The sequence below is a fragment of the Sapajus apella genome, unplaced genomic scaffold, assembly GCF_009761245.1.
Source record: "Sapajus apella isolate SASKATOON/1434 unplaced genomic scaffold, GSC_monkey_1.0 scaffold2, whole genome shotgun sequence".
Taxonomy (NCBI): Eukaryota; Metazoa; Chordata; class Mammalia; order Primates; family Cebidae; genus Sapajus; species Sapajus apella.
The window spans coordinates 22960029-23028235 of NW_022436942.1; the positions used below are offsets into that span (position 1 = coordinate 22960029).

At 47.9% G+C, this 68207-nt stretch overlaps 4 protein-coding genes and 1 long non-coding RNA gene across 53 annotated transcripts; 2 read left to right on the plus strand and 3 right to left on the minus strand.

Annotated features, from left to right (window-relative positions):
• The first annotated feature begins 3799 nt into the window (after positions 1–3799).
• Positions 3800–5045, plus strand: NPFF (neuropeptide FF-amide peptide precursor). 2 transcript variants are annotated; one of them, XM_032292565.1, is made up of 3 exons: positions 3800–4350; positions 4580–4713; positions 4842–5045. In XM_032292565.1, the coding sequence occupies exons 1-3, from the start codon at positions 4027–4029 to the stop codon at positions 4957–4959; spliced, it is 576 nt and encodes a 191-aa protein (XP_032148456.1). In that variant the 5' UTR covers positions 3800–4026; the 3' UTR covers positions 4960–5045. The 2 variants fall into 2 exon arrangements, with proteins under 2 accessions (XP_032148456.1, XP_032148457.1); XM_032292566.1 differs by having other exon boundaries at positions 4851–5045.
• A 248-nt stretch (positions 5046–5293) lies between these two features.
• TARBP2 (TARBP2 subunit of RISC loading complex) lies at positions 5294–10692 on the minus strand. 4 transcript variants are annotated; one of them, XM_032292529.1, is made up of 9 exons: positions 10188–10692; positions 9464–9633; positions 8561–8663; positions 7885–7980; positions 7222–7294; positions 6876–6993; positions 6438–6565; positions 5875–6076; positions 5294–5733 (listed from the first exon to the last, which is right to left on the minus strand). In XM_032292529.1, the coding sequence occupies exons 1-9, from the start codon at positions 10238–10240 to the stop codon at positions 5576–5578; spliced, it is 1101 nt and encodes a 366-aa protein (XP_032148420.1). In that variant the 5' UTR covers positions 10241–10692; the 3' UTR covers positions 5294–5575. The 4 variants fall into 4 exon arrangements, with proteins under 4 accessions (XP_032148420.1, XP_032148442.1, XP_032148431.1 ...); XM_032292551.1 differs by having other exon boundaries at positions 9464–9628; positions 10188–10303; XM_032292540.1 differs by lacking the exon at positions 10188–10692 and adding an exon at positions 9941–10073.
• Positions 10693–11955: 1263 nt separating this feature from the next.
• Positions 11956–30562, plus strand: MAP3K12 (mitogen-activated protein kinase kinase kinase 12). 3 transcript variants are annotated; one of them, XM_032292188.1, is made up of 15 exons: positions 11956–12225; positions 22973–23145; positions 23245–23453; positions 23779–23962; positions 24153–24344; positions 24599–24757; positions 24906–25064; positions 25880–25988; positions 26223–26332; positions 26506–26622; positions 26743–26880; positions 27335–27959; positions 28147–28217; positions 28306–28579; positions 28942–30562. In XM_032292188.1, the coding sequence occupies exons 2-15, from the start codon at positions 23009–23011 to the stop codon at positions 29038–29040; spliced, it is 2583 nt and encodes an 860-aa protein (XP_032148079.1). In that variant the 5' UTR covers positions 11956–12225; positions 22973–23008; the 3' UTR covers positions 29041–30562. The 3 variants fall into 3 exon arrangements, with proteins under 3 accessions (XP_032148079.1, XP_032148086.1, XP_032148074.1); XM_032292195.1 differs by having other exon boundaries at positions 23255–23453; XM_032292183.1 differs by having other exon boundaries at positions 22973–23453.
• On the minus strand, positions 30438–56153 carry PCBP2 (poly(rC) binding protein 2). Of its 43 annotated transcripts, XM_032292380.1 has the most exons (16): positions 55824–56153; positions 53336–53482; positions 52849–52872; positions 52725–52757; positions 52050–52166; positions 49292–49423; positions 47713–47841; positions 46272–46358; positions 43394–43486; positions 42249–42290; positions 40970–41042; positions 40425–40463; positions 39444–39499; positions 37575–37744; positions 37031–37097; positions 34676–34848 (listed from the first exon to the last, which is right to left on the minus strand). In XM_032292380.1, exons 2-16 carry the CDS (start codon positions 53402–53404, stop codon positions 34834–34836), a joined length of 1146 nt encoding a protein of 381 aa, XP_032148271.1. In that variant the 5' UTR covers positions 53405–53482; positions 55824–56153; the 3' UTR covers positions 34676–34833. The 43 variants fall into 43 exon arrangements, with proteins under 43 accessions (XP_032148360.1, XP_032148279.1, XP_032148340.1 ...); XM_032292388.1 differs by lacking the exons at positions 34676–34848; positions 37031–37097 and adding an exon at positions 30446–30884; XM_032292413.1 differs by lacking the exons at positions 34676–34848; positions 37031–37097 and adding an exon at positions 30665–30884 and having other exon boundaries at positions 39444–39496; positions 46272–46346.
• Positions 56154–62475: 6322 nt separating this feature from the next.
• Positions 62476–63748, minus strand: LOC116560965. The gene is made up of 2 exons (XR_004273240.1): positions 62892–63748; positions 62476–62594 (listed from the first exon to the last, which is right to left on the minus strand). It is a non-coding gene; the product is annotated as an uncharacterized LOC116560965 (long non-coding RNA).
• Between the last annotated feature and the right edge of the window lie 4459 nt (positions 63749–68207).

Consider the following 68207-nt stretch of genomic DNA (forward strand, 5'->3'; position numbering starts at 1 on the left):
TGGTCTTCAGTATGTTACAGCCAGGAGCACATGGGGGTCCAGAGAAGGGTAAGAAAGGAAATTGCTGAAAGCCAAATACCAAAGCCCACATTATGAGGTTTTGGAGGTGGGAATGAACTGAAGACTGGGCAGTTTACCAAGTTAGAGGGACTGACCTATTCCAACTTCAGAGGAGACCACTCACCTCCATCCTGGACACAGGAAGCCAGCTAGACCAGCCTCTTTCTGAATGAAGCTCAGCTCAAAGCCACTTGTAATTGATGTTTAGAGAAATACCAGAAGCAGCAGGATGGTAAACATTGAGTGGCTGCCCTATGCTACATGGGATGGTAGAATGCTTTATTCTTTACCTCATGATAACAGGAATAGTCACTTCATTTTATTGATGATGAATTTCTGGCCAAGTCACACAGTGAAGTGCGAGAGCTAGAGTTACAACTGAGTTCTGTCTGGCGGAGAGCCAGCTCTGCAATGTCCCATCCACCCTCACGCCACTGCGCCTCTGGACCTCTGTCAGATAGGAGCAGACAAGGATCATGATGGGATGCAGCAGCTACTGCCCACAGAAGAGCCACTGATGCTCCCTTTCAAGAAGTGGTAAACTGGCCGGGCAAGGTGGCTCACGCCTGTAATCCCAGCACTTTGGGAGGCAGAGGCAGAGGCAGGCAGATCACCTGAGATTGGGAGTTCTGAGACCCAGCCTGACCAACATAGAGAAACCTTATCTCTGCTAAAAATACAAAATTAGCTGGGCATGGTGGTGGGCGCCTATAGTCCCAGCTACTAGAGAAGCTGAGGCAGGAGAATCACTTGAACTAGGACGTGAAAGTTGCGATTTCACCATTGCACTCCAGCCTGGGTAACAAGAGCAAAACTCTGTCTCAAAAAAAAAACGGTGGTAAACTACAAGACGTCATGATGATGAATGTCAGGCTCTATGCTTGGGACCAACCATGAGACAAAGCTTACAAAGATTCACCCTAGCTCCGTCTACATTAATAAGATATATGGTATTTGGAGCATCCAGATAGATACAGACCTGCTCTAATCTACATATCTAAAGGGTAAGTTGGTTCCTAGATCCCTTGCCTTAAAGAGTGGGGTGCTTCCCCTTGAGCAAAAAAGACTACAGAGTGGGCCGAGCACGGTGGCTCACGCCCGTAATCCCAGCACTTTGGGAGGCCAAGGTGGTTGGATTGTTTGATGTCAGGAGTTCAAGACCAGTCTCAAAAAAAAAAAAAAAAAAGGCTGGAGTGGAAGAATGAACTGTCTTCAAAAATATGAAGAGCTTATACACATGAAAGAGATGAGAGATGTTCTGTGAGACTTAATGAAGCAAACTAAGAACCCCTAGTAGAAGCCACAGGAAGCCCAAAGCCCCCTTGGCACAAGGATAAATATGTCTGAAGACTGTCTCAGGAGATGGTAAGTTCCCCAGCGGGGGCGTGTGAGGTAATCACAGCTAATGTTTAAGGATACCTGTTCTATGCCAGCTGTTGTGCTGAATGGATTACAAAATGTATGTTAAATAATGCATACCCTAAGCCGGGCGCGGTGGCTCAAGCCTGTAATCCCAGCACTTTGGGAGGCCGAGGTGGGTGGATCACCAGGTCAAGAGATCGAGACCATCCTGGTCAACATGGTGAAACCCCGTCTCTACTAAAAATACAAAAACATTAGCTGGGCATGGTGGCGCATGCCTGTAATCCCAGCTACTCAGGAGGCTGAGGCAGGAGAATTGCCTGAACCCAGGAGGCGGAGGTTGCGGTGAGCCGAGATCGCGCCATTGCACTCCAGCCTGGGCAACAAGAGTGAAATTCCGTCTCAAAAAAATAATAATAATAATGCATACCCTAGAAAGCAGTTCCTTGTCAAATGGGCCCATGTTTTAGGTAAGGAAACTGAAGCCCAGAGCGAGAGACAGTTTGCCAAAGCAGAGTCCAAAGCCTTTACATCATGGCTCTTCCTCAGCACAGGCTAGAGACCCACACTGGTGGGGATGCTCAGAAAGAGACTGTAGGATTAGAAGGAACCTGCACTATAGGCTTTGAAGGCCTTTCCCTGAGGATTAGTGATTGTGATTTTTCCTAAGACAGGATTCCAGGCTACCCTAATAGGTCAGAGCCAGAGCCAGGCAGAGGCTGCGGTAACCAAAGATAGAGGAGGCAGAATGATAGTCCAGCCCCACAGTAGCCTGCTCCTGTCCTTCTGGGACTCCCTGAAGTCTAGACCCTAGCACCTCCACTCAGCCTCACCCTCCTCGCTTCCTCTGCAGAGCTGTAGATTCTAGGAAAAGGAAATGGCCGGAGCTGGCAGTGAGGAGTTGTGACCACAGGGTGGCAGCAGTGCTTAAGCTGTGGAGGGCGACTTCTTAGGAAGGGCGATGAGGCGGGTCGGAAGCAGTATGCTCTAGCGAAGATGGTGGTCTGTCTGCAAAGATTTAAAGCCACGCCCATTCAGTGGGCTCCAAAACCCTTTAGCCTTCTTCTACATCTTAATTTTTTTTGAGATGGAGTTTCGCTCTTTTTGCCCAGGTTGAAGTGCAGTGGTGCGATCTCACGTGAGAAATTTTTTTTTTTTTTTTTTTTTTTTGAGACAGAGTTTCACTCTGTTGCCAGGCGCTAGGCTAGAGTGCAGTGGCACAATCTCGGCTCACTGCAACCTCCGCCTCCCCGGTTCAAGCAATTCTCCTGCCTCAGCCTCCCGAGTAGCTGGGACTACAGGTGTGTGCCACCATGCCCAGCTAATTTTTTGGTATTTTTAGTAGAGACGGGGTTTCACCATGTTGGCCAGGATGGTCTCGATCTCTTTTCTTTTTTTCTTTTCTTTCTTTTTTTTTTTTTTTTTGAGACGGAGTTTCACTCTTGTTACCCAGGCTGGAGTGCAATGGCGCGATCTCGGCTCACCGCAACCTCCGCCTCCTTGGGTTCAGGCAATTCTCCTGCCTTAGCCTCCTGAGTAGCTGGGATTACAGGCACGCACCACCATGCCCAGCTAATGTTTTGTATTTTTAGTAGAGATGGGGTTTCACCATGTTGACCAGGATGGTCTCGATCTCTTGACCTCTTGATCCGCCCGCCTCGGCCTCCCAAAGTGCTGGGATTACAGGCTTGAGCCACCGCGCCCGGCCAAAAAAAATTTTTTTAACAAGATAAAAATAAGATACAGGCCAGGCATGGTGGCTCACACCTGTAATCCCAGCTACTTGGGAAGCTGAGGCAGGAGAATCACTTGAACCAGGGAAGCAAAAGTTGCAGTGAGCCAAGATCGCGCCACTGCACTCCAGCCTGGGCAAAAAGAGTGAAACTCCATCTCAGAAAGAAAAAAAAAAAAATTTAAATCCTCTGCACTATCATGAAGCCGAATATATCTTCTAACCACAGGAAAATCTGAGTAGCCCTCAAGAGGCACACAAGCAGAGGATGGGCTGTGTGGGCTGGCCTGTCAGCCCCAGACCGAGAGGACCAGGCCTGGTCATCCTGGACTCTGACCCTGGCTCTTCCCAACCCTTTTCCACTCCAGGATAGCCTACTTAACCCCCTCCTGACATGAGTTTCTTTTTGGGGGGACAAGGGGGACGAAGTCTCACTCTGTCACCCAGGCTGGAGCGCAGTGGTGCGATCTCGGCTCACTGCAACCTCCATCTCCCTCCCAGATTCAAGCGATTCTCCTGCTTCAGCCTCTCGAGTAGCTGGGACAACAGGCATACGCCACTATGCCCGGCTAATTTTTTATTTTTAGTAGAGATGGAGCCTCACCATGTTGGCCAGGCTGGTCTCAAACTCCAGCCCTCAGGTGATCCGCCTGCCTCAGCCAACCAAAGTGCTGAGATTACAGGCGTGAGCCACCGTGCCCAGCTGACATGAGTTTTTGTGCTTTAGTCTACCCGTTAGGAAAGAGGGGAAGTGATAAACTGAAGCTCTCCAACCTGTTGAGGGATTAGGGGTTCTTGTAAGGCCCCCCAGGGCCTGGCTCTGACAAAGCATCTGCAACTAATGATGCTTCTTGAGCTCTGGAGAAGAATTTATGCATCTAATAAAGTCTATCACTCCAGGCTTAGGGGCTGGGGGCAGGACGCTGACAGCAGGAAGTCCTGGGGGCACCGTGGGAAGGGATCCCAGGCGGCTCCTAATGAGCCCTGCATTTCCATTTGCCTGTTCTAGATTCCCCCTAAGGTGCTGTGAGGCTGGGGGTGGGGTGACAGCAGGTATAAGAGGCCGGGGTGGCTGTCGGAGGGTGGATGGCAGCATGGATTCTAGGCAGGCTGCTGTGCTGCTGGTGCTGCTGCTGTTAATAGATCCCAGCTATGCTGAAGGGCCAGGAGGCCGGCAGGAAGACCAGCTCTCCCAGGTAAGTGAGCATCCCATCCCCTTATCATCACCCATACCTTGTCGCCTCTACCTTGGTTGAGGCTTGTGCTCTAGGTTCTGATTCTTTCTCTGGTTGCCAAGGTTGTCATTAGGTCCTCACATCTGAGGAAATGGTTCTGCAGCCTCCTACCACTTGCCCCTGGAAGCCAGTCCCTTCCCCTTGTGACTTAATGTGTCCAGGGTATTTGCCCATCTTCCTTCCCTGATAGCCCCTGGCACAGGAGGAAGACAGTGGACCCCACCTACCACAGGATGCCCAGAGCCCTGGGTCACTCTTGCGATCCCTGCTCCAGGCAATGGAGAGACCTGGCCGGAGCCAAGCCTTCCTGTTTCAGCCCCAGAGGTGAGGAGTCTGAAAGGGACACGAGCATGGCAGGGGCTGGGGGTAGAAAGGGCAGGGGACAGAGGAAGAGGAAAAGGGGGCTACAGAAGGAAGACTGAAGGGATCTGAGGACTAATCTCTCCTTTAAGATTTGGCAGAAATACCCGGGGATCCTGGAGCAATGAACGGCTGAGTCCTCGGGCTGGAGAGGGGCTGCATTCCCAGTTCTGGAGCCTGGCTGTCCCTCAACGCTTTGGGAAGAAGTGACGTCATCCCTTGATGTGTTTGCATGCAATGTCCACACCCAAAAGTGCCAATGTGTGCCCCCCAAATAAAGGTGTCTGATTTCTGAATCCATGTGTGTCTGTGACTTTAGAGGGCTGGGTGGAAGCCCAAGGGCTAGAGCCACTGCCCCTCCACCTCCACCAAACCCAGCCTCCAGCAAGGCAGCTGACAACAGTCCTGGAGGCGACTGCACCCAGCCTCTTCCCACCAGAAGGGAAAAACATGAGAATGGTTGGAAAAGGAGCTCAAGAAAGGCACACAAAAGTAACGTGGTGACTTCCTCTGCCATTCATACAGCTCAGGGAAACAGAAGGGCTTAAAAATCCACAAAGCAGCACATTTATTCCAGGCTCTAGTAGACAGCCCCCTGATTTCATTCCCACTCAACGTCACCAATAAAATGAGGGCAGATCCTGGGTTGGCTGTGGCCCTGTGGTCCTTGGCTCCTTGCCCTGTGCCTTCTCGCCTCAAGGCAGGCAGTCTGTGTCAGAGGTAGAGATGGCACCCACAGAGGGTACCAGAGCTGCACAGATACATGAGCCCAGAGGCAGGAAGAGCAGGGAGCAAAGGGTGCACGTCCATGAGTCCAGCTGGGGCTTCACTTGCTACCCGCCATGATCTTGAGGTACTGCAAGGCACGGCGGGCAGCCTCTCCACGGGCTGCCTCCCTGGTGGTTGCAGAGCCATGACATACAGTGGCCGGCTGGGTGGACAGTTCCACCAGGCACTGGCAGAGTCCACTCAGGCTCAGCTCCTCTGGAGAGTAAGAGAGAGGAAGGAGGCAGTGTTGGGTGGGAGGCAGCCCTGGGGAGGGGTACGTTCACGTCATCATCACCCCCTTCTGCTCGCTCCTGTCCAGCCCCCACCACCCCTGGCTTGCTCCCCAGCCAGCCATACCAATATCCAGGTAGCTGACATGGAAGGCCTGCTCCTCAGAGAGCTCAGTGAGGACACGGCAGCAGGCAGGGCCCAGGGCACCCAGGGAGCCCAAGGAGCAACTGCGGAGGGACAGGATCTTCTCTCCCACTGAATTTCGTAGAGAATCCCAGGTGCAGCCTGGGCCCCGGTTCCGAAGACCATCCAGGCGGGAGCCCACACCCTGACAAGATGGGAACAGTGAGAAAGATGAGGCAAGAGACGGTGGGACCCAGGCATTTAGACATTTGACGTCAAAGGGGAAAAAAGCACAAAGAATGCTTCCACCAGCCTCCCTCCCCCAAGTCAATCCCTGCATGGCCCCTTCTAACTACCAGGCCCCGGGCCAGATGGCCAGGCATCCCTCCTCAACCCAGTAACAGAGCTACAGAGCGGGCCTACAGTCAAAGCTGAGTCGGCCCCAGGAACCCTGGGTCTGGTAGGAAAACTGGCAGAAGCAGGCCTAGGGCCCAGAGAGGCTCACTGCTGAGTCACAGACCCAAGTCCCTGGAGCCCTGCCCTGGCATGGAGGATGGGCCACTCACAATGGAGAAGTGGTCATCATCAGGCTCCACCTCATTGCCATCCCGGGCATCCAGAGGCACCGTATGCACTCGAAGCAGCATTTTGGCCGCCGCATTCCGCTTTGCCAACTTTTTGGAAGTGCCACTCCCTGCATGTGGAGAGAGGGCTGCTGGGTTCTGATTCCCCACAGACCCAGTGCTTCCACCCAGGTCATACTTGGATTGAAGGTCTCCCTAGAATGTCAAACGGAAACGGGAACCCAAGACTTGCCCATGCACCTGAGAACCTGGTCAGCTAGAGAGAAGGGGACAGACAGGGTGCCCAGAAACTAGAAGGAAGGGGCTGAGCCAGGGACTGTGAAGCAAAGAGAGCAAGGGCTGCACCAGAGTGAGGCTAGGAACGGCTTTGGGGCTGGGGCCAGAGTGCTGCGGGAGAGGAGCTGCGAGAACCCCAGTTACCAATCTCAACGAAACGCTCCACTCGGCAGGTCATGGTGAATTCTTTGCGGTGGGCTGGCCCGGACTCCTGGGTCACTGTGTACTCTGGCAACCGCCAGCCTTTCTGCACCACCAGCTCCTTGGAAGGGAGACACAAGGTGCATGAGGCTGAGTGAAAAAACGCTTCTCACACCCACGCTGGTCCCCAAGCAGGAGCCTCAGACTCTAGGTGAGAGGAAGGAGAGAGGTGGGTGGAAAGGGCCTCAGTACCGGGAACCGCCCCCGCCCCCAACCACATACCACCTTCCTTCATGGCCTCTGGCCCAAGGGAAGACAGGCATGCACGGGAAATGAGGATGGGGCACACCTGTAGAGCACCAACGGGGTTGCATTCAGACTGCTGAGGGGAGACGGGGGGCTGCATTTCCATGGGGGGGCTCCTGAAGGAAAAAGGGCGCAGGGCCAAAGTTGAGCTGAATGGTTCCATCCCAGCCTGCCCATGAACTTCAAGCCTAACCACTGCTTTAGATTCCTGACTACCATCTCCCAATTCCCACCCGGCAGGCAGCTGTCTGTCCACACGTCTAGCCTGCTCCTTCCTGCTCTAGCCGGCTTCCTTCCCCCTCCCACTCAAGGAAGGCCTTCTCCAGGCCCCAGCCCATTTCCATTCTGGAACACGGGTATCCTCTAAGCCAGGGCAGTGGGAGAAGGGCTGTACTTCCAGTCCCAGAAGTGCCTGATGGGTCTCAAACACAGAACTGACATGCGGTCAACCCAGAAGACAGTGGGGCTACAAGCCCCTTAAACATGGTGGAACATCATCCATAAGGCTATTTGAAAATCACAAATGACCTCCTGTCCCAAGAGCTTACCAGCAGGTGTGATTTCTTCAAGTTCTGGTTCCCACCTATTCCATTCTGTTTATTCTCAGACTTCCTCATGCCTGACCAGCCTGGGTCCAAGGACTGAGGGGCCAGAAACCAGAATCCCTTCCTCTACCCCACTCAGACAATCAGGGGACACAAAATACCTGGTTAGGACAACAGATGGAACCGGGGTAGCAGCTGCTGCAGCAGTAAAAACCGGAACGTCCTCAGGCAGTGAAGAGTCTAGGGGAGAAAAAGAACTTCCCGAGGGGAAGGGGGCCTTTGATTCACACCCATGTATAGTGGGAAGAGAGGGGTAAGGGACCCAGGTCTTCCTGACCTGCCCATCCCCTAAGAGAACTTCCAAATTGAGCCAAAGGATCAGGGAGGCTCAACCAACAGCTTCCTTCTGGGATCCTGTGCTGCCAAACACTGGCAAAAAGACCGAGAAAAGAGGGTCTCAGAGAAGAGGGTCTCTTTGTACCCAAAAACCAAGAAGCAACAAACTCCGAGCTGCATGTGGAGGAAGGACATCTTGCTAGAGCAAGGAGGCATGGTGGGAAGCAACTCCCTTAAGCTCAGCCTCTACCCCTCTCCCTCCCTAACCCAGGCCCCAAACTACTGCCACAACCCCTCTGTGGGGCTAACAAACCCCTCCACCCCAAGAATTCTTCATAGCAGCAGAGGCCCTGGAAGACCCTGTTCAGGTCCAGAGGGACTCTCAGGAAGAGGCCAGGTCAGGGTGGCTAAGTGTCACCAGGCCAGGCCTGGGGGCAGAGGGGGTGGTGCAGGGCCTGGGTTCCTCGAAGGGCTTCTGGGATGCCTCGGTTCCTCCCTCACCTGCTGTCCTCCAGGGCCGGCTCCAGCATGCTCCCCCCTTTGAGGTGTTTGAGGGCCACCTCAGCTGCCTTGTGCTTGGCTGCCTTCTTGCTGGGGCCCTGACCTGAGAGAGGGGGCATGGGCAATACTGGAGGTCACTGGAAGGACAGGAGAGAAACCAGCATCCCACAGTCTCTCTCTCAGCCAGAGGGAATCAATCAAGCCCCCTCTGACCAACCTCCCCCTGCTGAAGACTGGAAGTGTTTCACTAATTGCTGGAAGGAAGAGCCCTTATCTTTCCATTAGCTTCCAGAATTAAGCCATGCCAAGCAGGACTTCTGAGTTCAAAGGCCTTAGGTGGACTGCTGAGCTCAAATGCCTTAATTTCCTTCACAAAGTACTTTCTTTTCCCTTAATAAATAGCTGGAAAAAGAGAAGGTAGGCTCTGGAGTGAAAGCCCCACGTGACCATGCACCAGCCATTTACTCTCACAAATACTCAGTTTCCTCATGTTCAACCTGGGCGGGCGGGGTGGGGGGGGATACTGCCACCTACATCACTGGTTAGACTGAGGTTTAAAATTAAATGGGAATTTGGTTAAGCCCCTGGAACAGAGCCCAGCACGCCAGGGACTCACTCCCCCAAATGTTCCACTGGGATTTCAGTTGTCTTCTCTTACTTTTCCTCTAGGGTGATGAGGATCCGCCAGATCACTGTGGCAGTCCTGCTCGCTCCTCTAACTCTCCCACGTCCTACCCACCTTCTCACAACCCTGTTCTCCCAATCCAGTCAGTGGCTTTTCCCCTGAAAGCTCTCCTTCCCTCACTGGCCTTGAAGAGGACTGTGAAGACAGAGACTCCAAGAAATAAAGCCATGGGGACCTGCGAATGCGCACCCCAGCCAGGCTGCCCAAGCCTTCCTCACCAGTGCAGCTGGTGTCGCCAACGGTGACCCGGAAGGTGAAATTAGGCTGGTGGGCTTGGCCCTCGGCTTTGAGAAGGTCGTACACAGGCGTCTTCCCTATTCTGGTCCCATACTCCTGCAGAAGGCTGATCGGGGTCTTGCCTGGGTTGGCGGCCAGCATTTGCTCTATACTGGGGGAAGGGGCACAAACCCACATCACACCTCCCCTCTCTGCACCCACCTGGCCAAGCACTGCCATACCAGACCTAGGCACATTATGGGGGACATAGGGTCCAGGGGAACCCCAAGCAGTCTAGCATCCATTGGCTGGGTTCCAAGTGGAGGTGCAGGCTGGAAAAGTAGGGTCCACTACCCCAAAGCAAGGGGGGAAGAATGCACTGCTCCTGCCTCAGTTAAGGTAGGCACGTTTCTGTGCCCCAGTGCAGGTTGAAAACGCATACCCCCTGACATAGTGCAAGCCAGGAACCCAGTACCCACCAAATGCACTGAATGTGGGGGCATAAAGCCCAGTGTTCCAGTGCAGTCTGGGAACCGGGCCAACCCCAAACTATTTAGAGCTGGAGGCAGCAGCCACTGCCCCGGTGCACGCCGGGAACCACTGCCCACTGCCCCAGTGCTTGCCGGGAACAACCCTCAGGCCAGGTGCATGCTGGGGCCGCGCTGCTACCCCCTCCGCACGGCCCCACGCTTTTCGCCCTGAAGGGATCGGTACGAGGCGGCTCACCTAGGCAGCGCGCAGCCCGTGGTAGTGCCGGAGCGTTGCTCCTCTTCACTCATTCCCTCCTCCGTCCCCGCGGGCGCCACCGTGACTGCAGCCTCCACGCGCCCCAATACACCGCCAACAAGCTAGGGCCGGGGCCAAGCCCGGAGTCGCGGCCGGTAGGGCCCGCCGCGGGGCACGCTGGGATATGGAGTCCCCCGCCCACCCTACTTTATGAGCCTCCATCTGGAGGGGAGCTATCCGCCCCACAACCCTCTGCGTGGCTGGCCCGGGCAGGTTGCGCCGCCTTCTGGGAGGGGCGGGCCCTTCGCCGTAGCTTCCCGAGAAGGCTGTATTTTTTTGTTTGTAATATCGTCCCGCCTCCTTCCTTCAGCGCCCCTGGTCTCCCGGGCAGTGAGGCTGTGGACATGCGTACTAGCGTAGTGGAAGCCAGGGGACGGTAAGGACTCACTCCGGCACGGGGCCTTTTGGATTCCAAGAAAACTACAGAACCCAGAGGCCTGCGCGCCATCTTTGTCGCAGCTGGAGGGGCAGGGTCAAGCACGCACGAGAAGCTTAGCGGCGTCATTGGTTACTCCCGTTGCGTTTACTTTCTCTAGGCGCACTGAGATTGGTTACTTCGACTAAACGGGCGGGGACAAGAAAGAGTCAGCCCCCTGACCCCGCCTCCTTGTTAAAGGAAGGTTGTGATTGGTCTGGGGAGCCAGCCTTCGGATCCCGGCTCATTGCGGTCAGGGTGGGCCTTACCCAGACACCGGAGGGGACCGATCTCTGCATCCGCAGGGCGCTGGAGCTGGTGCAGGTCCAAGTCCATCTCAGACAGTCCCCTCAACCCTCAGCCTAACCCCTGGCTGCTGCGCCTCCGTAACGCAGAACTTGTTTCCTTTTTCTAGGTTGTCCTTCACCTCCCTTCAGGTTTTGCTGCTTTTGTAAGCCTTATTAGAACGGCTCTAGTGAACCTCACTTACACTGGCCAGGAAACCTCTGGGTCCTGAAAATCAGGTTATAGTGGGACGACAGGATTAGAAGGACTAGGCACCTGGTGGTCTCGTTACCTCTGCCGTGAGTCTTGGGTCTTTCAGCTGAAGAAAGCAGGAGTGAATTTTGGCTGCATAAGACTAATCAACTGATCTGGGTGTACACGAGCAGATAGATGCTCATTTCTTAGTCCTAGAGCCCCATTGCCTCCTCCCCGAAAGTCGCACAACCACTGGGCTAAGAGAAATCTTGTGACCTTGGAGAGAGAGAGAGAGATCACATTAAAAAAAAAAAAAAAAAAAAAAAAAGGTTCTAATGAGTCTTCTGAGAACGGGTCAAGAAAGAGATGTCTTACTCCGAGCCGGGGTTGTATTGGAGATCCAGAGGAATTTTGGAATGATAATGAGGGGTCATCCAGGAACAGTGGAGGAGGATGGGGCCTAGAGCTGAGTGAATTCCAAGTGGGTGAAATTGGAGTGAGCGGTGACAATCAAGGGAAGGAGAGCTGGCAAGATCAGTATGATAGGAGGAGCAATGCCAGGGTGCTAGGGATCCCATGTGAGGGGCTGCTCTCTCCGGTGTAGAAAGGAGTCTATACGACGGGTCATAGAAGGTTCCTGCGGAATCAGCCTAAGGCCCGAGGTGGGACCTCCATAGGGCACCGCCAGCAGGGAGGCGCGGGGCCCAGGCGGGCCAGGGACGAGCCTGGAGCGCGCCGGATGGCAACAGCGGGCTCCTTTAAGAGGCCGGCGGCTCCATCGCAGCATCCCCCGCTCAGGGCGTGTCCGTCCCGGGGGGCCAGGGGCGGGGGCCCTGGAAGGAGCGGGAGTTCAAGCCGAGCTGGGACAAGGCTAGGGGTCGGGGGGGTGGGGGCAGAAAGCTGGGGCTGACACCCGTGCATCCGGACTCCGCACGAGCATCGCTTGTGACAGCGCCCCGGGTCCGGTGGAGGGCAGCGGGGGGAGGAGGGAAGGAGGAGGAGAAGGAGGAGGAGGCGGGAGCAGCATCCGGAGCTGAGCTGCAGCAGCGCCGCCTTTTGTGCTGCGGCCGCGGAGCCCCCGAGGTGAGAGCCTGGCCGAGTTGTCGGGGGGTGGGGGGCAGGGATGGGTCCGGGTCCTGGGATCCGGGCGTGGAGGGAGGGTCGGGATGCAGATGTGGCCTGGTGCGGGGTGGTGGCGTGAGGATGCTGAAGCTGTGTAGATGGAGGGACTGGGGACCTGGACCCGACGCCTGTGGGGCTGGGAAGGAAGGGAATGGAGCTGAGGGCTGCCGCGGCCCAGCTAGGAGACGAAGGGCCTCCAGAGCTGGAAAGGACCGTATTGGGGTGGTGTGGAGGGTGACTGGGGGACAGACGTAAAAGACAGAGGGCAAGAGAACATCTCCTCCCACTCATCCTTAGGAAGGGAGAGAGGGAAGGAGGAGGGAGAGTTTTGGCCCCCTCCAGGGAAGGAAAGGAAGGGCAAGGACTGATGTACCCACCATCTCCCTCCACACACACTTAGCAGGCTGGACCTCAAGATTAGTCAGAGAGCACCTGTTCCTGGATGCCCAGGCGCTGGTCCCCCTCCCCTTCCAGCTGTGATCCTCTTAATCCCCTCCAGCTGTGGCATTCACCTCCATCCAGCTGTTGCATCCTCCCCTCCCCCATTCACGTGTGGGTTTCTCCCTCTTCTTTCTCTCCATCTCCTCTGGCTCCCCTAACCCATCTCCCCCAGTCAGGCCCTCCAAAAACCTCCTCCCTTTCCCACAAACACTCCTCAAACTCATTGGCTTAAAAATAAGCAAGAGTTGATACTTGCTGGTAACCAAGGCCTTGACTAAGAGGAGGGAAGAGTCAAGCCTCTGTAGACAGTGGGAGGAAATAGTGAGAAGTCCCTTAGAGTTAAGGGAGGAGTCCTACCTTGTAGATGCCTCATGTGCTGCCTTTTTCAGAGGAGCGTAGGTGAGTGGCCTCCAATCAGGAGGGAATGCACATGAGGTCTCCTCACCCCACCCAGAGTCGTCCCAAGCCACAGTCAGTGTATCCCTCTAAACACAGTTCTCAGGGTGGACTCCATTGTTCTAGGAGCTCTGAGTTTCAGCCAGAGGGTCATACCAAGTTAAAGCTAGCAGAAAGGATTTAGGAAGGAAAGGACACAAGTGCCCCCTGAGCCTTCCTGTTGACACTGAAGTTTCTCTGAGCTTTAGGGCCCCGCTCCCTCCTATCTCACACAGGTTAAAAAAAAAAAAAAAGTGTGTCCCCTCAAGTATACCATTCATCCACTCACTTCCATTGTCAACTGAGGTAATTTTGGGAAAACCCCAGCTATAACACAGAGACATCAGCTAAATGTCCATCCCTAATGAAACCCAGTTATGGACCAAGGAGGCAAGAAGTTAGACATGGCTCAGGATTTCCTAGGTTTCCTTATTTAGGAAACCTAGGAAAGGAACCCTTTTAAAAACCAATTGCTGTTCCCCAGGCCTTCCCCTGGTGGTGACAATGTGGTAAGATCCGGCTTTGCTAGGAAGAGGACCCTCGGTTCTACCACTCATGGTCCAGACTGTCATCATGCACAGTCCTCCCCCTCCCCTGCCTGAATCTGAATATAAAGAAGGAATTAGAGAATCAGCCCTATAAGAAGTCCTTACTAGGGTGGGCTGGAGATCACCCCTATATTCAGGTCCTCAGCTGTGTACCACTCAAGCCCTGGGATCCCCCAGCTGCCATGCTTCTTCCAGGGAGGTGAAAATGTCTGTCCCCTCACACCCACCGCTCACCCATTCACTCACACTGTTGACTGAGGTGATGCTGGGAAGAAGGAGGATACTGTTGAGATGATGCTAGCAGGAGACAGAGGGGCTTCATAAGGGCCTGGCCACACCGACTAGTCTGTCCGGTTCATTGGCTCCCAGAAGGACTGGGGTCATATGTGTGTGTGGGGAAGGTGAGGAGATTGTGACAGTGACCAGATTCCAGAGGAGGCTAAAGATCCTTCAGGATAGAGCCCTTGCCCTTTGGTTTCTTCATTCTTCGGTCTTTTTTCCCTCTTGTTTCTCCACCTCCCTTTCCACCTGTACCCTCCCTACTGGCACTTGCTTTGAGAAAGAGAACAAGGAAAAGAAAGGAAGGGAATCACATTCATAAAAGACTTACAACTGTGTGTAAGGTACTTTCCATATGTCTAATGCTTATAGAGAGCTTCCTGTGTGCCAGGTCCCGGGCCAAGAACTTTATTTTGATTGTCTTAATAATGACCTTAACAAGACCGAGGAGATAGTGTTATCATCGTATCTGATGGAGGAGAAAACTGAAACTTAAGTAATTTGTTCCAAGTAAAAAAGTTAATATGTGGCAAGAGGTAGGATTTGAACCCAGGTCTGTGTGACCCAGAACCACCTGTGTTCTTTTTTTTTTTTTCCTAAGGTGGAGTTTCACCATGTTGGTCAGGCTGGTGTTGAACTCCCGACCTCAGGTGATCCGCCTGCCTTGGCCTCCAAAGTGCTTGGATTACATGTGTGAGCCACTATGCCTGGCCAGAACCTGTGTTCTTACCACCACATTAGATACTGCATTGGCACTGTGTGACATAGGTATCACTGTCCCCATTTAGCAATGAAGAAACTGGAAGAATAAATATCAAAGTATAACAACAGTTTCTAGTTAGGAAGTCTCAGGCCAGGTCACCCAACTGGCCAGGAGCAGAGAGACAAGTCCTCTCAGCAAGCCACTCTGATTTTGAGGCCTGTGTTCTGTCCTCCACCACCTGCCCTCTCCCTACAGCACAACTAATAAGCTAAGTGACAGGAATGCATAAGCAGTCCATCAATCTTATTTTCTTTTACACTTTAAATTTTATATGTTACATTAAAAGCAATTCAAAGTTGTTACTGAAATTCTAAGAATATAGGTAAACCTAAAGGAGAAAATTAAAACACCCGTCATTCCACCTAACTAGAAACTGTTGTTATACTTTGATATTTATTCTTCCAGATTTTCATTTCATTCATTTATTTACTTATTTATTTATTTTGAGATGGAGTTTTGCTCTTGTTGCCCAGGCTGGAGTGCAGTGGCACAAGTTGGCCCACTGCAACCTTCACCTTCCGGTTTCAAGTGATTCTCCTGCCTCAGCCTCCTGAGTAGCTGGGACTATAGGTGTGCACCACCATGCCCGGCTAATTTTTGTATTTATAGTAGAGATGGAGTTTCACCATGTTGTCCAGGCTGGTCTCAAAATCTTGACCTCATGATCCACCCACCTTGGCCTCCCAAAGTGCTGGGATTACAGGCATGAGCCACCACACTCAGCCCCAGATTTTTAAAAATGCCCATCCAGCTGAGGAACTATTTGTTAACATCTGCTGAACTTCTTCCAGTTCCATCTGAGGACCTAGGTAGGAGGGACTCCTGTGATCCATCCTGCCCTGCTCTTGCCCTTCCCTTCCCCAAGGCCTCTGTGGGTAAGGCTGAGGGGTGATCCAGGGCCACATGATCAAAGGGAGGATCTGAGCAGTGTAGCTGCTTAAGAGAGCAGCAGAGATAACTGGCCAGGGAGTGAGGACGGGATACAGAAAAGCAGGCCTTCCCCCTTAGTCCAGAAGAGACAGAATGGCAGGATTTACAGAGGAGGGACTGGTGATCTGGTATAGGAATGACCAGGGACTCCAGCACAATCACGAGCACTGTGACCTGGTTCTACTGGAACCTGAAATCGCCATTTGTTCTGGGAAAGCAGAAGGTTGGAGACCAAGCCTCCCTTTTTCTGGTCAGACAGAAGAGACAGCCTCTCCAGGATCCACAAGGAAAGACCTGATGTCCTGCCAAACAGGAAGACAAGGCAAGAAGGCTGCTCCCTGCACCCCTTCTACCATCTTACTTAACCCTCACCACCCCAGAAGGGAGGGTTGGGCACCAGAGATGACATTCGTTAAACTAATTGGTGGCAGAACTGGGATTCTAGCTCTGATCTCTCCAAATCTGAAGCTGATTCTTTTTTTGTCTTTTTTTTTTTTTTCCCTTTTTGTGGAGAATGGGGTCTCACTATATTGCCCAGGCAGGTCTCAAACTCCTGGGCGTGCTCAAGCTATCCTCCCACCTCTGCCTCCCTAAGAGCTGGGAATATAGGCATGAGCCACAGCACCCAGCTGCTGATTCTTTTGTGCTAAACTGTACTGTCCCTCCCTTCCCTGAACCCCTTTACCATCCACCCTACTGGAAGAAGTACGGCAGCTAGGGATTTCAGAGCTTGATTGGTATAGGGCTGAGGACCTGAATTTAGGGGTGATCTCATTTTCCCCCAAGTTCTCAGGGGAACCTCTCATGAGGGCACTAAGAAAAGCTACAGTTCTTTTCTTTTTTTTTTTTTATTTTTTATAAAGGATGGGGGTTTCACCATGTTGATCAGGCTGGTCTTGAACTCCCGACCTCAGGTGATCCACCCGCCTTGGCCTCCAAAGTGCTTGGATTACAGGCGTGAGCCAGCACGCCCGGCCATGCTACAGTTCTTTTCATCTTGGGACCCTGGAGCCAGGACCATGGATCCTGTCAAAAAGGAAAATAAAAACAAGCTGCAGGGCAAGGTACAGTGGCTCACACCTGTAACGCCAACTCTTTGGGAGACCTAGGCTGGTGGATCATTTGAGCCCAGGAGTTTGAAACCAGCCTGGTCAACAGAATGAGACATGGTTTCCACAATTTTTTTTTTTTTAATTTAGCCTGGTATGGTGGTGAGTGCCTCTAGTCCCATCTACTCAGGAGGCTGAAGGGGGAGGATCACTTGAGCCCAGGAGGTTGAGGCTGCAGGCAGTGAGCCATGATCGTGCCACTGCACTCCAGCCTAGGCAACAAAGCGAGACCCTGTTTCAAAAACAATACAAGCTGAAACCAAGGGGACAGGAGGCATGGACACGAATGGTCAAAGTCCTTTATCCTCTCACGGTCTCAAAGCTTGCAGAGGTGGAACTACGACTCCAAAATCTTGGGTCTCCTTTCCCTTTGAAGACTCCCCTCCATACCCCCACTCATGAGAGAAAGGGAATCGTCCTCCTTTTCCTGAGTGAAAAATGAGGTCTCAGACAGTGGAGAGCACTCAATGTGAGAGCCTAAGATTAAGGCAGGTGGCCTGGCCTCTGCACTGAGCCCCTAAGACCACCAAACGGCTTGGCATTGACATTCTGCTGTTAGACAAGAAGGAGCTAGAGAGAATTCAGAGAGTTTACCTGCTACAGACTTCCAAAATCTCAGGTCAGAGAACCTAGAAGGTGGGATAGATGGGGGTGATTTCCTAACCCACTCTACCCTATTGCCGACTTATGGAGCACTTTGGAACCACCAGCAAAGCACTGAATTAGGGCCTCTTGGGTGGCCAAAGAGCCTCCTCCCTTGGCAGATGTGTGGCTTAGAGAGCATTCTGTCCCCTCACCCAATGTGAGGCAGAAGCACCATCAACACTTGGTAGATGTGGTTGACAGAGTGAGTGACACAGAGACCCACCCTCCTGTCACATTGCTGCCCTTCCCCCAGGTTCTGCATAATTGATAATGGAGAGACAGCTCCCCTCCCCCAGGGTGACTGAACGTCTGGGCCAGGGGCTCCCAGCCATCCTAGACGCCCCTCCAAAGCCTTGGCGCCAAGGCCCGGCCAGGGGGCAGTGGGACACAGCTGGCAGGTCAGGAATAAAGGAAACAGAAAGCGTGTGTGTGTGTGTGTGTGTGTGTGTGTGTGTGTGTGTGTAGAGAGGAATCTCCAGGTCCTCTATAAAACTATAGCTCCGTGTGTGTGTGTGTGTGTGTGGCAGCAGTTTTCCCTCCACTCCAGGTCAATTGGAAGAGCTGTCATTAGCCTGAGATCTTTCCCTTAGTCCCGTCTCCGTCTCCTACTTCTTCAGCTATCCCCACGACCCTAAAAGACAGACAGGTGAAATGGCTTCTCTCCTTCTCTCCCCAGCTGCTGGCCCTGTATACCAGAAGGGCCTCTGGGGAAGCCTGGTGAACTGGAGGGAGGCTCGGCTGGCTGCAAGTGTCTCTGAGTATGTCCCCCTTTCTATGACTAAACCACCTAGTCAAACAACCAGATGACGGCTGAAAAATTCCTTTAAAAAGCCAGGTGTTGTGCCTACTCAAAGCTCAGCTTCTAGATAGAAAAAGAGGTGGATGCTCTCCGTGTTTCTCACTCCCCTTTCATCTCCATTTTCTCAGGGTCCTCCTCTGCTTTTCCAAACAGCTTTTCAAGCCATCCTTCTCGGGATTGGCTCCGCTTCACGCTGTTCCGGTGTCTGTATGCGTCTCGGCTCCTTCCTCCATCCCTAGCTGTGCCTTTCGCCTTTTCTATGCCCCGTCTCCCTTTCTCTCATTTCCTGCTTTCCTTCCCTGTGGCACTGCACCCCCAATGCCAACCCCACAAGTCCCCTACTGCCAACACCCGACGCCTCAGCCGAAGATCTCTCTGCATGCGGGGGCAGGGGAAGGTACGGGAAGGAAGGGAACACAGATGGGGCAGACCGCTGGGTGGGGGTCCGCACCTACAATTCCCGCAACCAGCCACCAAGGCCAGCCCAGGTCAGGGGCGGGGCCCAGGCGCAGCCCCGCCCCCGCGTCGCGCTCACGTGACCCTGGGCTAATCTTATCTTGGTGACTTCACGCGCCGCCTCGGGCCCAGTCGTCATGGTTACGCCGCAGCGCCCAGCGCTTCCCCTAGCTGGCCGTGTCCCCTCCCCTTCCCCACCCGGACAACCCCCTTCCGTCGCCCCGGCCCTCGCCCCAGCCACGTGCCACGTGACAGCCGGGAAGGAGGTCGGAATGGGGGAGGGGGCGTTGTGGCCGTAACCCCTTCCTTTCCACTTTGAGCGGCTCTGACTTCGGCCTTCCATTGCTGGTGGGCAAGCGGTCCAGGGGACCGCCCCGGCTCCTCCCCGAGCGCTCCACTACTGCCATCCCTCCCTCCTGGCCTGCCAGGCGAGAGCATCCCAGAGTCCTGGGCCTTGGTTCTGGGTGGTCCAGAAGCGAAGCCCCGGCCTGCAGCGGAGTGGGAGGTGTTGGGGGGCAGGCAAACTCCCTTGGGTCCTCCAGACGAAATTCTCCATATGTTGGCACTTTACTTGGTCTGTGTTTGTCTGTAATTTGCATTTCAATCTACACCTTACCTCGTGAAGTCACAAATACCGCGTGGAATATGTTGGGGATTTGGAAGCTGAACTTCACTGTGATGTGTGCTTTCTGGGCCTAAGTTCTCTCAAGAATATAATGGGACCAGTAGTAATTTCCTTCACCTGGTTCTTCTGAGGATTCAGGGAGCTAATGTGTGTGCGTGCGTAGAGAGAGTGTGCGGTGCTTAAGGCGATCCTCCGGGTGGGTAGAGCCCTGGTTCCACTTTACCGAGCACCTTCTGCCCGCCAGGTGCTGTTGCAAGCCATGGTTCCCTTGTGATGCAAAGTGGTCACTCTAAAGGCTGTACAGGCTCCAGTATAATGGGAGCCATGATGGAGAAAGCATGGCCGGGCTGTGCCAGCCTAGAAGGCGCATTAACCTAAAGCGGATCAGGAAAGGACGTACAGGATAAAGTGAGACCATGATAAAGAGATGAGAAACACCTTCCAGGCTGGGGGTGAAGCCTGAGCCTTTTTTTTTTTTTTTTTTTAAGACATGCTTGTGGTCCCCCCGGGCAAAAAAAACTGCACAAACCCCGGCTCACAACCTCCGCCTCCCAGGCTCAAGCGATTCTGACATCTTAGCCTCCCAAGTAGCTGGGACCATAGGTATGCGCCACCACACCCGGCTAATTTTTTGTATTTTTAGCGGAGGCAGTCTCTCCCCATGTTGCCCAGGCTGGTCTCAAACTCCCGAGCTCAAAAGATACGCCCACCTAGGCCTCCCAAGGTGCTGGGATTACAGACATGAGTCACCGCGCCCCGCCGAGCTTGAGCTTCTTAATAGCTATGGCACTGTGGGCAGGTTAATACCTCTATGCCTTAGTCTGTAAAACGGGCTAATAATGCCCACCTTACAGCTTAGAGGATTAAATATGCAAAGTACTAATGCACCTATAACAGAAGCTAACATATTTAATAAAGCTTTGTCTTTTTTTTCTTTTTGAGATGGAATCTTGCTCTGTCGCCCAGGCTAGAGTGCAGTGGAAGCTCACTGAAACTTCCGCCTCCTGGGTTCAAGCAATTCTTCTGGTGCTGGTGGGGGCAGTTATTTTTTGAGACAGGGTCTCGATTTGTCGCCCAGGCTGCAGTGCAGTGGTGCAGTCACTACTCACTGCAGCTTCAGCCTCCCATGCTCAAGCTATCCTCCCACCTCAGCCTCCTGAGTAGCTGGGACTAAAGGCCCACATCACCACAATTGGCTAATTTTTGTATTTTTTGTAGAGATAGGTTTTCCCCATGTTGCCCAGGCTGGTCTGGAACTTCCAGGCTTCAGTGATCCACCTGCCTTGGCCCCCCAAAGTGCTGGGATTAAAGGTGTGAGCCACCATGCCTGGCCCATTTTTTGTTGTTTTTTCAGTGAGACGAGTCTTGCTCTGTCACCCAGGCTAGACTGCAATACACGATCTCGGCTCACTGCAACCTCCGCCTCCCAGATTCAAGCGATTCTCATGCTTCAGCCTCCTGAGTAGCTGGGACTACAGGTTTATGCCACCATGCCAGGCTTTTTTTTTTTTTTTTTTTTTGGTATTTTTAGTAGAGATGGGGTTTCACCATGTTGGCCAGTCTGGTCTTGAACTCCCGACCTCAGGTTATCCCCTCGCCTCAACCTCCCAAACTGTTGGGATTACAGGTGTGAGCCACCACACCCGGCACCCAATCTGTTTTAGAAAGATCCTTCGGAAGGCGCTGGGTGGAGAATTGGTGGTAAGGAGGGCACGTGGAGACCAGTCTTCCCGGGCCAGGTGAGGACAGCTAATGAGGCTTGAACTAAGGCAGTAACATTGGGACTAAAGAATAGCATGCATTGGGTCAGAGCTTTACAAATGTGCCAGCTCTAAGAATCAGCTAGGGTGCTTATTAAATATGCAGACTCCAGGCCTACTGCCCTCACCCCCCCAGGAAAAAGTCTTCAACGGAAAGGCCTGGAAACTAAGTATTATAAGAACTATCAGAGTTTCCCTAGCCGCCTTGTATGCCCGTGTAATCATCTACTGACCCCTTCTGTATGTCGAGATTCCTGCCACCCCTCCCACATTGTAATTCAGAATGTATGGCAGTTATTTCCAGACGAACGCAGGGGCTCATGGAAGGACCCTACTAGCTATGAGGAACAATTAGAGGGATGTTTTTTCTGGGGAATCTTCAAATCTCAGGATTTGGTAACTGACAAGTGTGGAGTGACTGGGAGACCAGGATGGCTCCTGGTGTCAAGCTCTGGACAAGTTTGGTGTAGGATGAAGGGTTTGCTGTGCCGGAGTGACAGCCAGTTTATTCCTTTGTATAGCTGGAAAAACAGGCTCAACCACAGCCTGCCTGAGGTCACACAGCCATTAAGTGGCAGAAGCAAGTCCAGAATCCAGGTTTTGTGTTTTTTTTAATTGTTTTTGAGACGGAGTCTCGCTCTGTTGTCCAGGCTGGAGTGCAGTGGCTCACTGCAACCTGCGCCTCCTGGGCTCAAGCAATCATCCCACCTCAACCTCCAGAGGAGCTGGGACACCACAGTCACACATCACCATGCCCGGCTAATTTTTTTTTTTTTTTTTTTTACTTTTGGTAGAGACAGGGTTTTGCTGTGTTGCCCAGGCTGGTCTCGAACTCCTGAGCTCAAGTGATCTACCTGCCTCAGCCTCCCAAAGTGCTGAGATTACAGGTATGAGCCAACACACTGTGCCAGATTTGGGCTTTTTAATGGTTGCTTTTTAAATAGCACCCAGCTATGAACTGGGACAAATCTCCATTGCCTGAAAAGCTAGGTCATGGTTTGGGGAACAGGGGATGGGGCAATGGAGAAGAGGAAAGAGGAAACAAGACCTTGTTTGACCCCTGGGAGAGCCACTGGACTGAAGGGAGGGCTAAGGAGGATGAAGCAGTGGCCTTCTGTGACATGTCTGCATTCCCATTGGCTGTTTCTGCCTTTTTCCCCACCTGTCCAGCTGGGGTGGGGGGGGACTGGGGGGGTGGGACACGGAACTCTGTGGTTACAACCTTCATTTACCTTGGAGAGGCCCAGGAATGTGTCTTAGAATGAGGCTGTCACCTGAGTTGAGTGCTCCTGAGAGGGCCTCAGTAGTACTGTGTGTTAGTACCTGGGTGGGAAGCCTGGTGCATCATTTGTATGTAGGCAGCTCAAGAATGCTGTCTGAGGGTGTCTGAACAGATCTACCAGCATCCTGTGTGTGCTTCAATGTGAGGGAGGTCTAGGTGTTACCACTGTGTACCTCAGGGTCAACCTGAGGTAAAGGTGTAAATGTGAGACCCTCGTGTTGTGTGTGCCTGTCTCAGATGAAAAAAATGGGCTGCAGCAATGAATTAGTCCTCTTACAGGGAGAAGGGGAACTCATCTGTTACCATTATACTTGAATTTGAGACATATTTTACCAGTGTGTACCCAGGTGGGGCTGTTACTTGTGTCTACCTGAGAATGATACACAGATACAATACCGGAATACCTGTTACTTACTTGCCTTACCAACATGCCTGAGAGGAAGCCCAGGTGTATCAGATATCCTAAGATGGGTCAAGGTGAAACTTGGGAGGGGGAAGGGTAACTGAGGGTGAGCCACAAGTATTACCTCCAGCAGGGCTACTGTGAGCCCAGCACTCCAATCTGTGCCTCTGAGGTAAGCGTCCTGAGCAGGCACACTGGGGTTTTAACAGCTCCTCCTTCCTTCGTTCCCACAGGGCCCAGTGCTCACCATCATACCAGGGGCAGAGGTGATGGCTTGCCTCCATGAGACCCGAACACCTTCTCCTTCCTTTGGGGGCTTTGTAACTACCCTAAGCGAGGCATCCATGCGCAAGCTGGACCCAGATACTTCTGACTGCACTCCTGAGAAGGACCTGACGCCTACCCAGTGTGTACTTCGAGATGTGGTACCCCTTGGTGGGCAGGGCGGGGGAGGGCCCAGCCCCTCCCCAGGTGGAGAGCCGCCCCCTGAGCCTTTTGCCAACAGTGTCCTGCAGCTACATGAGCAGGATGCAGGGGGCCCAGGGGGAGCAGCTGGGTCACCTGAGAGTCGGGCATCCAGAGTTCGAGCTGACGAGGTACGGCTGCAGTGCCAGAGTGGCAGTGGCTTCCTTGAGGGCCTCTTTGGCTGTCTGCGCCCTGTCTGGACCATGATTGGCAAAGCCTACTCCACTGAGCACAAGCAGCAGCAGGAAGGTAGGTCACATCCTTGTGGGAGCCTCCTGTTGTCCTGAGCCCAATTATCTGTTGGTTGGTCAGCTCCACTAAAGTCACCCAATGGTCCCTTCCCTCCCCATGCCCAGCCCTAGTCCCTTAGCTATCCATCAGCCTCTAGCTTCCCAGCTTTTTTTTAAGGCCACCCACTCATTCCTTCCCTGTCCCCTCGAACCACCTTCTCCGCCTATTTTGGCTACCTTTCTGCCTCACCCTCGTCAATTCAGCCAACCCAATGCTATCCCCTGTTCCTGGTCTTGAGTGTGGCTCTTTCTGAGGCTTGTGGCACTGTGCCTCCTGCCCACAGACCTTTGGGAGGTCCCCTTTGAGGAAATCCTGGACCTGCAGTGGGTGGGCTCAGGGGCCCAGGGTGCTGTCTTCCTGGGGCGCTTCCACGGGGAGGAGGTGGCTGTGAAGAAGGTGCGAGACCTCAAAGAAACCGACATCAAGCACTTGCGAAAGCTGAAGCACCCCAACATCATCACCTTCAAGTGAGGTCCAAGGCAGGGGCTGGGTGTTGGGGATACTATGCTAAGGCTTGGTACCCTCCTGGGCAGTGGGACCTACCCCATCCTTCCCCGAGGAGTTCCTTAGGCGGAATGGGTGGGAATGGGGGTTCCAGGTATCAATCAGGTGAAAGTTGAGCCAGCTGAGGCCTTCATACCATTGTTTGGCTCCCAGGGGTGTGTGCACCCAGGCTCCCTGCTACTGCATCCTCATGGAGTTCTGCGCCCAGGGCCAGCTGTATGAGGTACTGCGGGCTGGCCGCCCTGTTACCCCCTCCTTACTGGTTGACTGGTCCATGGGCATCGCTGGTGGCATGAACTACCTGCACCTGCACAAGATTATCCACAGGGATCTCAAGTCACCCAAGTGAGTAAGCAAGCAGGGAGCAACAGATGGGCATGCAGGTGACCCACTCAAGTCAGTGTGGCCTCCCCGCTTCCAAACCATGTCCTAGGTCCATGTGGCCATCTCAGAAACCTCTTCCAAGTGACAGTCCCACCTCGGGAATGCTGTAGTGAGCCCCTTTGGGTGTCCCAAATGGTTTAAAACTGAGAGTTCCTGCAGAGTTAGATAAAGTATGTGGAGGGGCATGGATCCCAGCTGACTACACTCTTTACCAGCATGCTAATCACCTACGACGATGTGGTGAAGATCTCAGATTTTGGCACTTCCAAGGAGCTGAGTGACAAGAGCACCAAGATGTCCTTTGCAGGGACAGTAGCCTGGATGGCCCCTGAGGTGATCCGCAATGAGCCTGTGTCTGAGAAGGTCGACATCTGGTGAGGACTAGGCTGAAAACTGAGAAGAGTGGGTAGCCAGCACTGGGGGATGGCTGACAACTTATAGGGCTTGAGCACAGGTGATGAACCTGTAGCAACCAGGACCTCTGGAGGAAGCCCTTCCCAAGTGATGTCCCCTCATCCCTAGGTCCTTTGGTGTGGTGCTGTGGGAACTGCTGACTGGTGAAATCCCCTACAAAGATGTAGATTCCTCAGCCATCATCTGGGGTGTGGGAAGCAATAGTCTCCATCTGCCCGTGCCCTCCAGTTGCCCAGATGGTTTCAAGATCCTGCTTCGCCAGTGCTGGTAAGGATGGTCTGGGCTGGGATACTGGGCCTGGAGAATTTGTAAAGCATGGCAGTACTGATGGACAGCCAGTACCTAGAACCCTAAGCAGCCAAGCACAGAATCCTTAACAGGAAGAGTGTCAAGAGCTCCCAGATGTGGCTCCCCAAGTACTGAGGACTCAGGATGTGATCCAGGGGACTAGAATCTGGAACTAAGAGGGGTTGGACTGAACAATAAATGGGAGGGGTACGTTTAATTCAGAGATTGACTTGCATCTGAATCAGGCACATGCTACCTTCTGAGCTGAGTCATTGGGGGCAAGTGGTATCACTCTGAACCTGTGTCCTCATCTATAAAATAGTTAACAATATCTGCATTCCTGGGTTGCCATGAAGTGCCAGTGAATGCATACAAGTACAGGGAAGGAGCAGCATAACCACTAGCATGGTTGCTTGAACCTCAAGTAGACAACCGTAGAACACAGAAGGAAAGGGCCCCAGAACCTCATTTGGAACCTAGACCCAGGGTTTGAAGATTCCTTATCTGTCACTGAGCATTTTCCAAAGTAGTTCCTCCAATGGAGTTACTCAGAAAAGGCTTTTGACAGACAGGTTGGAAAGTAACAGTGTTCAATAGGTTTCCTTACTGCAGGACTTTAATATGCCAGTGGATACTCTATGACATTCCCTAGAGACAGATGACCATAAATTCTTTTGTCCCAGAGTACATTCTAGGATTGGATTCTCTAGGACACACTTTGGGAAAGGATGCTCTAATTCCTACATGGTCCTCCCTCAAATTCTCCTCTCTCCTCCTAACTCCATTCCTTTCAGGAACAGCAAACCACGAAATCGCCCCTCATTCCGACAGATCCTGCTACATCTGGACATTGCCTCAGCTGATGTACTCTCCACACCCCAGGAGACTTACTTTAAGTCCCAGGTGTGCTGTGGGTAGGAAAATGAATACCTAACTCCCCTTCTTTGCAGAGGTGATGCCCTTTGAGAGGGAGGCTGGGAAATGGGTTGAGTGGGACTGAAGAGATTGGCTCTTAGAGGGCTGAGTCAATCCACTCCTTTTTGTTCCGGCACACACATTGATAGGTATAGGCAACCTGCAAAGCCTTTCACTGGGTGAAGGGATGGCTCTCACTCTTCATCTGCTCTCCACCCCCAGGCAGAGTGGCGGGAAGAAGTAAAACTGCACTTTGAAAAGATTAAGTCAGAAGGGACCTGTCTGCACCGCCTAGAAGAGGAACTGGTGATGAGGAGGAGGGAGGAGCTCAGGTGAGTTCCTGTGCTTGAGGAGATGACTTTACCAATAGCAAGGACTATGCCAGTCAGCTTCTACCCAACCCCAAAGCAGGTGGAAGGACTATGGACAGGAATTCTGAGACTGGGATCTATTATGGCACTAGGTGAACCCAGTTCACTTTGGGGAACCCTTCTGCCCATTGCAGACATGCCCTGGACATCAGGGAGCACTATGAAAGGAAGCTGGAGAGAGCCAACAACCTGTATATGGAACTTAATGCCCTCATGTTGCAGCTGGAACTCAAGGAGAGGGAACTGCTCAGGTAACCCTACCTGTCCTTATGCACCAAGCCCTGGAGCTGTGCCTGCCTTAGAGGTCCTATGGAGACTGGGGTGCCCCTTCCTGGTCATTTGCCCAGCTGAGAAGGTGCCTGGATCTTTAGGCGAGAGCAAGCTTTAGAGCGGAGGTGCCCAGGCCTGCTGAAGCCACACCCTTCCCGGGGCCTCCTGCATGGAAACACAATGGAGAAGCTAATCAAGAAAAGGAATGTGCCACAGAAGCTGTCACCCCATAGCAAAAGGTGGGACACGAACACTGTGGTTCCAGTATGCCAAGAGGGATGCCAAAGTGGCAGCAGTACTTAGCAGGGAGATGTGGGTTTTTTTTTCTGAGACGGGGTCTCACTGTCACCCAGGCTGGAGTGCAGTGGCACAATCTCAGCTCACTGCAACCTCCACCTTCCAGGTTAAAGTGAAATCTCTCACATCAGCCTTCCAAGTAGCTAGAACTACAGGCGTGTGCCATCACACTCAGCTAATTTTTGTATTTTTAGTACAGACAGGGTTTCAGTATGTTGGCCAAGCTGGTCTTGAACTCCTGACCTCATGATCCACCCACCTCGGGCTCCCAAAGTGTTGGGATTACAGGCGTGAGGCACTGTACCTGGCCGGATATGTGTATTTTAGTGTCCAAAGTTAAGGAGTGCTTTGAGTAAATTCAGCAGTGTCAACCATTTACTTTTCCTCTGCTTCCAGACCAGATATTCTCAAGACGGAGTCTTTGCTCCCTAAACTAGATGCAGCCCTAAGTGGGGTTGGGCTTCCTGGGTGTCCTAAGGGCCCCCCCTCACCAGGACGGAGTCGCCGTGGCAAGACCCGTCACCGCAAGGCCAGCGCCAAGGGCAGCTGCGGGGATCTGCCTGGGCTTCGTGCAGCTGTGCCACCCCATGAACCTGGGGCTCCAGCAAGCCCAGGGGGCCTAGGAGGGGGACCCTCAGCCTGGGAGGCCTGCCCCCCCGCCCTCCGTGGGCTTCATCATGACCTCCTGCTCCGCAAAATGTCTTCATCGTCCCCAGACCTGCTGTCAGCAGCACTGGGATCCCGGGGCCGGGGAGCCACAGGGGGAGCTGGGGATCCTGGCTCGCCACCTCCGGCCCGGGGTGACACTCCACCAAGTGAGGGCTCAGCCCCTGGCTCCACGAGCCCAGATTCACCTGGGGGAGCCAAAGGGGAGCCACCTCCACCAGTAGGGCCTGGTGAAGGTGTAGGGCTTCTGGGAACTGGAAGGGAAGGGACCTCGGGCCGGGGAGGAAGCCGGGCTGGGTCCCAGCACTTGACCCCAGCTGCACTGCTGTACAGGGCTGCCGTCACCCGAAGTCAGGTAAAGTATGGAAAGCCTCCTGAGCTCTTTCCCTTTTTCCTTATTCTCTCTGGGGTCCAAGCCTAAACCCCCAAATTATGCTCAATTGTAAGCCATTCCCTACTTCACCCTTTGTAACTATGTTCCCTTCTGGATTCTTAGTGGCCTCTTTCCACTTCTGACCACAGTCCCCCCATCTCTCCTGCAGAAACGTGGCATCTCATCAGAAGAGGAGGAGGGAGAGGTGGACAGTGAAGTAGAGCTGACATCAAGCCAGAGGTAAGTGATGAGTACAGGAGGTAATGGCATTCTTGTCTCCTGTAAAGGGCAGAACCAAGCTGTAATCCCTGCTCTCTCCAACATGTAGGTGGCCCCAGAGCCTGAACATGCGCCAGTCACTATCTACCTTCAGCTCAGAGAATCCATCAGATGGAGAGGAAGGCACAGCTAGTGAACCTTCCCCCAGTGGCACACCTGAAGTTGGCAGCACCAATACTGATGAGCGGCCAGATGAGCGGTCTGATGACATGTGCTCCCAAGGCTCAGAAATCCCACTGGACCCACCTCCTTCAGAGGTTATCCCTGGCCCTGAACCCAGCTCCCTGCCCATTCCACACCAGGAGCTTCTCAGAGGAAAGCAGGTGAGTGGTAGAACAGCAATAAGCAGTACTGAACAGGGAGAGCTGTAAGCAGATGCCTTGTCTTAACAGCTTTTGGTAAGACAGATGCACAGGCCAAAAAGTACTGTAAAGAGCAAATATCCATGTGGCAGAATTTCAGAAGCCTCTAGCACAGAGCATCTATTGTGGTGCCTGACCAGTAGCTTTCATGTAGCTATAAATTGCAGCCAGGGAAGGATTCTACAAGTAGGAGTCTGACACGTTGGAGAATGGCCTGAGCAACTGAAACCTGGAAGGAATAAAATCTGTAAGCTACTGGCTATTAAAATGATCCCAGCAAAGAACCCTAAGGAATCTCACTGCATTTCTACTCTTCCTCACAGGGCCCTCCCAATTCTGAGGACTCAGACTGTGACAGCACTGAATTGGACAACTCCAACAGCGTTGATGCCTTGCGGCCCCCAGCTTCCCTCCCTCCGTGAAAGCCACTCATATTCCGTGTACATAGAGAAATATTTATATAAATTATATATATATATATATATATATAAATATATATATATGCGCGCCACATAATCAACAGAAAGATGGGGCCTGTCCCAGCCGTAAGTCAGGCTTGAGGGAGACTGATCCCCTGACCAATTCATCTGATAAACTCTAGGGACTCTGGCAGCTGTGGAAATGAATGAGGCATAGCTGTATAGCTGTGCATAAGGGCAAACTGGCCCCTTCCTGCTCCACTCCATTCCTTATATTCGGCAAGCAACAAGGCAATAGAAAAGCCAGGCTTGTCTTTATACTCTTTATCCCCAAATACTGGGGAGATGGGGGGATGGGGAGGGTGGGAGGGACAGGAGAGAAAACACTTAGACTGCACTTTTCTGTTTTCCGTTTACTCTGTTTACACATTTTGCACTTGGGAAGAGGGAGACCAAGGCTGGGTCCTCCCCTCTGAAATTTCTCAGGTGGCAATGTAACTCATTTTTTTGTCCCTCCATTTATCTTCTCTGCCCAAGCCCTTAGGGCCCAGGGGGAGGTTAGGAGACTGATAGCATGTGATGGCTCAGGCTGAAGAACTGGGGTGCTGTTTAAGTCCCTGCTTTTATCCTGGTGCCTGATTGGGGTGGGAACTGTCATATTGTAACCCCTGTGAAAAACCTTGAAATATAACCACTCCATGCAGGCCCAGCTGTTGAGGGTTTTCTTGACGAATGAATGGGGTACCATACATGGTTAAGATAAAGCCTTGAGCTCAGGACTTCATCTGAGGTGTTTGGACAAGTTCTCCTGCCCCTTCACTTGTATGCATCTATTCTCACTAAATGAGTATAACGTCAAGCCCCAACTTTCTAAAATTATAGGAATAAATGATAGCAGGTATATCCTTCTAACTTGTCAAGGAGGACTATAAATGAAGTTACTAAGAACAACAGACTGAAATTTTTAGCTTAAAATAAAATAAGCAAGCCTGAACAAGAGGACCAACATTCCCAAGAAACTGGAACCCAGTCAGACAGACACACAACCAACTGCTTCCTGTGTATGCCATGTATGTCATGTGTTATTCCTTTCTACCACCCCCCAGTGGAAGTGCTTGCCTACTCCTAGGACAGGTAAGTCCTAGGAAACTCTAATCCTCAATCTTTTGGGCACAAGTTTTATAAGGGCCAACCAAGTACGAGGTAAGAGAAAAATCTGATTAAGGGCCACAAAAAAAGATGGAAGTGGTAAAAGAGAAGAAAACATCTTAACTGGAATAAACGCTTCTATTCAAAACCCAAGGAGTGTCCTTTGAGGGATAAAAGGTACAAAAATAACAGCAAGACAAGAGGAATAAAACCCACATGAATCACTGTGGCATCCAGTTTCTATTCACAAAGAAAAAGCTCCAGTCCATCTTTTAATTTTTTTGAAAAATTCCTGACATTACAGAACTAAACTGAAATGTATTAATATTCCACTCTTACATTTCCATGACAAACAGAAAAATTCATGAGCCAAAAATAAAAATAAAAAAAAAAAACAAAAAAACAAAAACAAACAAAAAAAAAAACAAAAACCAGGGAGAAGCTTATAAAACTAAATATGGATCTCAGCATCAACAGCTGAACAGAGAAAGGAATTAAAACGCTTTAATTAAAAAAATCACGAGTGGATGATAAAGTGTGTAGAAACTGAAAATTTACAAACTATTTAAAACCTGGAATCGCTGACTGTTCAGAAACTACACAGATGGATCATGGGTGGTGGTGAACAGCAGAAAGGGATTATGGATGAATCTGCATTGTTCTAGCTGCTCCCCATGCCACCCGTCTCCGAGGAAAGCCTGTAACACAGAAACAAGAACTCAGTTAGTTTCCCCAGTGGCCAGCTGCACCTCATCTCTACCTGGTTCATGAAATGTGAAGAGTAAATCATCAGTACTGGAGTATCAAGGGAGACATTAAGGTTTCTTAAATTTACCAATACCATAATCCTTTAATCCTTGCAATGCAAGCACGTGGAGGTGTATCACCTCAGAAGTAAGGCAAACAGAGCCCTCCGTTACCAAATGTTCCTCCAACTATGTTTTTAGTTCCACAGTGGGTTAACCATGGAGAATACTTTCTGAAAACATGCTGCTCACTAAAGAGTGCTCACAATACACAGAAGCAATGTTTCTTTATTGCTGAGCTCACTTTGGCTCCTCCCAAACTGCTGGCAGAATACCAGTTTAGGAAAGAAACACTGATCTGAGAGAGCCTCAAGGGTTTAATGCTGAGACAACTCAAGGCCTTTACTTTAAAGCCCTGGATTTCTATCAGTGTGTAGGATATTATGAGGTACTACAGTTTTAAAGGTTAAGAGATGTTAAAAAGAGATACAAAAAGATTAACTATGGGTAAAGAATTATACCCATTTATTGTTTTTTGGGTTTTTTTTTTTTGGGAGGGGAGAGGGGGAGACAGAGTCTAGCTCTCTCACCCAGGCTGCAGTGCAGTGGCATGATCTCGGATCGCTGCAATTTCCGCCTCCCAGACTCAAGCAATTCCCCTGCCTTAACCTCCAGATTAGCTGGGATTACAGGTGCACACCACCATGCCTGGCTTTTTGTATTTTAGTAGAGACATGGTTTCACCATGTTGGTCAGGCTGGTCTCGAACTCCTGACCTCAGGTGATCCACTTGCCTCAGCCTCCCAAAATGCTGAGATTACAGGCATGAACCACTGCACCTGGCCTTAAGTTCTGAAAAAAGTTTTCAGGACTTAACAGTAGCAGACAAAATAATGTTTCGACTGTGTAGCTCACTCTACAAAGCTCCCAGATCTTGTCAAGCCTTAACCATCTGAACATACCAGACTACAATGCCTTTCTTTCTGTTTCAAAGAGGTCATCTGAGGTCCTGGAATCCAATTTAGGTCTTTCAGGGAAAGGTATTTAAGTATTGTGTATGCTTCACTGGTAGGTAGGTAGACAGGCACCAAGACTGCTCCCATTTTGAATAGAACCAAATGTGTAAGACTTCTTTTCAGTTCATGAAGTTATTTCATAAAAATTTTAGATTGATTGGCATAAATATTTGTGATATGTGGTCATGAGAACATGACTGGTAATTCACCATCTGTATCCCTTCCACACAATGCAAAGCCAAAAGCTGGGTAGAAAAGCAAGGGCCAGAACACTGAAGAGTCCTTCAACTACAAACTGTATTTAGTCAGAAATGGTTTCTCCACCTCAGCATTAAGGGAATATTTAGTTCTTAAAAAGGTTAGATCTAGGACCTAAAAATTAAGCTTATGAAAATTGGTGGTAGCACTCTGGCCCCACCAGAGTTCTAGAAGAAATGCCCTGAATGTATATCAAGCCCAAATGGGGATTTGCCGGGGTGGGGGAGGTGAGGGAAAAGGAAATACTATGAAATACTGAGTCAGGCACTCTAGAATAGAAAACCACATGGGGGAGCTCTAGGCTTTAAACAAATTTAAAACTGAGGGCCTTTAGAGGTAGTGATGGTAGCTAGCCCCTTAAACATCTGGAATCTTTCCCAGTAATCTTTCCTTGGGAATAGTCATTAGGTTAAGAGGCCTCCCAAATCAAGAACTAGATAAAATAAAACCAGGTCCCTCAGGGGGCAGATCGCATCAGCATGATTAAGTCCAAACTACAGAAGGAGCGACCTTACTAAGGGAGAGAGCTGGACCACATGATAAAGGAGCAACTAAATAAAACTCCTAACTGGACAGGTTTGCCCATCTAATCCTTTATGCAGACTTGGGCCATGTAACACTTCTTCACAAACCCAATCTGGGATGGAGGGGCCACAATAACATCAGAAAATGAGATCATATATTGGAATACTATGGCCAAGCGTGATGGCTCACGCCTATAATCCCACCACTTCAGGGGGCCGAGGTGGGTGGATCACCTGAGGGCAGGAGTTTGAGACCAGCCTGACCAACATGAAGAAACTCCATCTCTAAAAAAATTATATATATATATGAATACTAAGTTTTCTTTTTTAATGTCAACCAGTGGGGATGCTGGACAAGGGAAAATAACTCTACAGTGAATTCTCTAATGCCCTGGGAAGAGCGTTATACTTTCAGCACTGTGGCAATGTGTACTTTGGTTGAATGGAAGGCTATCAGAGGCTTTATGCTACTATTCTAAACCATTTCTACTGTTTTATGAGAGATCCATGCCCAAAGAAAATGAATAAGGTTTTAGGGAGGTTAGTATGATTGAGTAAAAGTAAAGTTTAAGTTGTTAGTCCTGGCTAGTCACTCATAATCTATGAATTTAAATTCTCTTTAGGGCCTCTATTTTTTAAATCTGCAAAATGAGGGGATCGTGTATCACAGATTAGTTGTTCCTTAAGGTTTCTTCCAAACGTAAGCATGTCACTTCCTACTTGTGATAGTGTTGGTGGGGAGGAGAAAGGGTACAGCAAGGAATAGAAAAAAGTGCAAAGAAACTTGGTTGACTATCAGAGTTGGTTTAGGATGAGTGGATGGCATCATGTCAAATTGTGGATAATGTCACAGGTTGGCGGCTGAGATATACTTAATGTCACAAAGAGGGATAATGCTAATTCAGAGGAATGCAGAGCAGACAGTAGCTGCCTAATTTTATTAGACTTATGCCACTTTGCCCCTCCTCTTCATTCTGGGTAAAAAAAATATGTTCTTTGAATGTATGACTTGGAAGAGATCCTCATGATAACCATTCACCAGAGGAAACCTGGGATGAACACCTTGTTAGCTGCTGCTGGCAAGGTAAGGCCATTTGAGAAGTCAGATAAACCTCCTCACTAATGAAGCTTGTTGCCAATTACAGAGGACCCTCAGGATCTAAACTGCCATAGGCTCATATCTCTTTGTGGGAATATTGACAAAGGACTATAAAATTAACCTGGGATTCCAAAAGCCCATGTCAGTTATACAGGCTTTCTGGTTGAAGAGCCACAAGTCACAAGCCCCCAACCCTTTACCCTTCACAGCACACAGTGAACTAGGGTTCTTACTGCGCCAACTTTATTACAGCTAGAAACACAAATATGGCCAAGAAGGCCTGCTGATAGCTTAATCATTAAATAATTCTTTAAAAAAAAAAAAAAAAAAAAAAAGGTTAACGGAGAAGCTTTTATTCATTAACACAGAGCCTAACACATTGTTATATTGCAAGGCAGAATATAACTACAAAGAAAAGGTAACAAACAAGAAAGAAGAGTAAACTGTGGCTCTAGATAAAGAATTCAAGTCAGACCCTGAAACAGGCACTCAGCTGAAATGGCCTAAACCTAAACAAGGGTTACCACTCCCCCCACCCCCACCCAGTTATCCCCCAAAGTAGCAAAAAGGAAAAGGTAACAAGCTCACAATAGTTTCATTCTCACCAATGTTAACAAAGGAAAACAAAATGAACCAAATAATACTGGAGGAGGTGCCTCAAGATATGCAATCAGTAGGGAGAGAATCTCTGTTTCTCGCCTTTCAGTTTGTTAGTTACACATGGCACGGCAGAGTTGGTGGTGGTGGTAGCTGAAGCCCCGGTACCCTTAGCAGCAGACACAACATTTAGAGCCAGGAGAGGGATGGGTTTCATGCCAAGCAGACTGGAGACACAAGGGGCGGTCGGAAGAGGGTTGGGGAGGCTGGAGGGTGCGTCGGAGGTCCCCGCTGTGGCGAGCGAGGGGGTGGTGGTGGAGGAGGAAGAAGAAGAAGGGGTGGAGGGTTGAGAGAGGTTGATGCTGAGGTGATCAGGGATCGTGACGGAGGCTGCCTGGGAGGAGGGTTTAGCGTTTTCTAAACTGTAACAGAGGAAAAAAGGAACAAAAAAAAGGGTGGGTGGAAGGGAAGACCACAAAAGGGAATAAGTACAGGACAAAAACTGCTTCAGTTATATCAGTAAGTGCCTCTGGTTGACAATTAGGAAATCCTGGTATCAACTTGTGACAAGCTCTCTTTTAGCCTGTGTCCCACCCTCTAAATATGTATACTTCCATTCCACAAAGCTACTTAAAAACTGGCATAGAAAAAGCTGACAGAGAAATCAAATCACAGAGCACGTACTTCCATATACCTGACACACTGACCCAACCCAGATGTTGAAGGAATGATTTCAGGTAGAAAATGAAAGATACTCATCAGTCACCCAACAAAGAAAAAATGTTTCCTCCAATCAAATGTCAATTTCCTATTCTAATGGAAAATCAATTAACCCGAAATTACTTATGGAGCTTTGAGTATTTATAAACACAATTTTAAAAAATCCTTCCAGCTGTAGTATTAAAGTCTGCTTACATTTCCAAAACAAACAAACCAATATTAGGGTGGAAGGAGACAAGAATCCAAAGTAGGTCACTGACTAATTTCAAATTTCAAAGAATGCAGTGTTTTCAAAGAAAAATGCTGAGAACAGAAGTGTAGATAAGAACTAGGAAAGCTTTTCTGGTGGGAGGTGGTATAAGAAATTCTTTGTTTTTGACTGATCATACTTCTAATGTGGACTTTTCAGAAGTGGAAAAGAGAAACTCAAGCATCACCTAAAAATTCATATTTAAAAAGTGAAAATGCTGCTGCTTCTACTCCTAAAATAACCTCCACAGAACAGTAAGGATATGTGTCTCCCAAATTCCTGTATGTGTCTACTAAATCAGAACTACTTATATTTGAGAAGTTTGCCTGGACAATTGAGCCCACAAACCTACGTCTTCAAGAGCAGAAAGGCTCCCCTTAAAACCTCATTTTGTTTACCTATGTCCAAGGACAGCTGCAATCCATAAAGGAGAGGACTACAAATCTCCACCAACTATATAAAAGGACTCAGACTGCCACCACAAAAAAATCTAGACAGGAGAAAATGCTCAGAAGCCAGTAAAATCCTTGCCTTAAAAAAATGGAGGGGGGAAAAAAAAAAAAAAAAAAACAACTTCTGACTTCTGCATTTAAACTGGACCAAGGTGAGAAAGAATAAGCTTTGTGCATGCATAGTCCTTGCTTCGGTGTTAGATGAAGCTCTGAAAAGTACTGACCCTAATGATCCTGAACTGCCATTCAATAAGAATGATCCTGAAAAGAGTGACTCTGGCTAGAGAATTCTATTTCCTTACAATGTAGCCACTGACCTATTGCAGGGGCTAGGCAAGCAGGTCACATTTAAATTTTATGAAGGGCAAGCCTATCAAAAGAACAAAACAAATTCCAGCTTTCAAAAACATGACTGTTGCCACTGAAAACTCCCCTCCAAAATCCTAGTCAGAATAAGAAAAATAATTCTTGTAATCCCAGCACTTTGGGAGGCACATCACTTGAGGTCTGGAATTGTGGAGACAAGCCCGACCAACAAGGTGAAACCCCGTTTATATTAAAAGCACCTCTGCAAACAACCTCTATGTAAAATTTTGGTACTACCATTTCATTCTGAACATTAAGGACCTAGTGTGCTTAGTGGATGGACAAGAAAACAAATCTAGGAATGGGAAAGCTTTTCTATACCAAGAGTAGCAGCACCTCAAGATATGGAGAGACCTAAGGCAAAAGTCAGACTGCTACTGGGGAAATGGTAAGCTCTTAGCTAGGCTAACCACAGCATACATACATGGTCAGTACAAGCATGACAATACAGACCTCATATTTATGAATTCCTTTCCCCATAGTAGTTTCAGGAACTCATGCAAAACTTTTATGACAAAGAGACCAGACACTTATAAGAAAGGTAAATGACAACTAGACAACACTCTCCATTAAAAGGGACCTAAGGGCCTCAGGGCTAACAATGCTTTAAAATGTTAATAAGCAATTAAAGGTCCAACTTAAACTCAAGAGTTGAGAAAGCAAGTACTATAAATGACTGTAGGATCCCATTTGACTGTGACCATTGTCCTAAAATTCTGAGGGTAGTAACATTAGCTAGCTGTGGGTAAGAGGAAAAAACCCTTCAGGAAGTCATTAAGGGATGAGACTGGGGGAGGGGTGAGATAAAAAACATACTTCACACTTCTCTAAAACATTCCATACCTGTGCTTCCCACATTCCCACAAGCTTTGAACAATAACACGTGCAATGAGAAAAATGGGTGTTTCCAGAATAAATGATAATTGCTGCCTCCAAGAAACTGCCTTGCTGTCCTATTACTCCACTGTCATTCAATTAAGGGTGCTCTGGACCCCAAATCAAATCAAAGAAAGAGTAGTCTATATGCTATGTAGAACAAGAAAGACCCACATTTGATTCTGTCAGTGAGTGCTCTAGCCAGAAGATTCTCCTATTATTAAAGACATGGGCCATTCTTTCCACTTCCCAAACCATCAAGTTAAATTCGGTCAATCTCTGTTCCTCCCTCCCCGACCCCTTGCAAACTTATTGCAATTTGTTTACTTTTTCTGCTACACTCAAAGAAAGTAGGGCTAGCAAACAAATTTTGGCCATCTCTACCCATTCCCCATGTAATCTTATATTTAATAATGTACTGCAGCTTTCCCCAACACATGTTACTGTGTTGGTATGAATAAGACAAAAGGTAGGGCAGTCTTACCTGACATTGATTAGATATTGAGCCAGGCTAATGCTGGCAGCAGATCCAGTGATGGTAACCTGCCTATCAGTAGATCCTTCCACTGGGTTCGCAATTTTGATCTGCGCCCCAGACATCTGACGGATCTCATTGATTTTGGCGCCCTGACGCCCGATTATGCAGCCAATCAACTTAAGGGAGAAAAAAATCAAGGCACAGTGAATTAGAGTTGCACGGCTAAGTCCAAGAATCCCACCCCCTCCTCTAGCTCCTACAACTTGGGTCACAGAAAACGGCAATGGAAACTACTTTTTTTTAACATCCTTTTTTTAAAGACAGTCTCACCCACCCTGTGGCCAGGATGGAGTGCAGTGGCGCGATATCAGCTCACCCACAACCTCCACCTCCCGGGTTCAAGCCATTCTCCTGTCTCAGCCTCCTGAGTAGCTGGGACTATAGGCGCGCACCACCACACCCGGCTAATTTCTTTTTATATTTTTAGTAAAGATGGAGTTTCACCATGATAGCCAGGATGGTTTTGATCCCTTGACCTAGTGATCTGCCCGCCTCAGCCTCCCAAAGTGCTGGGATTACGGGCGTGAGCCACCATTCCTGGCCCTTTAAAAAAAAAAAAAAAAAATTGAAACAGGGTCTTACTGTTTCTCAGGCTAGTCTCGAACCCCTTAGCTGAAGCCATCCTCACACCTCAGCTTCTGTCCCTCTGTGCTCCATGTACCTGGGATTATAGGTGCATACCACCAAGCCCAACTTCATCCTACACCCTTTACCCATATACTTTTGATCAAAAAACTCAATTAACTCTTGACCCATTCTTGAGTCTAACCACCCATGATGAGAGCCAGTTCTGAAACAACTCACTCTTAGGTCCAAGTATCAGCTCTTCATTATTTCTGTCCTCAGAGTATTAATTCCAAAGACAAAATAAACCAGAGCCAATCCAAGAATAAACTTAGCTAAAAATAAAGGTAGCAATACATTCAGTCATCCTGCCTTGATTACCACCTAACTATACTCACAAGAATTCTGGCCAATTCCTAAGGTGTGTTTGCCTTGGTAAAAGGTAAAAACAAACAACAAAAGAAAACTGGTCTACATTTGCACTGTCCAATAGTAAACAGTAATATGTAGTTACTGAACACCTGAACTGTGGCAAGGGAGACTGAGAAACTACAGTCATTTTATTATTCTCAAGTTAAATACCCACTTGTGGTTACTGGTTATCATATAACCTTGGACAGCACAGATCTAATGTTCATGAATCACTACACTCTGGTGGGGGGGGGCAGTGGCTCAGGCCTGTAGGCTGAGGTGCGCCAATCATTTGCGCTCAGAGGTTTGAGACCAGCCTCGGCAACAGGGTGAAATCCCGTCTTTACAAAAAAAAAAAAAATACAAAAATAATTAAGCCTGGCTTAGTGGTGGCACCTGTGGTCCCAGCTACTCAGGAGGCTGAGATGGGAGGATCTCTTAAGCCTGAAGTTCAAGGTGGGTCACTCCTATAATCCCAGCACTTCGGGAGGCCAAGGCTGGTGGTTCACCTGAGGTCAGGAGTTCAAGACCAGCCTGACAAACATAGAGAAACCCTGTCTCCACTAAAAATACAAAATGAGCCGGGCATGGTAGCACATGCCCATAATCCCAGCTACTCGGGAGACTAAGGCATGAGAATCACTTGAACCCGGGAGGCGGAGGTTGGAGTGAGCCAAGGTCACGCCACTGCACTCCGGCCTGGGCCACAAGACTAAAACTCCGTCTCAAAAATAAATAAATAAATAAATAAATTAAAAATAGCAGGACATGCTAAAAACATGTCTGTTTCTTTAAAACCAATTTTCTTATTTTCATCCCATGCACCCTAACTACACTTACATCGTTTGGAATGGTGAGTTCATGAGAAGTAGTCTGAGCAGATGCATCCAAACCTGCTAAAAGACAGAAGAGAGCAAGGAAATTCAATGTACAGCATTCAAAACCCCACTAACTTGCACATTAAACTAACAGAAGGAAATAAACTGGAAACCCAGCACTGGCTGTTAGGATTCATCACTAACTTGGAAGCCCCCAAAGAGGAAAGAGTGGGGGAGAAGGGTGTAGAAATAATGCTCGAAAGGTTCTTCTGTACACTCAGAAGAGCTGATTTCATGCCATTTCCTGCAAAGCCCAGACTATTAGGGATAGGGTATGGAAGCAAGGGCAAGGGAGGGTGGTATCCTCAAAGAGGATCAAAATCTAAACAAGTCCTTCTGTACTTCTACCCCTTTCCTACTGTGTTCCATATTGTATCTCACCTGATGCTCACTAGCACCAGTGCCAATATTATGCCTGTTAATGGGTACCATGGACTTTTGGCACACATGCAGAGTTGCTTTAAATATACCTTTATCAGATTAACGCCCTCCACCCACTATCCTCCTAACTTAGACTGGAAGGTCAGATAGAATGAAATGGCAGTCAGGTGAGGGGACTTCATTTCTCCAGATGTACTCCCTATCTTTTGGCTCAATAATTTTGTTCTGGCTTTCGTTTTACAAAGAAAAAGAAAAAAAAAAAAACCCATCAGCAAATACCCATACCCATCTTTAACAGCACCTGGACTGAACCAGGTCAGCTGGCTAACACTCAAGCTTAGTCCTGATCTCAGCTATGGCTGCTGGTCTCAACATTTTTAGAAGGGGGTTGGCCAGATCCATCAAGGGACCCTTGGGGGCACCAGGCCCACCCCTTTGCTCTCTCAGCTCCTCTCTGCCATGTGCATGTTGCTGGTATGGTTCATGGGCAGTGAAACAAGACTCCCACCAGTTTATTAATATAACAGTAGAATACTACAGATTTTTTTTTTTTAATCATTACCCCAATAGCCTTTCACCTCTGGAGAGCTGGATTCAATGCCTGTTAAGATACAAGTGAAAATGAGTTTGGTGGTCTCATCCTAACCCTATCGGACAAGTTATTCCTTATACAGAAAAGCCCCAAAAACAGAACAAAACAAAAACAAAAACAAAAAAACACTACACAATTTGGCACAAATGGATGGTCTCTACCCAAGCCTGTGAATTGCTGGTGGAGAGAAAGGGGGTGCTGATCAGATCAAGGGGGCAACAGTCAGGATGGGCTCAAAGAAATATCAGCCTACCCTTTACCTGACAAGCATCCCCAAACCTCACCCCCAAACCTTCCAGGGCTTTTATTTTTTCTTTTAGAATAACTGACCCCAAATGAAAACCACGTTAACAAACACATTACCTCCTTGGGCTTAGCCATAGTAGACAGGCAAGTTTAAACCAGCAGGATGCTGGATAACGAAGTTTGTTTTAAACAGATGTCAAGCTGAGACCTTGGAACTGGCCTCTCTCTTGCACTACACCTTACAGAAATAAACACTGAGGTATCCATACCACTGAATCCGGTGTTGCCATGCGTCATGGGAAAATGAGACTGTTGCATTGCCAACTGGTGCAGCTTGGTCAACTGCAAGGAGGAAACAGGAGGTTGGCATTAGAAGATTTAACAGAGCCAGGGCTCAAACACATTCAAATGAGAAAATGCAGGTTCTGATCCCCAAAATTGACTCTACTACTCAAACTACAACAGAGGGTAGGGATGGGGTTTACATCACAATCCTGAGGATTGGCAGAATATGAAGGGTAAGGGTTAGAAATAGAAAGGGTGTCTCTAAGAGAATGAGCGCATTTTGGGTGTGTGAATAGAAAAGCAACAGCACTTGCCCCACGACCGTCCCCTTGTGGGCTACTTAATGAAGGTAGTTTGCAGCCATTGCAACAGTTGCCACAGGGACAAGCACAGACAGGCTAGGTAAACAAACTGTGCAGTGGTGCCAGGGAAAACACACCATGCAGGGTTTCATCAGTACTGGGGAGAGGGAAGGAGATGAGGGGGGCAGGGAGACTGGAAGGAGGAGAGAAGTTAAGAAACCATACTGGGTTTAGTCCCATCACTGCCACCACTGACTACTACAGCTATTTTTATTCATCTATATAAACTGTCCTATAATAAAATAATCCTTCTTTACGTCTACTTTCCTCTCTCCTGGGGCCTACCACTAACTAAGACCCAAACTTGACTTCCCAAGTCTAATACTCAGTACCTGAAAAGGTTAGTAAAGATAAAAGAAAAGTGCAGAAAGAAATGCCCTTGAAGTCTAAATACCAGCACTTTTAAATAGGAGGCTTTAGTGGCAAGAAAGGTTTAATTCTGAAATGTTCAGGTTCCTAACCCTCTCTGTGTAAATAAGCCCTTTCTCCATCCCTCCAAATACTTTGAAAATTGTCACCTCAGAGTGAGGAGTACCCAAGGGCAAACCCAACCTCCCAATACCCCCATGGAAAGAAGAGCATGCAAGGAAGCACAGTCCGAATGTCAATTTAAACTGTGCCCTGAGATAACAAATCACAGTATACCATGGAACATTTCTCTTTTAGACAGGGTAATCTGAAACACAGGGGAAAGGAGAAGCTAATATGTTGAATTAAATTTCAGGGGTTAAATGTCAAAAGGCAAACAAGGCATTACCCTGATTAAAGGGCTGAAATATGGGATTGACCTTGTGAAGAAAACAAAGACCCAACTCACTTCTGGCTACTTGGGAGAAAGGAGTGAGACGATTTTGGATGGGAGAGGGAGCTTTTCAAAACAAGAAGTGAAAACAAAACTTACATCTGGCTGTGGAATGGCATACTGTCCTTGAATGGTATAGGCCTACAAAAGGAGGAAAACAGTTCCTATTAAAAACCAATCACGGACAGCCACCCAGTGGGGGGAAAAAGACGTATCAACTAGCCAGGAAGCCAGAGTTGAATTACAGAATGGGGGAGGCCAGAGACTGAGGCAGTAGATGGAATCTCACTCACAAATACGGTCAGACCCAAATTGGCCTTCTTTGAACCCTAAATATAACTTTATTCCGGGGATCCTATAAAGGTAGTCAAGTTCCCTGCAATTAAAGGCAAAATATATGTAACTGTTTCTTAATGAAAATGTGGGAAGTGAGATTAGCAATGCCTCGATTGACCAAGCCCCACTCTTCCTCCCTGTATATAAGATAGCATAGGAGGAATAATGGTCTCTTCCCTCGCCACCCCAACCCTTCTACCAATTGTGGTGATGTGGGAGATCTATATCTGCACAAACCTACATGGCATGTTTTGAAACACTTCTTTTTTTCCCCAACTTATTTTTCTATCTGCCTAACGACCTTAAAAACACTGGATGCTAGCTGAGTCCCTAACAACTAGGGAGTTGATCACAGGTACACAAAAACCACTGTGTTCTAATTCCTGTCTTCTCCCACCTCCCCTCCACAAAAGGCACTTGCAGCTCCCACTATGCCCTCCTCCCCCCACAACAGAACCTCCCAAAAAGGGAGCTGGGTCTTCAGGGCAATGGGGTGGGGAACAAGGAGGAAAGGAAAAGGGAACAAGGAAGGAAGGGAAGGAAGGAGTGGCTGGTTAACAGGATGTGAAGTTTCTCACATCACAGTGGCCAGTACCCCCAAAAGTATACCCAGGTGGGGGTGGAAGGAAGGTGAAAATGGGGTAGGAGTGGGAGAAGGGAAGAGGGGTTGAACAAAAAAAATTAAAAAAAAAAAAAAATTAAAAAAAAAAAAAAAAAAGTTGGTGTTACCATCTGGTGGGCTACTCGGCCTGGGTGAAATGAGGTTGGGGGGGTCAGTCCAGGTCCCCGTGGACAGGTGGTGTCCACAGCACCAAAAATCACCAGCGCCACTGGCCCCCCGCGTGTTGGCAGTCTCGGCTGAGGCGGAAGGATTGAGTGAGCCTTGGAGACTGAACATCCCCTCTCACCTCTAGAGGTGGTCCCTCCAGGTCAGGGTTGAGGCACATGGACGGGGTGGTGTGGGGAAAGCTCGCACTGTCGCTGCCTGTGCTGTACCTGTCCTGTGGATAAATAGAGGATTTCAGTCTCCAGGGCTGTCAATCCGGCACCTTGTCACCAGCATGAAATTCACACAAAAAAAAGTTTATTTTTTTTTCCTTTAAAAAGGAGCTCAAACACAATTTGAAACGAGCTGTAATCAGTGAATTTAAAAAAAAAAGTTACCTAGTGGCAGATTTCACACTGCACAATTGGGCTATTTTCAGTAAGAATGAAAGGGTGGGGCAACAGAGCTGATGCCAGCTCCTAGTCAGTGTGGGATTAAGTTGAACCCCTACAGAGCCCACTTTGCCACAAAGGAACAAAAGACACAGGTCCATCTGTGGACATTGTATATTTAAAAAGGCCTGTGGGAACGATCCATGACAGGGCCACTCATGGAAGAAACTGCAAGTTTTTAGACGGTGGTCAACTAAATAAAGGTGAGGGAGGGAGGAAGGTAGGGAAGCAAAGAGGTATGAAGGGGGAGGTGTGATGGGGATGGGAAAAAAAGGAAATGAAGGAAGAATTTTAAGCAGAGAGGACTGCTGCCACCCAGTATGGGACTCTATATTCCAAAGGTGAGTGGGAGAATCCAGAAGAGCAGGAACCTGGAGTTCCTGGGAAAGAAAAATTCCAAAGGCTAACCCCTCCTGGCTACACTGACGCTGGGCCTTTGCTTATCCTGCCCAATTCTGACTGTCTAGGACTGAGAGCCCTTTGGCCAAACCAGTTTGTACAAGGCTAGTGCTAAAAGCAAGGTACTAACTCAAGGTAATACTGTGACATAACTGACCAACTTTCCTGTAAAAGTAGCTATGATAACTACAGGACCAACTAAATCCCTAAAAACTTGTTCATTTTTATGACAATTCAACAGAATGTGAATGAGATGGACTCCCAAGTTTATGCTTGCCCTCTAAATGGCTCCCAAATCAAAATAAGATGAAACTAGTTAACTAAATATGCTTATAACAGACCAGCCCCAAGTGGGAAAAGGTATTTTGAGCAATGCACTTGTTTAGGTAGCTACCAAAATCAGACACTATTTTAACCTGAATCCCAATACAGTCGTCCCTAGGTGTTCCTAGGTTATCAGTGGGGGATTAGTTCTAGGATCCCCCCACAGAAATAAATATCCATGAATATGCAAGTCTTTTTTTTTTTTTTTTGGAGACAGAGTTTCACTCTTGTTGCCCAGGTTGGAGTACAATGGCGTGATCTCAGCTCACTGCAGCCTCCGCCTCCCAGGTTTAAGCAATTCTTCTGCCTCTGTCAGCCGAGCAGCTGGAATTATAGGTATGTATCATGCCCAGCTAATTTTTTTGGACGGAGTTTCGCTCTTGTTACCCAGGCTGGAGTGCAATGGCGCGATCTCGGCTCACCGCAACCTCCGCCTCCTGGGTTCAGGCAATTCTCCTGCCTCAGCCTCCTGAGTAGCTGGGATTACAGGCACGCGCCACCATGCCCAGCTAATTTTTTGTATTTTTAGTAGAGACGGGGTTTCACCATGTTGACCAGGATGGTCTCGATCTCTTGACCTCGTGATCCACCCGCCTCGGCCTCCCAAAGTGCTGGGATTACAGGCTTGAGCCACCGCGCCCGGCCCTAATTTTTGTATTTTTAGTAGAGACGGGGTTTCACCATGTTGCCTAGGCTGGTCTTGAACTCCCGACCTCAGATGATCCGCCTGCCTTGGCCTCCCAAAGTACTGGGATTACAGGCATGAGTGACCACACCCAGCCAATACTCAAGTCTTTTATATAAAATGGTGTAGTACTTGCATATAACCTAAGCATATCTTCCCATATACTTTAATCATCTCTCTATTACTAATAATACCTAATACAATATAAATACTAAATACTTTTTATACTATGTTAATGACAAAACAAAGCCTATACATGTTCAGTACAGATGCAACCACCCATTTTTTCCCTGAATATTTTTGATCTGACATAAGGTTGAAGGTGGAACCCACAAACACAAAGGGCCAACTGTATTTTAAAAACTGACCTACCTACTCCTCAAATACAATCAGAGCATAGGACTACCATGGTCCTGATCAATGCTTCGGTCATAATAATCTAACTTCAGAATAGTTCATGTGCCAAAGATCAAGAGTTTAGGTTGGTGAGGAAGGAGCAGGGAGAGGCCAAGGGGGTGCTTTGGTGTTCTTACTCTAACACCAAAGGTCACAGCACCACAGCCCAACATGCTCACCCCCCTTCTATTCTTACATACTGAACTCTTACCCCAGCTGATTTCAGTTATGCCATGTGGGTTCAAACCAGTGTTTATGAGTTTAAGAGCCTAGGGGACAACACACTGGAGTTTGGGAGTGAAGGGGTAGGAGTAGGGGAGGTGAGGTGGAGGGAAGGGGAAGTTTGTAGGACACTCAAATTCAGGACCCCCAAATTTTGAGACCACCATCCAGAATCTCCTTCAGAGGTCCAACTCTTTGCTACCTTTCATTTAGACCTCTAAATATCACCCCACACATATAAAACATGGATGGGGTGGGGATAGGGAGAGACAGTAGTGACAGTGAGGCAATTCTAACCCAACCCGCCTTAAGTAACCAAGTAAGTTACCTCTTCCGAGTGCCTACAAAACTTCCATTGCCTGCTAAGAATTAAGGCATTCACAGCTTTCTCCAGTACAAAAAATAAAACTAAAAGCAGGTCAAACTATGGCCAGAGTATAGGTTTCAGCAAGCATGCAGAGTGGTTTGGTGTGATGCTGGCAAAGTTGACATTTCAAACATAATCTCTGTTCACTCCAGCCCACCAATAAGAATTTTCTTACCTGACCACCTGCAAAGATGACCGGAGAGCTGGACGGCTTGGGCCGGTACGGGATGGTCACGCCCTTCGGGGGGGACTGGGAGAGAGTCAGAGGGGAAAAAAACAAAAAGAGATAAGGTTTCAAAGCTGCTTCAGCTGTGTGGCTTTAGCTCACACAGGTCAGTTAAATTAAAAACTATTTCCATCCCCTTACCTACACCAAATTGTCTCTGGCTAGACCTAATCTCAAATTATGTACTAAAAGTTATTTGCTTTTAATGCAGTAACTCCAAGTACTACAATTCAAACTAATTCTCATCAAGGAAGATATGCTTGTAATAATCTTTGGCACTATTTCCAAAGTTTTAAGTAAATTTAATGAACATGAAAAACTGTGTAAACATATACATTTTAGTTGGTAGTTTTTAGTTTACATTTTTTGGCCTGAATAGAAAATACAGTCAAAACTGGAAATAAAGTAGTACTCAAATGTTTTGTCTAGAATAACATAGACACTATCTATAAATAGTTCAAAGTTCCAATCAAGGTTTTGCTAATCTCTACTTGAAAATTCCAGTTTCTAGCTGGGGGCGGTGGCTCATGCCAGGAATCCCAGTACTTTGGAAGGCCGAGGCAGGTGGATGGCTTGAGCTCAGGAGTTCAAGACCAGCCTGGGCAACATGGCAAAATCCTGTCTCTACAAAAAGTAACAAAAATAAGCCAGGTGTGGTGGCACGTGCCTGTAGACCAAGCTACTGAGGAGACAGGTGAAAGGATCACTTAAGCCTGGTAGGCAGAGGTTGCACTGAACCAACATCGCATCACTGCACTCCAGCCTGGGTGACAGAGCGACCCGTCTCACACACACACACACACATACAAAAAACAAAGGAAAAATTCCAGTTTCATTTCTCACCAATGAAACCAACTCCATATTACAAATCTGAAAAGGCTTAATTTTCCTGAATTTTGCTATTCTTTTAATAGAATAATAATACATAATCAGGACCTCATAAGTCATTCGGAAACATCATCATATTTTTCTATTCTATATAACATTTTGAATACCCTGCTACAAAGTGACAAGTTGTTAAAGAGCATGTCAAATTTCCATGTAACCCAAATATGGTAATTCAAAAAAAAATAATTTAACTCAGCTACTAAGGAACCCATATACATTTTGGCCTCTTCAGTCCATGTAGTGCATCTTCCCCTCCCACTCTGCTACAACTGCTGTGAACCAAAAGATCACTGCTGCTTAGCAGTTTCTATTTTTGCTCACAGACCATAAGAAAAGTCAAAGCTAGGGGAAGGAAAATATGAACTCAGGGAACCTTTTACCCCCACCCCCACTGGAAGCCTTAACAGCTTCACTTAATTCTAGTCTTACTAAATATAGAACACAGTCCTTCTGTCCCCAGAATCGCCCTCCCCCCATTCTCAGCATGAGCCTGAGGGCTTACCTCCAACATGACCACGCAGATCTGTTTGACACACTCAATGATGGATTGCGGAATGCCAGCAATAGTGATGGCCCGCTCAGTTGAGTTGGGTAACATATCCCCTGCCACCTGGACCTGAGCCCCTGTACTCTTTGGAGTAAAAAGAAATTCAGAATCAGAGAAAAACAGCTCATGCTCTTCCAATTCCTCCCAGCAGCAATTTCAGAGTCTAAAACTCTAGCGGATATTTATCCCATTTCCCATCTTCCCTTTTTGTTTTTTGTCCTACTCCTCCCTTCTTCCAGATAGAACTGTTTAATGAATTGGAGTTAAAAATAAATTAGCCACTGAAAGACAAGAATAAGCCTGAATAAAAGCCTAAATTTAACCTACTCTCAAGCAAAAGGTCCTTCTAGACAGCTTCCTCTCAACTAATGATAGTTCTCTGGGCAAAGCAAAAGCGCCACAAATATCACCCACCTTTCATTATCTTACTGAATAAATATCTTCTACATCAAGTCCATTCTATGTGCCAGGTACCATGCCAAGTGCTCAGAATACAGCAATTAACAAAATTAAGATCTCTGTTGTCATGCCATGTACAACAGGCTCCCAAAAACTCAAATGAGAAGCTATGGACTTTCATTCCAACACCAAATTCAATAACCTCTAGACACAATTAAGATCTTCCCTAATTGTAACTTCCATAGTTAAACAGGAAGTAGGAGCCAGGCACGGTGGCTCACACCTGTAATTTGAGCACTCTGGGAGACCAGGACAGTCTAATCTCTGGAGCTCAGCCTGGGCAAAACAGTGAGACCCCTGTCTCTACAACAAAAATACAAAAATCAGCTGGGCATCGTGAGTGCGCCTATGGTCCCAGCTACTCAGGAGGCTTGAGGTGGAAGGATCATCTGAGCCCAGGAAGTCAAGGCTGCAGTAAGCCATGATCATGATTATGCCCTGCACTTCAGCCTGTGAGAGTGAGATCCTGTCTCAAAAAAAACGGGGCGGGGGGGGGGCGCTCACGCCTCTAATCCCAGCACTCTGGGAGGCCAAGGCAGGTGGATCACCTGAGGTCGAAGTTTGAGACCTGCCTGACCAACACAGAAAAACCCCATTTCTGTAAAAATTACAAAAACTAGTCATGTGTAGCGGTGTAAGCCTATAATCCCAGCTTCTCTGGAGGCTGAGATGAGAGGATCGCCTGAGCCTGGGAAGGCTGACGTTTTGCTACAATGAGCCAAGATTGAGCCACTGCACTATAGCCTGGGGTGACAGGAGAGAAAAAAAAAAGGAAACTGTTGCTACTGTATCTGTTATCTTGAGACATGAAAATGTTGCCAAAAAAAATAATGGACACTTGTTATATGTAATACTTGAAAATTATGATTAACTTTCTCATGCTGATTAAAATCTATGAATTATGCAAAATAATCCTATTGCATGATAGTTTTATTTTCAATACAATCACATTGTAATCCTCTGGAACTGTAATTTTAATAAAAATCTTCATTTCATTGCTAACTTTTCCTAGCCATACAAAGAGCCAATTTGGAACAAATAGTTATCATTTCTAAAAGGAGCATGAGTCACTAACCTCTCGTATTTCCTTGATCTTGCAACCACCTTTTCCAATGAGAGAGCCACACTGACTAGCAGGAACCACCAGCCTCAGGGTGACCGGGGGTCTACTGGCAGCTGTACTATTGGTCATAGAGCTGCTTATGTCCTACAGAAAGAAAGAACACCAGAAGGATAAGCAGGTCCTTGGAAATGAGTAGCTGCCATTCAAGAACCACTTAGGACATGTGAAGTCATAACCCACCACAGACAATGGTTCAAATTATTTTTGATGTAAAGATAAAAACTTTACATCAAAAATGTAAAGTTTATCTGTAACTATTTTTGATAAACTCTCAAACCATTTTTGATGTAAAGATAAAAACTCTTGAAAAACTCCTCAGAATTAGCCATAAATATATTTTCCTTTACCCCGGGGGAATGTACTTGGTAGGGAGAAAAGTGATAATCTGTTTTGCAATTACACCTAGCCAGGCAATGAGCAACAAAACTTGACATCAAAATTAAATCAAATACAGCTAGGCACAGTAGCTCACACTTGTAATCCCAGCACTTTGGGTAGCCGAAGCAGGTGGATCATTTCAGGTCAAGGAGTTTGAGACCAACCTGGCCAATATACTGAGACCCCATCTCTACTAAAAACACAAAAATCAGCTGAGTGTGGTAGCTCATGACTATAATCCCAGCTACTCGGGAGGATGCCACGGGAGAATTGCTTGAACTTGGGAGGCACAGGTTGCACTGAGCCGAGACTGCACCACTGCACTCCAGCCTGGGTGACAGCAAGACTCCATCCCCCCGCCACCAAAAAAAAAAAAAAAAAAAAAAGCCATAGATTTGAAATGAAAAAACTGTATTAGTTCAAAGCCTAAAGTATTTCCCATAAATATATATTGTATCCAGAAAGTCACGGTTTTAACCTAGTTAAATTTAGCCTTGTAAAAATTAAGTGGTTTACATATCACTTAATAACTAGAGACCTGGAAACCAACTGCTTAAGCAGTTAAGACCCCTAAAGTCAAGGACAAGTTTATTACTTGGTTAAGGAATAAACAATTCATACTCTAGCTTTCTAGATTTGTCAAAAATTTAAAAAAAAAAATTCAATAAAGACCAGGCACAGTGCCTCATGCCTATAATCCCAGCACTTTGGGAGGCTGAGACAGGAGGATTGCTTAAGCCCAGGAGTTCAAGACCAGACTGGGTAACATAGGAAGGCTTAGTCTCCACAAAACCTGCAAAAATTAGCCAGACGTGGTGGTTCGTGCCTGTAGTCCCAGCTTCTGGGGAAGCGTAAGTGGGATGACTGCTTGAGCCCAGGCAATTAAGGTTGAAGTGAGCCATGACAACACAACTATACTCCAGCCTAGCTAACAGAGCAAGACCTTGGCTCAAAAAATAATTTAAAAAATAGTGGCCCACATCTGTAATCCCAACAGTTTGGAAGACAAGAGGAACACGTGAGGGCAGGAGTTTGAGACCAACCCAGGAAACGTAACAAGCTCCCATATCAACAACAACAACAAAAAGATTTCTAAAAAATTACCATGCACCTGTAGCCCCAGCTATTCAGGAAGCTAAGGCAAAAGATCACTTGAGCCTGGGAGGATGCAGTGAGCTACGAGTATACCACTGCACTCTAGCCTGGGTGACAGAGCACAACTCTGCCTCAAACAACAACGACAACAACAAAAAACTATTGAAGTATAAAAAAGAACAGAACTAGTTCAAGTTCATTCTTGTTAAAGAAAAAAACTAAAACGTGTGTTTCCTAAATGTTTTTTAAGCCATGAGTTCTGGACTTAATAGAGTCCTGGAGGTCAAAAGATAACATTTCTAAACTTGGCAAGGATAAGATTTCAGGCACCATTAAGTACCAACCACTAAAGCAGCAGCACTCCTCTGCCTGTGGTATCAATTGCACAATTAGCTGCATTACTGCAGAAGGGGGAAAGGGGGAGACTGAACACAAGACCTAGGACAATAGGTTAGCCTCTGAAGGTTGGTGGGGGAAAAACAACTTCCTCTTGAAACGACCTCTGCTAAGTATTATCCAAGTCTCTCCCAACGAGTATAATTTTGACACAATGTAAGCAGATTGACTTTTTAACCTAAGACCATCAGAATTGAAAGATTGTGTTTACAGTGTTAGTCAGGTAAACCATATTAGTTTGGTATACTCAAGCCTTTCACCAAAGCATTGGCATACCTTCAACAGATGATTTTCACGCAAATTATTTACACTAAGTCCATGGCAAAATTTGAACAGTTTTGACGATTCAATTAACTTTTTTTTTTTTTTTTTTTTTTGAGACAGAGTCTCGCTCTGTCACCAGGCTGGAGTGCAGTGGCGTGATCTCAGCTCCCTGCAACCTCCACCTCCCGGGTTCAAGCAATTCTCCTGCCTCAGCCTCCCAAGTAGCTGGGACTACAGACGTACACCACCACGCCCAGCTAATTTTTCTATTTTTTTTTTTTTTAGTAGAGACAGGGTTTCACTATGTTGACCAGATGGTTTCGATCTCTTGGCCTCATGATCCGCCTGCCTCGGCGGCCCAAAGTGCTTGGATTACAGGCATGAGCCACTGTGCCCAGCCTCAAGTGACTTCTTTAAAGTATAAATGGTCCAATTTTGTGGGAGGCTGCAGGAAGCTAAGGACCCATTAACAGAGTATTCTGGTCCAGTTTGTCCCTGAATTTAAAAAGCTTAGAAAACCAACAAGCTCTCTGGAAGCACTTAAAAATGAAGGATGATGGAATGGGAGAAAACAAACCTCTTCCAGTTTGTCAATGATCATAGCAAAGGCTTTGAAGATGGCATTAGTGGGTCCAGCCAAAGTGATAATTCTCTCAGGACAATTCCCTTCTGAGATGTTGATACGTGCACCACTCTAGATAGGAAACAAGAGCCAAAAGATGTTAAACAGACAAAGAAGATCTGAGTATGTACAGGATGTATAGCACCCTGTAAGAAGGACAAGGAGCTGCCAATGTACACAATCCTGATGCAAGGCAAAGTCAGCATCATTTCAAACACTCCTCCATGTCTATCCTCAAATATAGCCTACAGGAGCTGCCGTAAGTCTTGAATGAATTCTATGACTTGTCAAAACCACACTTCCCAAATAAAAAACAAACAAAAAAACTGCACTTTCCAGATTATCATTACAAATAACCAAGCAGAAAAAAATACAGGTTTCCCCTACTGAGAACTTTTTTTTTCTTTTTTTTAAATAAAGACAGGGTTTCACCATGTTGGTCAGGCTAGTCTTGAACTCCCAACCTCAAGTGATCCGCCTGCCTTGGCCTCCAAAGTGCTTGGATTACAGGCATGAGCCACCATGCCCGGCCAAGAGCTTCTTCCCTCTAACTTCTGAAAAAGAATTTTCACTTGTTTTAAAGGTTTTTCACTTCCCAAAGTTAACAATCTCAAGTCTTTCATAACTTACCTCTTCGCGCATCTTCTTAACTGATTCTCCTTTCTGTAAAAGGAAAAGTCAAGCATGAGCTCCAACTGCTATTTCAATCCAGAATGACTAAATGGTAATTAGAGTTGAAGTGAAATTGTCTTACCTTTCCGATGATACTGCCAACTTCCTGCAATGGAGAAAACTAATTATCAGTTAAGAGGAAACTCACAAGTTTTCCTTTTTCAAAATATATTTTATTTTTCCTTTTTCTCCGCATTCTAATGAAGTATTCATTATGAAAAGGAATTTTAACTATCCAGCCAACCAACCATCTATGCTAATTATTACCCCAAAAGAATGAGTTTTGAAGATTTATTGGGGGGAGGGGACTTGCTATAAGCAATCTCCATGAGAAAATTCTTACCTTCCAGATTGAGACAGTTTTTGGCTCCAGCCTCTAATTAAGCCTTTCCTGCTCAGTGGAGCTTCCTAGTAAAGTCTGTCCATTTTCCCACTACACTCCATTAGGGAAATATGCTAAAGCCAGATGCCCCACAGTGCTAATCTGATGAGCTCCAAGATGCATGTCTGCTCTTCCTGGCCCCTCCCCTAGCAGTTACTATGACCCAATTTCCCAAGCTGGAGCATACCTTTCCATGCATAAGTAGCCGGATGGTGAGAGTGACATTTAATCCACCTTCAATCACACCGGTGTCCATGTCGAGCAGTGTTCTGGGGAGCTGGACTCTGGGGAGTGGTCAAGTCTTTGGTCACTGGTGGGGGGTAAAAGCCAAAAACTAAAATGCAAACATGACCAAAATTAGAGGAGGAAAACAAAAGGGTTATTATTTCCCAAGTTATCTTCACCTTATCAATATTTTCTACTTTACACTTTTCCTTAAATGTCAGTATGTCAGACTTATAAACACACCAAGCACAACTGCATGACAACATTTACAGCTCAAGTTCTGTTACAGAGTGTAGAAGGCAACTCTCCAGTTCCTCTCATTGACAGGGTTTCCGCTGACTCTGGGGACGAGGAAGGTTCCTTCAATTGGCAATGGTTCTAAGGGAACTGCTGAACGTGCACCACTTGTCCTTCAGCAAAAAAAGCTTCAAAGAATTCAGAAACACCTGGAAATCATGAGAGCAAACCTCTAACTACAGTGAGGGCAAATAACCTTTTGTTTCCCTGCTGGGGAGCATGCTGTTGAAGTTGAAATCGAAAGAGAGCACATGTAAATTTTCTTAGTAGTAGCAATTTCTAGATAAGGAAATTGAGATGTATCCCACATTACCAATTTCAAACGTTGATGGCTAACACCAAATGGTTTCTAGAAGATTTAGATCAACACAATCACTGAAAAGGCATTGTCTGAGATGCCCTCCATGCAGGGTGGGGTTCCACATTCCCTTCTGAAAAATAACTCAATACACTGAGTACACTTGAGTCCTTTTCTCCTATTCCTCCTTCCAGCCCATCTTGACAGTAACTCAGATTTGAGATGTTTTCCTTGCTTTTGTGTTTGCCATCCAGTTTTTATTTCAAGTCTATTAAATCTTAAATTTCCTTCCAAGGAAATCAATGTAAAACTGGCATTGCTAAAATTTCTGTTTTTAGGAACAGCAGCAATGTGCCTTTCCTATATAGGATGGCCTTTTTCCCACCTATGAAACAATTCCTAACATTGTTCCTAACATTTCTGCTTTGGAATAACTAGATATGTGTACAAAGAAAATTTGTTTTTTGGATATGCCTTCGCCTTCAATACCTCCTTTATCTTTAAAAAGGACCTCTCTCCCAAGTTGTAGAATGTCCCCAATGACATTTTAAGTATCCATACTTTTAAAACTCAACATGTCATCTCTCTCCTCCCACAGCTAGATTTCCTCCTTCACAAAACCAGCCACTGTGTTAACTTTCCTCTAACACAAAAGCCCATACCCTAAATATCTTAGGTGCTTAAGTGGCTGTCACACCATTCTGTATATGGCAAACTGTCCTCTGGCTACTCCAAGAATGTGATTATATAAGTGCATCCCCAAAGCACATCATTTCCCTATTTTCAGATTACAACTAATTGCTGGCAAAATCCCAGGATTCAACACTTTTCACTTATGGAAAACCAGTGCTTGGTGAGGAAAGAAGCATTAGGTGTACAAGAATGGCTTTCTTTTTTAAATAAGATATGGTAAAAATCTGGCAGTTTAATTCCTCACCCCCTTGCAGATTTAATAAGAAGCCCTTTACAAATATCACAATAACGCAACTTCGAAAAGGAAAAAAAAAACCCAAAAAACAAAAAATCCAGGAAACCTATTTGAAGCCATTTCTTTAGGTAAAGTACAAAGATGCATTTCTAACTCCAAACCATCTTAGTAATCCAACAAATCTGTCGAATTTCTCTCCCGACTTGGTCAAGACAAACGTATCCCATTCCAGCAATCCATCTGCTAATACTGCTGTCCAATACCCCTTCTATAAATAGCTCGGTCTGGGTCTACATCGGCAGGCATTTTGTAATTTAAAAATTCGTTACCACGAAAAACGTCCTGATTAACTCGGCAACTGGGAGCCCATCTACTCTTTAGTTAACTCCGCAGACCCCTCTCCCCTCGGTCATCCAAGCATTTTCCACTTAAGATAAAAAAGCCCCCCCTTCCCTCGACAAGAAAGAAGAGGGGGGGAAAAATAAACGGTTCGGTCGGGGGGGGGCGCTGCGATCCAGGGGGAGGGGCCGGACTAGTAGCGCCTCCTCGTGTGGCTGCGCCAGCGCCTGACCCCCGCGGGGAGCCGCGCTCACCCGCCCGGCCAGCAAGCCGGCCATCGCCTTCCCCCACCCCCCACAACCAACAAATCCACCGCCGCCCCCCCCTACCGCGCGCGCGCCCTCCCTGACTCCTGCGCAGCCGCCACCGGGAAAAGGCGGGGGGAGGGGGTAGGCCTTGCGCGAGGCCTACTAGGCCGCGCCAGAGCCAGGGCCTCGCGTGAATGACCGGCCAGGCACAGTGAGGTGGTAGGCGCTCACGCGGGACTACGCAAGACCGGGGCTCGTGACCAGGACCCGAGCCCGCTAAGAAGGCAGGAGTGGAAATTGTAACCATAGCCGGGGACGCAGGGGAAATTTTTAGGCTTACCTGCAGGCGCGAGGCGACTGAGGGGAAAAGGGGAGCGGGCGGGAAGGGGAAGGGCGGGAGGCCGGGGGCGGAACAATAGGGGCGGGCGGGAAGGCGAGGGGGGCCCCGCGGGCGGGCGGAGGAGGAAGGGGGGGGTGGAGGAGGAGGAAGGGGGAAAGAGACCCCGGGGCGGGTGGAGGGCGGCGGAGGGCGGGCGGGCGGGCGGGCGGAGGGCGGGCGGGCGGGAGAGGGCGCAGGCTGCGGCTGCTCCGGCTGCTGCCTCTGCTGGTCTGGGAGGGGGACGGGGCGGAGCGGCCTGCTTTCAACCCCGCGCACCCTTCGACCCCGGAAGCGCTAACCGCCCCGGGGCCGGCGAGGCGATTGCGTCGTCCAAAGCTTCCCCACGCAATGCAGACGGCCTCCCGAAAGCCTAGAGCGGCTCCTTGGATAGCGTCAGCACCAGCGAGACAATGGCTGCTAGCAAACGGCGAACTGCTATAGAGAGGGAGCGTCGGGGGGGCTGGAAGGAAACCAGTGGCCCCTAGCGGACTGGCTGGAAAGTTCAGGCGTTAGTGGGGAGAGGGAGCAGTCGCCATGGATCAAGAAGTGGAGAAGAGGAAAAAGGGATGGGTGGAAAGAGGATGAGAAAGGATGAAGAAATCCCAGTAATCTACAAGGATACTCAAAAAAGAAAGGGAAAAATACTTGTCACGTTAAAGGTGACCATTACATCAATTCCTTAGTCTTAAAAAGAAAGATACAGGGCCGGGCACGGTGGCTCAAGCCTGTAATCCCAGCACTTTGGTAGGACGAGGCGGGTGGATCAAGAGGTCAAGAGATCGAGACCATCCTGGTCAACATGGTGAAACCCCGTCTCTACTAAAAATACAAAAAACATTAGCTGGGCATGGTGGTGCGTGCCTGTAATCCCAGCTACTCAGGAGGCTGAGGCAGGAGAATTGCCTGAACCCAGGAGGCGGAGGTTGCGGTGAGCCGAGATCGTGCCATTGCACTCCAGCCTGGGTAACAAGAGCGAAACTCCGTCTCAAAAAAAAAAAAAAAAAAAGATACATTTAACTTTCCTTTTAGGAAGAACTGTAGTTCATCTGTAATCCATAAGGGAAAGCTCTTTTTAAAAGAATTCCATGTAATAAATGTAGCCGGGCGCAGTGGCTCATGCTTGTAATCCCAGCAGTAGTTTGGGAGGCTGAGGCGGGTGGATCTCCTGAGGTCCAGGAGTTGGAGACCAGCCTGGCCAACATAGTGAAATCCCTTCTCTACTAAAAAATACAAAAAATTAGCTGGACGTGGTGGCAGGCACCAGCTACTCCGGAGGCTGAGGCAGGAGAATCGCTTGAACCCAGGAGGCAGAGGTTGCAGTGTGCTGAGATCGCGCCATTGCACTCCAGTCTGGGCAACAAGAGGAAACTCCACCTCAAAATAAAAAGTAGAAGTAATGAAAGAAATAGAAGGAATTAGAGTTGAAAAGTTACCATTGTGCAACCCAGAATGAAATAACTGATTCAGGCAAGTTTATCAATCATTAAAATTTTGAGAAGGGTTGTTAGGGAACAGGATATTATCACGACACCAAATACCACCACACAGATTTGCAAATAACATCTTTTTTTCTTTCTTTTTTTAAGTAACTTCAAATGGGCTGTGGGTGCTGGCTCACCTCTGTAATCCCAACACTTTGGGAGGCTGAGACAGGCAGATCGCTTGAGCTCAGGAGTTCCAGACCAGCCAACATAGTGACATCCCATCTCTACTAAAAAATACAAAAATTAACTGGTGTGGTGGCACATGCCTGTGGTCCTAGCTATTCAGGAGGCTGAGGTGAAAGGATCACTTAAGTCCTGGTGGTCAACGCTGCAGTAAGCCATAATGACAGCCACTGCACTGCAGCCTGTCTCAAAAACAACAAATTTGTATACATATATAAGTTTTTTATTTGTTTATTTATTTATTTATTTATTTATTTTTTTTTTTTTTTGAGACGGAGTTTCGCTCTTGTTACCCGGGTTGGAGTGCAATGGCGCGATCTCGGCTCACCGCAACCTCCGCCTCCTGGGTTCAGGCAATTCTCCTGCCTCAGCCTCCTGAGTAACTGGGATTACAGGCACGCACCACCATGCCCAGCTGATTTTTTGTATTTTTTTTTTAGTAGAGACGGGGTTTCACCATGTTGACCAGGACGGTCTCGATCTCTTGACCTCGTGATCCACCCGCCTCGGCCTCCCAAAGTGCTGGGATTACAGGCTTGAGCCACCGCGCCCGGCCTGTTTGTTTATTTTTAAATAAAGACGGGGTTTCACCATGTTAGTCAGGCTGGTCTTGAACTCCCGACCTCAGGTGATCCGCCCGCCTTGGCCTCCAAAGTGCTTGGATTACAGGCATGAGCCACCACTCCTGGCCAAAAACAACAAATTTTTTAAAAAACAACTTCAAATGGAGAGATCTAGCAGTTACCACCTTACCCAAGTAAATAAGTGATCAAACTATATCACTCATAGTAGGACATCTTTCACACTGAATGTTCCTTGGAAAGATGCAACAAGAAGTACACCACATCATCTATTAAATATTCTTGCCAAAAGTGCTTAATCTTTAATCAAGCCATTATATCTGATTTGCAATTTATGGGAAAGTTAAACAGGATGCAGGAACAAGTTCAATACCAATACAACACAGGGAGATATTTTGCAAATCCAGAATGTAAGACATTCCACAAGACAACTAGCCGGTCTTGTCAAAAAAGCAATGGAATATAAAAAAAGAATTAGTTGAACATGGCAGTGTGCATCTGTAGTCCCAGCTACTCAAGAGGCTAAGGCGAGAGGATCACTTGAGCCCAGGAATTCAAGGCTGCAGTGAGTTATGATGTCACCACTGCACTCCAGCCTGGGCGACAGAGCAAGACCCCATCTCTTAATAAATAAACAGGCTGGGTGCAGTGGCTCACACCTGTAATCTCAGCACTTTGGGAGGCTGAAGTGGGCAGATCATGAGGTCAGGAGATCAAGACCATCCTGGCCAACATAGTGAAACCCCGTCTCTACTAAAATACAAAGAATTGACCGGGCATGGTGGTGCGCACCTGTAGTCCCAGCCTCTCGGGAGGCCGAAGCAGGGGAATCAATTGAAACTGGGAGGTGGAGATTGCAGTAAGCCCAGATCACGCCACTGCACTCCAGCCTGGGTTACTGAGACTCTGTCTAAAATAAATAATGAATGAATGAATGGAAAGAAAAGAGCAGGAATTTAGAAATGTTTAAGGCCATAACAACCAAATATAATGAATGCCTCTTGCTTGGATCCTGGGGTTTTTTTATTGTTGTTGTTTTTGGTTGTTGTTGTTGTTGTTGTTTTTGACACATGGTCTTGCTCGGTTGCCCAGGCCAGAGTGCAGTGGTGCTGTGCTCACTATAACCTCCACCTTCCAAGTTCAAGCAATTCTCCTGCCTCAGCCTCCCAAGAAGCTGGGATTACAGGCGCCTGCCACCACGCCCAGCCAATTGTAGTTTTAGTAGAGATGGGGTGTCACCATGTTGGCCAGCCTGGTCTCAAACTCCTGACCTCGTGATCCACCCACCTTGGCCTCCCAAAGTGCTGGGATTACAGGCTTGAGCCACCGCACCCGGCCAGTATTTTTAATTTTCTTAAGTGTGATAATGGAACCATGATACTGTAAGGAAATGGTTTTTTGTTTTTGTTTTTTTCTGTTTTTGTTTTAAGATGAGGTTTCACCATGATGGCCAGGCTGGTCTTGAACTCCTGACCTCAGGTGATCCACCCACCTCAGCCTCCCAAAGTGCTAGGATTACAGGCATTAGCCACTGCGCCTGGCCTGTTTTTTTTTTTTTTTTTTAAGACAGGGTTTCACCATGTTGGCCAGGCTGGTCTTGATCTCCTAACCTCAGGCGATCTACCCGCCTTGGCCTCCCAAAGCGCTGAGATTACAAGTGTGAGCCACCACACCTGGCGAAAATGGTTTTCCATATGTACATGATGAAATATTTAAGGGTGACGCGCAGTGGCTCACACCTGTAATCCCAGTGCTTTGGGAGGCTGAGGAAGGCAGATTACGAGCTTAGGAGTTCCAGACCGGCCTGACCAACATGGTGAAACTCTGTCTCTAATAAAAATACAAAAATTAGCCGGGTGTGGTGGCACTCACTCATAATCCCAGCTACTCAGGAGGCTGAGGCAGGAGAATCGCTTGAACCTGGGAGGTGGAGTTTCCAGTGAGCTGAGATCATGCCACTGCACTCCAGCCTGGGCAACAGAGCGAAACACCGTCTCAAAAAAATAAGGAAATATTTAAGGGTGAGGGTCATGATGTATGCACCAGACTTTCATATGGTTCACACAGGTATATTAATAAAGCAAATAGAACAAAATATTAACAATATCATAAGTGTACATAGTAAGAGTATGGATGATCATTGTACCATTACTTAAACTTAATTTTTATAATAAAAATGGGAAAAAATATGATGGAATAAATGGAAAAAGTTTTCCAAAATGTAGATAATTACTAAAGCTAGATGAGAGTATAGGAATTAATTAAGCTATTTTCTTGGCCAGGTGCAGTGGCTCACGCCTGTAATCCCAGCACTTTGGAAGGCGGAGGCGAGTGGATCACCTGAGACCAGTCTGGCCAACATGGTGAAACCCTGTCTCTACTAAAATTACAAAAATTAGCCAGGCGTAGTGATGGGCACTTATAATCCCAGCTATTCCAGAGGCTGAGGCAGGAGAATCACTTGAACCCGGGAGACAGAGCTTGCGGTGAGCTGAGATCATACCATTGCACTCCAGCCTGAGCAACAAGAGCAAAACTCTGTTCCAAAAAATAATAAATAATGATTTTCTCTACCGTTGTGTATATCTGTACATTTCCACATTAAAACACTAAAAAAAAAAAAAAAAAAAAAAAAAAAGAGAGAGAGTGGGGTCTGAGCACAGTGGCTCATACCTGTAATCCCAGCACTTTGGAAGGCCAAGACAGGTAGATTGCTTGTGTCTAGGAGTTTGAGACCAGCCTAGACAACATGGCAAAAGCCAATCTCTACAAAAAAAAATACAAAAGTTAGCCAGGTATGGTAGTACACACCTGTAGTCTCAGCTGCTAGGCATGCTGAGGTGGAAGGATCGCTTGAGCCCGAGAGGTCAAGACTGCAGTGAGTTGTGAGTGTCCTACTATACTCCAACCCCCAGAGCAAGACTTTGTCTAAAAAAAAAAACAAAAACCAACCAACCAACCAAAGGGATGGCTAGGCATGGTGGTACATGCCTGTAATCTCAGTACTTTCAGAGGCAGAGCAAGGTAGGAGGATCACTTGAAGCCAGGAGTTCGAGACTAGCCTAGGCAACATAGTGAGACCCTGACCCTACAAAAAAAAAAAAAAAATTAGTCACGTGTGGTGGTATGCACCCACAGTACTAACTACTTGGGAGGCTGAGGTGGGAGGAGAACATGAACCAGGAAGATCAAGGCTGCAGTAAGCCTTGAGCATGCCACTGTACTCTAGTCCCTTGAGTCTCAGTCAAGTTTTATTGGACAGCCCCAAATTGATGGAATCATCTAAAGAGATATAGCTTCCTTAAGTGGAAAATTAGGCTTGAGGACTAAAATGCCTTTCCTCCCATCCCCCAAATTGTATTAGGAACAATGTGAAATAGAAGGAAAGCGCCATGCATGGTGGCTTCACTCCTGTAATCCCAACATTTTGGGAGGCCGAGGCAGGTGGATCACCTGAGATCAGGAGTTCTAGACCAGCTTGGTCAACATGGTGAAACCCTATCTCTACTAAAAATACAAAAATTAGCTGGGTGCGGTGGCACACGCCTGTAGTCCCAGCTACAGTGCCTGTAGATCTCAGCTACAGGCTAAGGCAGGAGAATCAGGAGGCTGACGCAGGAAAATCACTTGAACCCAGGAGGTGGAGGCTGCAATGAGCTGAACTTGTGCCACTGCACTCCAGCCTCGGTGACAGAGAGAAACTCAAAAAAAAGAAAGAAAAAGATGGCCAGGCAAGGTGGCTCATGCCTGTTAATCCTAGCGCTTTGGGAGGCCAAGGCAGGAAGTCTGCTTCAGGCCAAAAGTTGTAGAGACCAGCAGGAATCTCATCTCCACAAAAACATTTTTTTTCCTTTTTTTTTTTTAATTGCATTTTAGGTTTTGGGGTACATGTGAGGAACATGTAAGATTGTTGCATAGGTACACACATGGCAATGTGATTTGCTGCCTTCCTCCCCTTCACCTATATCTGGCATTTCTCCCCATGCTATCTCTCCCCAACTCCCCACCCCACACTGTCCCTCCCCTATTTCCCCCCAATAGACCCCAGTGTGTGATGCTTCCCTCCCTGTGTCCATGTGTTCTCATTGTTCAACACCCACCTATGAGTGAGAACATGCAGTGTTTGATTTTCCGTTCTTGTGTCAGTTTGCTGAGAATGATGGTTTCCAGGTTCCTCCATGTCCCTACAAAGGACACGAACTCATCGTTTTTAAAAACATTTTTAAGGCTGGGCGTAGGGGCTCACGCCTATAATCCAAGCATTTTGGAGGCCAAGGCGGGCAGATCACCTGAGGCTGGGATTTCAAGACCAGCCTGACCAACATGGTGAAACCCCGTCTTAAAAAAAAAAAGAAAGAAAAAAAGAAAAACATTTTTAAATATGAGCCAGCGCCACCTCTAGCAAATCAGGAGGCTGAGGTGAGAACACAGCTTGAGCAGGCCACTGCACTCTGACGTAGGCAACAGAGAATGAGACCCTGTTTCTCTTTTTTTTTTTTTTTTTGAGAGGGGGTGTTTCACTCTTGTTACCCAGGCTGGAGTGCAATGGCGCGATCTCGGCTGACCGCAACCTCCACCTCCTGGGTTCAGGCAATTCTCCTGAGTAGCTGGGATTACAGGCACGCGCCACCATGCCCAGCTAATGTTTTTTGTATTTTTAGTAGAGACGGGGTTTCACCATGTTGACCAGGATGGTCTCGATCCCTTGACCTCGTGATCCACCCGCCTCGGCCTCCCAAAGTGCTGGGATTACAGGCTTGAGCCACAGTGCCCGGCAAGACCCTGTTTCTGAAAAAATAAGGAAAAAGAAGTCTGTCATCTGGTAAGGGGCAGACCAAGTAATTAAAAGGGAGGAAATGAAGCAGAAAAGTGTTAGGATACCCAGAAAAAAGCAAACTAATCAGTGTACTTACCGTGAAGCCATGGCTGAAGGTCACTTTAACCTTAAGATTTCGCAGCTGGGACATTTATACCTCTGAGAGCTGGGGTGAAAGTGAGTGTCTATCCATAAAATTATCTCTAATGCCGGGGGCGGCGGGGGGGGGCGCAAAACAAATAGCAAATGTCTGTATTGGAGCTGGCCAACGGCTGCAGCCAACTTTGAAAGAAAAAGATGAGATGTATATAATAGCAATATTTGATAATTTTATGAATCAATTTATTGATTATTTGGTTCTCCAGAAGGGGAACCAAACTAAGTCAAGAGAGTGAATCTGCCTAGGGCCACAAAGCAATCTGATACAGGGAGTTGAGTCCAAGAGGCAGCAAACTAGATGAAGATTCATCCCATTAACTCACAGTTCCTAAACTAAAATGTCAACTTGTATTTTAGATCCCATGGATTTCCTATGTTTCCCGTTCTCATTTGAATGGAAATCTTGCTAGTTCCTAATAAAAAGAGAATAGCCTGTAATCCCAGCACTTGGGGAAAATGAGGTGAGAGGATCATTTGAGCCCAGGAGTTCAAAAGCAGCCTGAGCAATACAGTGAGACCTTATCTCTACAAAACAATGGCCGGTCACAGTGACTCACGCGGGTAATCCCAGCACTTTGGGAGGCCAAGGTGGGCAGATCACCTGAGGTCAAGAGTTCGAGACCAGCCTGGCCAACATGGCAAAATGTTGTCTCTACTAAAAATACAAAAATTAGCCAGGCGTGGTGGCATACACCTGTAATCCCAGCTACTTAGGAGGCTGAGGCAGGAGAATCACTTGAACCCCTAAGGCGGAGGTTTCAGTGAGCCGAGATCACATCACTGCACTCCAGACTGGGGGATAGAGCGAGACTCTGCCTCAAAAAAACAAAAAACAAAACAAAACAAAAAACTAGCTGGGCATAGTGGGACAAGCCTGTGGTCCTAGTTACCCGGGAGGCTGAAGCGGGAGAATCATGTGAGTCTGGCAGGTTAAGGGTGCAGTGAGCGGAAATCACACCACTATACTACAGCCTGGGTGACAGAGTAAGACCGTGTATCAAAATAAGAAAAAAAAAAAAAAAAAAAAAAAAAAAAAGAGAGAGAGAGAATGGCAGAATCCCAGAGGTTCTTGTATGAGATGCTGAAGGCATAGACAAAAACGTTTGTGAACCACCGTCTTTGTAGATTTATACTGATGGACAAAGCAGGAACACAATGCGCTGCTCTCAAGAGCCAAGCAGTAATAGAATCTGCCCGACAGCAGGGAGTTGAAAGGACTATAGGAAGACCCATCTACATGTAATGATTACTACTCAGAGTCAGAAATTTCTGCCTTCAGGAATGTGGGCCCACTTTTGCTAGACTTGCCAGTTTAAAACCTGAAACTTTACTGAAAAACATAGAGAGGGATTCCTCCAAAAAAAGTCTCAGACCCAGGTATAACATGGGCTTCTAATTTTTCAACCTCTGACAAAGATGTATGAACCAAAATGTTCATAACAGTAGTAAAGTATATAACAAAACTGGAAACAAATCTAAAATTATAGTAATAAAAGATTGAGGTGAGGCTGGGCACGGCGGCTCACACTTATAATCCCAGCACTTTGGGAGTCTGAGGTGGGTGGATCACCTGAGGTCAGGAGTTCGAGACCAGCCTGACCAACATAGAGGAACCCCATCTCTACTAAAAATACAAAATTAGCTGGGTATGGTGGCACACACCTGTAGTCCCAGCTACTCGGAGGCTGAGGCAGGAGAATCACTTGAACCCAGGAGGCAGAGATTGCAGTGAGCTGAGATTGTGCCATTGCACTCCAGCCTGGACAACAAGAGCGAAACTCCATCTCAAAAAAAAAAAAAAAAAAGATTGGTTGAGTGAATTGGAATGCTGGGGCCAGGCTTGTAATCCCAACACTTTGGGAGGCTGAGGCAGGCGGATCACTTGAGGCTATAGTACAGTGTCACAATCTCGGCTCACTGTAGCCTCAGCCTCCCAAGTTCAAGCAAATTCTCCTGCCTCAGCCTCCCAAGTAGCTGGGATTACAGGCTGAAGCCACCACACCCAGCTAGTTTTTAAATTTTTTTGAAGAGACATGTCTTGCTATATTGCCCAGGCTGGTCTTGAACTCCTAGGCTCAATAAATCCTCTTGCCTTAGCCTTCCAAAGTGCTGGGATTACAAGTATGAGCCACTGCGCCTGGCTGCCATCTATTTCTCTTCACCTCATGATCTGTCCCATGCCCACCATCTCCCCCTCCTTTCCAAAAAGGAAGAGCTGATAAAGGAAAACAGAGTGACTGGGGGGAAAAAGTTCAAATGGCCTCCAAATCCAAGACACTGGAAAAGTGGGTCTTGGCATTTCTTTTTTCTTTTTTTGAGATGGAGTCTGGCTCTATTGCCCAGGCTGGAGTGCAATGGCGCGATCTTGGCTCACAACCTCCACCTCCCAGATTCAAGTGATTCTCCTGCCTCAGCTTCCCGAGTAGCTGAGATTACTGGCATGCACCACCACGCCTGGCTAATGTTTGCATTTTTAGTGGAGACGGGGTTTCGCTGTGTTGGCCAGACTGGTCTTGAACTCCTGATCTCAGGTGATCCACCTGCCTTGGCCTCCCAAAGTGCTGGGATTACAGGCATGAGCCACTGTACCCAGCCATGGATTTTCTAATAAAATTAGAAGCTAGCTGTAAAATATAGGAAGACCTCAAGCATTTCTTTCATAGATCTCTTTCCAGGGAAAGTTAAGGATGCAGTGTAGCCAACTCAAAACACTCCTTCCCTGTTCCTCCTCAAGCCCTACACTCAATGCCCAAATCCATGGGTTCCAACTCAGAAACATCTTTTAAGTCCACTCCTTCCTCTAGCCCCATGTCCCCAGCTGCAACCTCATTTCCTACTTTCAGGAATACAGGTTCAGAAGCTCCTAACTTTCATCGTCCACTTTTTTTTTCTTTTTGAGATGGAGTCTTACTCTTGTTGCCCAGGCTGGAGTGCAATGGCACAATCTTGGTTCACCACAACCTCCACCTCCCAGGTTCAAGTGATTCTCCTGCTTCAGCCTCCCAAGTATGCTGGGATTACAGGCATGTGCCACCATACCTGGCTAATTTGTGTATTTTTAGTAGAGACGGGGTTTCTCCATGTTGGTAGGGTTGGTCTCAAACTCCCAACTTTGGGTGATCCGCCCACTTCAGCTTCTCAAAGTGCTGGGATTACAGGCGTGAGCCACTGCCCTGGCCTCATCATACACTTTTTACAACTTGGTGCCTTTGTAAAACTGCTGCTTCTGTCTGGAATCCGTTGGGTTAAGAGCACAGATTCAGGAGCCAGGCTATCTGAGCTCTAATTGTGACTGAGCCATTTACTACTGTGTGACCTTGGGCAAGTTATTTAACCTCTTAATACTTCAATTTTCCTTATCTACGAGGTAGAAATGGCCGGGCGCACTGCCTCACGCCTGTAATCCCAGCACTTTGTGAGGCAAGGCAGATGGATCATGAGGTCAGGAGATCGAGAGCATCCTGGCTAACATGATGAAACCCTGTCTCTACTTAAAATACAAAACATTAGCCGGGCATGATGGCATGTGCCTATAGTCCCAGCTACTCTGGAGGCTGAGGCAGGAGAATCGCTTGAACCTGGGAGGTGATTTCAGTGGGCCAAGATCGTGCCACTGTACTCCAGACTGGGTGACAGAACGAGACTCCCTCTCAAATAAACAAACAAAAAAGAAATAACATTGCCCACTTCACAGAGTTGCTGTGAAGATTACAGTTATGAATGTAAAGTGCTCAGTGCCTACACATGACAAATGCTCAGTGTTAGCTGATATTATTTACCACATGGGAAAACTCCTCATCCTAAGTCCCAGCCCACGCCTAGCTCCTTTTCCCAGTGAGACTGCCACTCCCCCATTGCTTGATCTATATCTCTCCTGTAGTCCTTTTGACCATATTTTTAATCCTTTTTACTGTATTCACATTTGTCTGCTTCATTAGATCTTGCAGGTCATGGAGGGTAGGAGCTGCCTTATTTATCTTTGCGGCTTTTGCACCTAGAAAACAGCATTTTTCTCAATAAACAATTTTCCAGAAAATCAATCTAGCCCCACTGGGATACCCGTGATTCCCAAACATGCTGTGCAGCTTCATGACTTTGAAAGTAAGTACATGGCTATCCCAGCTCTTCACCATCCACTTGGGAAATCCATTCTTTTTTTTTTTTTTTTTTAAAGATGGGGTTTCACCATGATGGCCAGGCTGGTTTTGAACTCCTGACCTCAGGTAATCCACCCACCTCAGCCTCCCAAAGTATTAGGATTACAGGCGCGAGCCACCGCACCTGGCTGGGAAATCCATTCTTCTATTTTTTTCTACCCATACTTTTCACACTGAAGGCCAAGAGGTAGTTCAAATGTCACTTCTTCTGTGAAGTCATCTTTTACTCCTCCCTCCTCTCCCAATGAGAATTCTTTCTCCCATTGACTTTTTATTGAGACAGAGTCTTACTCCGTCACCCAGGCTGGAGTGTAGTGGTGCAATCTTGGCTCACTGCAACTTCTACCTCCTAGGTTCAAGTGATTCTCCTGCCTCAGCCTCCCAAATAGCTGGGATTACAGGCACCCGCTGCCACACCCAGCTAATTTTTATATTTTTAGTAGAGACAGGGTTTGACTATATTGGCCAGGCTGGTCTCAAACTCCTGACCTCAAGTGGTCCACCGGCCTCAGCCTCCCAAAATGCTGGGATTACAAGCATGCACCACCATGCCCGGCCTCCCCCTGACATTTTATAGGGCCTATCTTTATTAATTAGTTCTCTTAGATGTCTTTTTCCTCCACCCAACAGATCTTGGAGAACTCTATGTATAGCACAGTGCATGGTATATGGTAAATCAGTGGCCCTCCAAGTTTAGCTGTGGATCAGAATTACTCAGTTTCTTAAATATACTGATTTGTAGAGACACATTGAAAGTCTTAGCAGGGTGCGGTCGCTCAAGCCTGTAATCCCAGCACTTTGGGAGACCAAGGCAGGTGGATCACCTGAGGTCAGGAGTTCAAGACCAGCCTGACTGACCAACATGGTGAAACCCTATCTCTACTAAAAATACAAAATTAACTGGGTGTGGTGGCAGGTGCCTGTAGTCCCAGCTACTTGGGAAGCCGGGGCAGGAGAATCGCTTG

Coding starts and splice junctions, on each gene's coding strand:
- NPFF (XM_032292565.1), top strand. CDS start 4,027: ATGCATCTAATAAAGTCTATCACTCCAGGCTTAGGGGCTGGGGGCAGG. Junction 4,351..4,579: donor AGGAAGACCAGCTCTCCCAG/GTAAGTGAGCAT, acceptor CTTCCCTGATAG/CCCCTGGCACAGGAGGAAGA. Junction 4,714..4,841: donor TTCCTGTTTCAGCCCCAGAG/GTGAGGAGTCTG, acceptor CTCTCCTTTAAG/ATTTGGCAGAAATACCCGGG.
- MAP3K12 (XM_032292183.1), top strand. CDS start 23,009: ATGGCTTGCCTCCATGAGACCCGAACACCTTCTCCTTCCTTTGGGGGC. Junction 27,960..28,146: donor CTGCCGTCACCCGAAGTCAG/GTAAAGTATGGA, acceptor TCTCTCCTGCAG/AAACGTGGCATCTCATCAGA. Junction 28,580..28,941: donor AGCTTCTCAGAGGAAAGCAG/GTGAGTGGTAGA, acceptor TCTTCCTCACAG/GGCCCTCCCAATTCTGAGGA.
- TARBP2 (XM_032292529.1), bottom strand. CDS start 10,240: ATGAGTGAAGAGGAGCAACGCTCCGGCACTACCACGGGCTGCGCGCTG. Junction 8,664..9,463: donor TGGCGACACCAGCTGCACTG/GTGAGGAAGGCT, acceptor CCCCTCTCTCAG/GTCAGGGCCCCAGCAAGAAG. Junction 7,981..8,560: donor CCGGCCCTGGAGGACAGCAG/GTGAGGGAGGAA, acceptor CCCCTCGGGAAG/TTCTTTTTCTCCCCTAGACT.
- PCBP2 (XM_032292242.1), bottom strand. CDS start 53,404: ATGGACACCGGTGTGATTGAAGGTGGATTAAATGTCACTCTCACCATC. Junction 49,424..52,049: donor TCATTGACAAACTGGAAGAG/GTTTGTTTTCTC, acceptor TTCTTTCTGTAG/GACATAAGCAGCTCTATGAC. Junction 43,487..46,271: donor TCATCTTTGCAGGTGGTCAG/GTAAGAAAATTC, acceptor ATTTATCCACAG/GACAGGTACAGCACAGGCAG.